The 69,105-nt window shown below is 37.6% G+C and overlaps 2 protein-coding genes across 3 annotated transcripts; one reads left to right on the top strand and one right to left on the bottom strand.

Moving 5' to 3' along the window:
- Positions 1-10,910: 10,910 nt before the first annotated feature.
- sdhc (succinate dehydrogenase complex, subunit C, integral membrane protein) lies at positions 10,911-59,101 on the bottom strand. The gene is made up of 6 exons (XM_039741128.1): positions 59,005-59,101; positions 34,728-34,790; positions 34,221-34,322; positions 34,067-34,128; positions 11,923-12,086; positions 10,911-11,520 (listed from the first exon to the last, which is right to left on the bottom strand). The coding sequence occupies exons 1-6, from the start codon at positions 59,019-59,021 to the stop codon at positions 11,416-11,418; spliced, it is 513 nt and encodes a 170-aa protein (XP_039597062.1). The 5' UTR covers positions 59,022-59,101; the 3' UTR covers positions 10,911-11,415.
- On the top strand, positions 49,817-55,346 carry LOC120518358 (E3 SUMO-protein ligase ZBED1-like). Of its 2 annotated transcripts, XM_039741125.1 has the most exons (3): positions 49,817-49,860; positions 53,896-54,510; positions 54,600-55,346. In XM_039741125.1, the coding sequence occupies exons 2-3, from the start codon at positions 54,010-54,012 to the stop codon at positions 54,990-54,992; spliced, it is 894 nt and encodes a 297-aa protein (XP_039597059.1). In that variant the 5' UTR covers positions 49,817-49,860; positions 53,896-54,009; the 3' UTR covers positions 54,993-55,346. The 2 variants fall into 2 exon arrangements, with proteins under 2 accessions (XP_039597059.1, XP_039597060.1); XM_039741126.1 differs by lacking the exon at positions 49,817-49,860 and having other exon boundaries at positions 52,681-54,510.
- Positions 59,102-69,105: the final 10,004 nt, after the last annotated feature.

The following is a 69,105-nucleotide window of genomic DNA, read 5'->3' as shown; positions in this document are numbered from 1 at the left end:
TTTACTCTGGTGGGTTGGCGCCCTGCCCGGGGTTCGTTTCCTGCCTTGCGCCCTGTGTTGGCTGGGATTGGCTCCAGCAGACCCCTGTGACCTTGTAGTTAGGATATAGTGGGTTGGATAATTGAAGTCTTCTTTTATTGGGAAATTAAAGTGAGGAAAAGGTAAAAATGTATAAGAGCTGAGGAGGAACTGTGTCTGACAAAAGCATTCACACGAATGAGAGGTGAGAGGACCGTGAGAGTTGAAAATGCTCGAGAGGAGGGCGGGACTTGAAAAAATCCCTTGGCAATAGTCTCGTCTCAAGATTTTCTTTTATAATAGAGAGATTATATTATTGACATTATATTAGGCAAATACTCGATTCTTATATTCATGTAATGGTTTTAGGGTCATTAATTGTAACGTGTACAGCGTGAAGTGCATGGCTAATCAACCATAAACAAGTGACCACTCTCCAGTGCCAGAATTAGCAAGCAGAACTACCTTACCTCTAACCTTCTGGGGAATATCCGACGCTTATATTGCCTATACAAGAAATAGATAAAGAAAAGCACCACAAATACATTTGCATGTCAGCATTTAAGTTTGATGATTTGCTTCACTACATCAAACATCGAAGCAGGCACATCGATCCTGTAACTTGAAGTTTTGTTTACCTCTTCTCAAAAGGTCAACTGGACAGATCCTCCTAGATAACAGAAATTCCTAAATTTTAGTTCCTGTTAGACTGATGTCTCCTAAACTGTTTCTTTGAGAGCAGTCAAGAACAAATAAGGATCTGTTTAGTACTGTGCTGCTGTTCTCTTAAGTAACTTACAACTCCAACTCAATAGCCATAAGACTGAGGTTCTCCTTATTGGCTCCAAGAGTGCTTTATCAAAATCTAATCATTTTTGCTTAATATGTTATATGGTCATCTTTTTTCATCTCCGCAGCATTGCATGCCTGCAGTGTACTCCCTCACACTAAATAGCACCGTCATCCTTACTCATGCATTGGTCACTTCCCGCATTGATTATTGTAATTCTGTTCTCTTTGGTCTCCCACATAATCTTCTCTATAAGCTCCAGCTTGTTCAGAATTCAGCTGCCCGTATTATAACTCAGACCTCTTCCGTGCAACACATTGCGCCATCTCTTAAACAGCTTCATTGGCTTCCTGTAAAACTTTGCATTGATTTTAAAATTCTTCTACTTACCTTCAAAGCATTCAATAACCTTGCTCCATTATACCTCTCTGACCTCATACATCTTTCTATTATAAAAGAAAATCTTGAGACGAGACTATTGCCAAGAGATTTTTTCAAGTCCTGCCCTCCTCTCATCCATTTTCAACCATGGCCATGGTCCTCTTACCTCTCATTCATGTAAATGCTTTTGTCAGACACAGTTCCTGTGCTATCAGCTCTTATAAATTTTTATGGTTTCCTTACTTTTAGTTCACAATAAAAGAAGACTTGTTATGTACAAATCTTATTTAAGAATTTCATCCCGAAGGGTTATCAACAGAAGAAATGAAATCCTAGAACCAAAAAACGATAAAGTCAAACGAATTAACGTGAAAATTGTCGATTGGTTACATGACAAATTGGTTAAATGTGTATCAATAAGACTATGCTGAAACAGTTGGTGGTGATTGTGTGGAAGATGAAAACATCAGCTTACAATATCACAAAGAATATCTACAACCGTTAATACTGTCCGGACTTCCACCAGCCAAATTACTGTTGAAAGAAGGATGTATCGTAATGTTATTGCGTAATGTAAGTCTGAGTGATGGGCTATGCAATTGGACAATGCATTAGTTGTATTCAAAATTGGTCATACAATTCTGACATGTAAATTTTTAACAGGTGACAAGAAAGGCAATGTAGTACATCTTCTGCGGATAACATTAGACACCAAAGGAGATCTTGATATGCCATTTGTATTAAAACGTTTACAGTTTCCCGTTAGAATAGCTTTTGCTATGACAATTAACAAATCACAGGGACAAACATTCAAAAAAACTCAGTTTATTTATAAGACAGAAAGAAACGATATTCACTTACCGACAGTTATGTTGTGTTTTCACAATGTAAGTCCAAACAGGGAATCAAAATTCAATGCAATACCGATGAAAAGTTAATTTAAAAAATTGTTTTCACTGAAGTTTTACAGTAAAAGTGTAAATTTAAACAGTATTTGAGTGTTAATTTCAAAGCCAAACAGAACGAAAATATAAAACGCAACAAATACCTCTAATGAAACATAATTTTTTTTCATTTTATTGTTTTACTATTTTTGACTAGGTTAATTAGTCACTGTAATGTAAAATAGTTCTATTATGCATATGTAACAATTCCCGTGAAGATAACAATCTGTTTAAATTGTACATCCGCTTCCCCATATGCAAGCGGCAGGCAGGGATTGGCGAGCAAAGCGAGCAGGGGGCAGAGCCCCTAGTGTTTATATACCTAACTGCACTCTTTGGTCCTCTACTTCTGGTCTTCTCATCACCTTTCCTGCACACGTGATCATCCTGGGCATTTAGTCATAGTGCTCCTTGTCTCTGGAACTCACTACCACAAAATATTCGGGACACAGATTCCCTACGTAGTTTCAGATCTTGTCTTAAGACTTATCTGTTTAAAATATGATTACACTACGTGACCTTAGGCTGTATTCTTATTGCTGTATTTTCAGGTCCATAGATATAGATATATGTGTACATGCATGTTTTTGTTGGTTTTATGATTTTATTATCTGTACAGTATCCTTGGGTGTTTAGAAAGGTGCAGTGAAATAAAATGTATTATTATTAGTATTATTATACAGTCATATGAAGAAGTTTGGGAACCCCTCTTAACTCTTTGGATTTTTGTTTATCATTGGCTGAGCTTTCAAAGTAGCAACTTCCTTTTAATATATGACATGCCTTATGGAAACAGTAGTATTTCAGCAGTGACATTAAGTTTATTGGATTAACGGAAAATATTCAATATGAATCATAACAAAATCAGACAGGTGCATACATTTGGGCACCCCTACAGAGATATTACATCAATACTTAGTTGAGCCTCCTTTTATAAATATAACGGCCTCTAGACACCTCCTATAGCCTTTGAGGAGTGTCTGGATTCTGGATGGATGTATTTGTGACCCCATTCTTCCATACAAAATCTCTCCAGTTCAGTTAAATTTGATGACTGCTGAGCATGGACAGCCTGCTTCAAATTATCCCATTGATTTTCAATGATATACAAGTCAGGGGACTGTGACGGCCATTCCTGAACATTGTACTTCTCCCTTTGCATGAATGCCTTTGTAGATTTCGAACTGTGTTTTGGGTCATAGTCATTGGAATATCCAACCCCTGCGTAACTTCAACTTTGTGACTGATGCTTGAACATTACCCTGAAGAATTTGTTGATATTGAGTTGAACTCATCTGACCCTCGACTATAACAAGGACCCCAGTCTCTGAACTAGCGACACAGCTCCACAGCATGATGGAACCTCCACCAAATTTGACAGTAGGTAGCTGGGGCCTCATGCATAATGGCATGCATAGAATTCACACTTAACATGGCATACGGACAAAAGCAGAAATGTGCTTACGCACAAAAAAAATCCAGGTGCATAAATCTGTGCGTTCACCAACTTTCACGTTCTTCCGTTCCATAAATTCCAGTCAGTGTGAAAAGTAACGCACGTGCACTCGCCTACTGTCCCGCCCGGTCTCCAGAACACTTCAGAGGCCTTGTAGAGTCCATGCCTTGATGGATCAGAGCTGTAGAGGCAGCAGTGTATCAGGCAGGTAGTCAGAGTAGTTTGGCTCATCAGTATAGTTAAGAACAAAATAACACTGTAGCTCACACACTGCAACAAACTCAATGGCCAATTTGTTAGGTTCACTTCTCTGATATGGAGTTTAACCCTTTACTGTCTTCAAAACTACACTCTTCAAGGTTTTGGTCCTAGTGGTGCTGGAAACATTTGTTATGGAGTTTGGATCAAGCTGACTCAACAGTATCACACAGATCCTGCTAATATATCACATTCATGCTGTAATTCTCCTGTTCTATTCCACCCAAAGGTGGTCGAGGGGGCTGTGATCTGAGCTCTGTGAAGGCCAATGGAGTAAATTGGCACCAGCTTCAGATGAAGTGTGCTTTTGCTTTGTGACATGGTGCATTATCCATATGAAAAATTGAAAGTCAGTGAGGCATCTGTTGTATCATGGGGTAGAAGGGTCTTTTCATCAGATTGGCTGGCCCAGCACTGACCCAGCTGTAGAGGGGATGCGGCTAGTTGGCCGAGGTCTCCAGGACTCGGTCTGTGTCTGGCTTGTCTGACTCCTATTCTACAGTCTGGCAGTGGCTCTACAATTAGCTGATGGACAGATGTTGTTGTTTTTCATTTATGTTAATCAGTTTCTACTTTGTTTTTAATGTATTTGGACAAATCTGTGTCCTAGTTCTGTATTTAGCGAGTGGTATAATCTATTCTTGTATTTCACCTTGTAGTTTGTACTGTAGTATTATATTTCTGAAGAGGCAATGACAGATTGTCATCTACCTGAGTGAAGAGGATTACTTGCATTCCGTTTTGTGTATTACATTTATCCCATTTTTTGACACTCATTTCCGGCCTACCTGGAAGGGGGTCTCTCTCTGAATTGCCTTTCCAAGATTTCTTCCATTTTTTTTCCTACTGGGGTATTTTTTTTCCTTTTAGGGGTTTCTCTTGCACAAGCTTGTGATAACAGTTTTTGTAATTACAGTGCAGGGTCAGAGGTACAGGTTTTGTACGTTAAAAGGGAACATAAACCTTTTACAATTTATACATTAAAATGAATATTTTAAAAATCTAACCTTTTTCTTTTTTTTTTTAAGAAATAGACTACATGGTTCACCATAAATGACTGGAGCCCTATCCGGTTTGGGTTGTTACAGGAGGCCTTAAGCTTCCTATAACCCTGAATTTGGAATTAGAAGGTTAGAAGATGGATGAATGTTAAAAGTTTTACTCCCAGTGCTTGAGATAATAAACTATTAATTTGAATTCAGTCAATAATTGTTAATAACATTCAATGGCTGCACTGAAGGAATCAGGATGAAAAATATTCAAATACAGGCTGGAATTACGTCTCAAGGACAGGTGGCACATCTAAGTTCAGAAATAAAGTGTAAGATTATCTGTTCTTTCATTAATTTATATCTGCTAGGTTAGCATGCATAAACAGTGACACAATATGACTGATTGCTACTTACTACTTAGTCTGGAGTCTTACGTCATTAAGTTTGCTATTAAAGAAATTAATAAACTCACTACTGCTAAAATTACGAGGAACTTTGCCCGGTAGATTTGATTTCTTAAAGTCACTTTTAATATTAAGCAATTTGAATTCACAGCAGTCTGAAAAAATGACAAATTGAACAATCTGTGAACAAAACACTGCAGTACTCAAATCAACTTGAGCAAAATGTATGAACCACCTTTTGCACCTTCTGCAGGGTGAAGAATCTCCTTTCCTTTCAACTAGTTAGGTCCATAAAAATTTGGACAGAGACAACTTTTTTCTAATTTTGGTTCTGTACATTACCACAATGAATTTTAAATGAAACAACTCAGATGCAGTCGAAGTGCAGACTTTCAGCTTTAATTCAGTGAGTTGAACAAAACGATTGCATAAAAATGTGAGGGAACTTAAGTATTTTTTAACACAATCCCTTTATTTCAGGGGCTCAAAAGTAATCGGACAAATTAAATAACTGGAAATAAAATGTTCATTTCTAATACTTGGTTGAAAACCCTTTGCTGGCAATGACAGCCTGAAGTCTTGAACTCATGGACATCACCAGATGCTGGGTTTCCTCCTTTTTAATGCTCTGCCAGGCCTTTACTGCAGCAGCTTTTAGTTGCTGATTGTTTGTGGGCCTTTCTGTCTTAAGTTTAGTCTTCAACAAGTGAAATGCATGCTCAATTAGGTTAAGATCAGGTGACTGACTTGGCCATTCAAGAATTTTCAATTTCTTTGCTTTAATAAACTCCTGGGTTGCTTTGGCTGTATGTTTCGGGTCATTGTCCATCTGTATAATGAAACACCGCCCAATCAATTTGACTGCATTTAGCTGGATTTGAGCAGACAGTATGTCTCTGAACACCTCAGAATTCATTCAGGTGCATCTGTCCTGTGTCACATCATCAAATAACACTAGTGTCCCAGTGCCACTGGCAGCCATGCACGCCCAAGCCATCACACTGCCTCCAGCGTGTTTTACAGATGATGTGCTATGCTTTGGATAATGAGCTGTTCCACGCCTTCTCCATACTTTTTTCTTGTTTCTTCATCATTCTGGTAGAGGTTGATCTTGGTTTCTTCTGTCCAAAGAATGTTTTTCCAGAACTGTGCTGGCTTTTTTAGATGTTCTTTAGCAAAGTCCAATCTAGCCTTTCTATTCTTAAGGCTTATGAGTGGCTTGAACCTTGCAGTGCACCCTCTGTATTTACTTTCATGCAGTCTTCTCTTTATGGTAGACTTGGATATCGATACGCCGACCCCCTGGAGAGTGTTGTTCACTTGGATGGCTGTTGTGAAGGGGTTTCTCTTCACCATGGAAATGATTTTGTGATCATCCACCACTGTTGTCTTCCGTGGACGTCCAGGTGTTTTTGCATTGCTGAGTTCACCAGTGCTTGCTTTCTTTCTCAGGATGTACTAAATTGTAAATTTTGCCACTTGTAATATTGTAACAATTTCTCGGATGATTTTTTTCTGTTTTCGCAGCTTAAGGATAGCTTCTTTCACCTGCAGAGAGCTTCTTTGACCGCATGTTGTCTGTTTACAGCAAAATCTTCCACATGCAAGCCCCACACCTCAAATCAACTCCAGGCCTTTTATCTGCTTAATTGATAATGACGGACTTGCCCACACCTGCCCATGAAATAGCCTTTGAGTCAATTGTCCAATTACTTTTGAGCCCCTGAAATAAAGGGATTGTGTTAAAAAATGCTTTAGTTGCCTCACATTTTTATGCAATCGTTTTGTTCACCCCACTGAATTAAAGCTGAAGGTCTGCACTTCAGCTGCATCTGAGTTGTTTCATTTAAAATTCATTGTGTTAATGTACAGGATCAAAATTAGAAAAAAAGTTGTCTCTGTCCAAATATTTATGGACCTAACTGTATTTATTCATGTTAACAGCAGATCTTCTATTGATTAACATCAAAAATAACTCTCAAGTTACCTGCAGACTCAGTTCAATATTGAATTAAGGAGAAACATCTATACTTCATCTGAAGTTTTAACTTGGACACAGGAAATGTTATATATACTGTATAACTAAAAAAATGAAATTGTGTTTTCAAACAAAATCCACAAAAAAACTGCACATAATGAAACATGTACCAGTTCATGTAGTAAGAGATATGTTATCTATCAACAGCCTGTAATAATGGAGAACTGTCAACACATTTGCAGTAAGGCAGTATGGTCAATCATGTTCCAAGCTGCACCTAAACCTAAAACAGCACTGACTGGATTATTTCCTGCAAAAGAATATTTCAGAATATTGTCAGCAGTACACGATAAATAAGAGTGAATTCTTTCAAAACTGCAACTTTAATTTTCGAAGGGCTTAAGAAAGAAAGGGCGCCTTTCAAATCACTGCAGTCTAGACTTAAATCAATTATAATTTTCTCAGTTAAGGTCTGACATTGACCCCTTTGAATGCATCAGGAACAGTACCTTTTGGTTAAGACATATAAATTACAAGTATAGCCTCTGCAAATATGGAATTATAATTTTGTTAATGATTTCCTTGATATTGTGCCTAAAGGTCAGGCAGCTTATTTTTGGTAATCAATAGTAAATTATACAGTGGATTTTTTAAAGTGCGGTCTTATAATATGTAGATTATTATTACAAATAACATACAATTCATGCTGCTTTTAGGAGAAATTTTACATAGTAGTTCAACTTTGCCAGATTACCTACTGTCATTAAAAAACAGGCAAAGGTCACTTCTATTATGGTGAATCCCCATAGCAGAAGTAAAACCCAGTTGCACTCAGGCATTGAGCTGAATTGAAACAAAAAAAAAAAAAAAAGACTTCATATTGCTGGCATATTCCAAAACTGCATAGAATACAAGAAAGCTTTATGTATTCCAACTGCAGTGAATTATAAACCAATCTAATTACAAAAGAAAAAATGAATGCAGCAACTTTCCATCTGAGTTAAAGTAATTCTGACGGGCACATAACTTTTTTTTCCTATAAGAAACAGGAACACAAAAAGTTTATTATTTATTTTTTTCTTTTGCATACTGCATATGCAAACCCTTTCCTGCAACATGATTCATGATTTCGGACATTTCAAGGGTAACACTAGTATGTTTATTAAAACTGCCTTTCATTGATCACTCATTGCTGTTATACTTGCCTGATGCACCAACAATTGTATTTATCCTGAAGCAATGGCAATAAAGATTAGGACAGAGGCAATTGAAACAACCTGTAACAATAAATACAAATTAATAATTAAGAACACAGAGAGGGGCTCCAGTTTGCAGGTCTTGTGGTCTCAAACTAGGTTTTGGACATTACTATACACCTTTTATACTTGGGCAATTTTAATCTGTTTTGCCAGGCTAACACAAATGGCATTTCTTATTGTACCGTGGCACACTGACTACATTAAGAGGTATTCATACAATACTACCTCAGTTATGACAAAGTAGGAATTAAAATAAATGTATCAGAAATATATTGTTAGTACATGTTTAACTTGACAAATGCAAAAGGAGATTAAATTGTAAATTAACTTTTTGCAGTTAATGAACAATGACAGAGAACTAATTAAAAAGCTGTACAGACATTTCTTACACTTCCACATTTTGTCTAGTCCAGTAAATTAGTACTATTAATCTTGATTGCAAATTAATTTTTACATGCTACACAATACTCATTTAAAATACCCATTTTAATAATGCAGATATTTTTCAGTAATTCTTAGCATAAAATCATTTGATAAGGAATTAAGTAAGAACAAAATTGTGATATGTGGTGAGCCAATGTAGTGCAAAATAAATACATACATAAAGCAGGTAACCCAGCAAAATGGCAGGAGACTGTGAAAAGTGAAGTACGATTGCTTAATGAAATATATCATTGAATGAAATATCACCAGCTACTGAGCCTAGAAGAAAATATGTTCAGACATATTAAAGCATTTTAATACAAATTTCCATTGCTGCTGTATTTTATATTAAATTGTATTATATATATTCTAAACAACCAATTTTCCCATGTCAGTTAAGTACTTCAATGCAAAGGTTTGCATTTGTTTTTTGTCCTTCATTCCACTGGTACAGTGCCTGGATCTTTTTGACACTAATATCAAGTAAAACAGATCTCTGTAATGTGGTTTAAAACATTTGCAAATATAAAACACAAAATAACTGATTGCATATGTAATTCCCCCCTTTAATATGACACACCTAAATCCTCACTGGTGCAGTAAATTGGCTTTAGAAGTCTCATTAGTTTAACAGTGATCTCATTTCAGGGGTTCACTATAAATGCACCTTATCTGAAAGGTGAAACTTATGGAGACTCAGTATTGTATCCTAACCTACAAAATAAGGACAAAAGGACATTCCAAGCAACTATGTGAAAAGATGATTGACAAACACAAGCTAGGGGACTGAGGCCAAAAACATCCAAGTCACTGAATATCTCTTTGAGTTCAGTTAAATCCATCAATAACGAATGGAAAGAATATGGAAGTCCACAAACACAAAACAACTGTACAAGAAAATGACTAGAGAGGGAGGTCACCAAGAAACCTGTGATAACTGAAGTATCTACAAGGTACTGTGGCTCAGATAGGGGAGACGGAACATACATCAAATGTTGTGCGAGTGCTTCACCAGTTATAGCTTTATGGGACAATGGCAAAGAGGAAGCCACTGTAAAATGATGCACATGACATCTTGACTAGAGTTTGCCATAAGGCAAATGGAAGAATCTGAGTTTAGCTGGAAGAAAATTTGACTAATAATATCAAAATCAAGCTTTTTGGCCCTCAGACTGAACATCATATTTGAACACTGCACAACAGCAAAATAACTTAATCCCCACCACAAAGCATGGTGCTGGCAACATCATGCTTCACTGCTGCAGCAGGTGCTGGAAGTCTTGAGAGGGTAAAGAGTAAAATGAATACAGCAAAATACAGGGAAACCCTGGGTGAAAACCTTAAGTAGTTTGCAAGAAACCTGCGTCTTGGAGATTTGTTTTCTAGCAAGACAACATTCACAAGCTTAATGTTGAAGCTACACAGGATTTAACATGGTAATGTCTTGGATTGGTGGAGTCAGAGTCCAGATCTTAATCCAACTGATAATTTGTGGCCGAACCTGAAAAAGGCCTTTCACTTACAATCCTCATGCAGCCCAAGTTGCTCTGCAAAGAAGAATGGGGGAAAATTGCAGCATCTAGATGTCCAAAGCTGACAAGAGAGACCTGTGCACAGAGTCAAGGCTGAAATCGCTGCAAAATCAATTACTTAGTGTTTTATATTTGAAATTAATTCAGACCACTTTGCGGAGATTGGTTTTCAGTTTGATATTAAGTAGTCTTTTTTTCATGAACAGTGCCAAAAAAGCTAAATTAAATCCACTGTGATTCAATGTTGCACAACAATAAAATGTGAAAATTTCCAAGAGTGTGAATGATTTTTAAGGTACTGTATAAAATAAATTACTTTTATGTTGCCTTTTCATACTTTAAAAACATGAAACATATCCATTTCTAAATCATTTTTATTAATACAGATTTCTTACAAGTGCTACTACAGATGAAATAACAGCAAAAAAAGAAAGCAAAAAGTTGCTTTGCATTATTTATAAGAAGAAATAAAACAAATCTGTGCAGGAGAGAGATTAAAAAAAAGTTTAGAAGAGAATTAGAATATAGAATTGGAGCAAAATATATGAGCTGCTGCTTTTCAGACACTGCCTTGGTAAATGCTGTTGATGTTTAAACAGCAGAAACTTGAGCACACCCAAATCAGGAATATCTTTAGCCATGGCTATTACTGTCTATTATCATCGTCAACAGATTATCCAACATGTATACTTAATATACTACAGGACTAAGGAGACAACCATATGAAAGAAGAGATTAATTCACTTCTATAACATGCTGTTGTCACATGATGTTTGAACATTGCCTAAACCAACTAAACTAAGCAACAACCTGGTATGCTTTTCACGCACTGCAAACAACAGCAGAAATCCATCAGAATTTACTAATGTGATGATATCCATCTGTCCTCCCCAAGGTGTATTTTTCCATGTATACCAAGAGGGCAAAAAGGCAGCATGTGCTGAATCATATTTGAATGCTCTGTCTCTTCCTGAATCTATCTACAGCACAGCAAGCACTGCTGCTGTCAAAAAGGACATGGCAAGGACAGTGTAGCCAGAACGATAAACATCTGCTATGCCGAATCCTTTCCCTGCATCCCACATCTGTCAAGGGAAAAAAAAGGAAAAGGTAGAGAATAAGAAAACTGACAATATCATACCTCCTCCCCAAAAATGAAATCAGTTTTACCAAAATACATGCTGCACGAGCAAGTTTGCAAAAAGATTAAAGGATGCAGAAAGATTTTTATGTCTAAATTTTTCATGAATACATGTCTTGAGAGAATCAAAATCATTATTTTACATTTTTTTTATTTTGGTTTAAGATAAACCTGCTTTTATAATTAATAATTAGCTTTTAATCAATATCAAGTTATATGTTCAGCTATTTGTAATAATGAAACTGAATGTGCAACCTGAACATGCACCACAAAATACATCGATTCAGAGATCATGCAACATTATTCCGCAAACCACCACAGCTTAAAAGAAAGGTCTAACACTCACCAAATGTCGCACTCCATTATATGAATGATAGGTAAATGGGAAAGCCAGGGTAAACTTTGCAGCGGAGAGAAGAACAGGTCCAAGAGACAAGGATCGAATCAGGTCAAGGTGAGAAGAAAAGTCACCAGGAAGGAACAGTGCAGAAAGGGCAAACAGTGAGATTCCTGAAAGGGTAAACATAACAGTGCAAAATTCAGTCGTGGATGGCGGTCATTCCATTAAATGTACCATTTATACATCTATTTATTAGAAAACTAAAAAATATTGCTTTCAGTGTTTTTTTTATCTTAAAATCAACTTATCATTAATTTCATTAGCAATGTCTTTCATTTTCTTTTGTGGCGCTAAGCTGTTTTTTCTCCTAATGCACAGCAACTGATTTAAAGGGTGAGTCATATAAACAAAATGCCCAATTACAAGTTTATCTCATCTCATACAGGAACAAAAATCAATTCAGCTTATAGACATAGAAGAACACCACTGAATGTTCAGACAAGTACAACACCTTCAGCACAACTCATTTCTTTTCCTGCATTTTTAAGGTATTTGCCACTTATTTGTTTCCTTCCAAATGGTGGCAAAGGTTTACATTTTAAAAGGTTGAATCTATAAACCTGTAACCTTGTACATGCACTTGCCTACTTAACACATTTTGTGCAGTGGGACATGAATACCACTAATATATTACGAAGACCAAATATTACTTCTTCCTCAACTACCTTTATATTTCTTGATTATACGTTTTTATTGAAATGTGTTAATCTGAAACAAAAAATATTAAAATGTCTGTCAGGGAAATTCTTTCCAGCTACAATCCTGGATAAATGTAGTACAGAATACTTTTACTATAGTTATGCATGCACATAGAAGGGGCTCTAACTTGAAAATCCATTTTTAAAAATAAATCACTTAATCAAAATATGTATTCGTTTAGTCAATGCAGTTACAGTTTTTATTTTATTTCTTAGCTGGCAGGTGCATTAGTTTATGAGAGTAGTGGTGTGTGGTATAGCCAAAAATGTATATCATGATATAATTATATACTATTGTGTTTTATTTAATAAGGACCATCTTAACCAACTAAAGAAGTAGTAGGAATAATAATAAAAATAATAATAGTTTTACTTATATAGCACCCTTCCCAAGCTCAAAGCACTTCACAGAATTTCAGAATGAAGAACCGGAAAAAAAGTAGAAAAATACAGGATACAAAATAATATCAACATAAAACACTAAATTAGAAATAAATACAAGAACTACAAAGCTTTGAATTAGAATAACAAGCAATAAAGCACAGTAAAATCTAAAATTACAAATACTACAAAAAAAAAAAAACCCTGAACAAATAACATACTGGACAAATGCCAATCAACCTCAGCACCTGGACAGAGAGGTAAATCGAAAGGAAGGGTCAGAAGATCAGTGTAAATTAAATGCCACCCGAAACAAATTAAACCTTTAATTGTTTTTGAAAAAAATCAGCTGATCTAATTTATATTCAAATGAACCTTTTCTGCAATAACAGCCTTAATTCTTTTGGGGGAAGTACTGTTTGTACCAGTTTTGCACATTATTCAGAAGTGATTCTTCCCCATTCTTCTTGGCAGAATTTACAGAGATCCTGTAGATTGGTGGGATGGTGCCTCTGGACAGCAGTTTTCAAATGGTGCCACAGATTCTCAATAGGGTTAAGATCAGGGCTTTATTTGGTCATTCAAAAACACTCTGACCTTTTCCATTTTTGAGCCACTGCAGTGACATTTTGGCCTTATAATTAAGGTTATTGTCATGTCTAAACATAAATCTTCTCCTGAGCAGCAGGTTCATAGCAGCCTGGAACAAGTTCTCCTGTAATATTGTGCGATATTTATGCCCATCCACTGTCCCTTCAACTCTGACAAGATTCCCCATCCCAGCACATGAAAAGCATCCCCATAGCATGATGCTATCAGCACCATATTTCACCACAGATTCAGTGTTTCTTGGGGCCTGGGCAATGTTAGTTTTACACCACACATACCTCTTTGAAGTCTGGCCCAAACTTCTAATTTGGTCTCATCTGACCATAAAATCTTCTCCCACATCTTAACTCAGTGCTTGTCATACTTTATAACAAATGCCATACATGCTTTTATGTGGACCTTCTTACGTAATGGCTTCTTTCTTGTTACCCTCTCGTAGAGTACTGTTTTATGGAGAGCTCTTGAAATTGTGGACTCGGGCATCTTCACTTACGTTTTAGCCAAAGAGAACCAAGAGTGATGGTTGGATTTTAAGTAGCCTCTCTCACCAGTTGACGTCTCTCTCTGATGTTTAGTTCTGATGGATGGCCTGCTGTAGTAAGAGTCTTGGTGCTGTGATGAACCTTCCACTTTCTGATGTTGGACCCATCAGTGCTTAACAGGAAATTCAAACTCTCCGATAATTTTTGAAGCCATTTCCTGCCTTGTGCATTTCAATGACCTTATTTCTCACATCAGCAGACTTTGATTGTCCAACAAAGGCTATGACACTTACAAAGGGTGCTTTTTATATTTGGAGACATTACAACATTACAACAATCTAGACGAGAACAAACCATTCAGCCCAACAAAGTTCACCAGTGCTATTCACTTAATTCTTCTAAAAAAGATAAAGTCTAGTTTTCAAAGTTCCTAAAGTCCTACTGTCTACCACACTACTTGGTAGCTTATTCCAAGTGTTCATAATTCTCTGTGTAAATATACAAGGAGGATCTAATTAAATGACTGTCACCGTTGCTGCTTCTGTGATTAATTTGTCATTTGTGCAAACCTGGAGCTTCCAAAGCAAAGAGGTTTAATGCAAACATTAACATTTTAGTTTTTCTACATCACTTACTGTAAATATCTACAGAAAATGGTTAATTTTGACTTTGGAAATGTATTGTTATGGTATTAAGAGTTTACATTAAAAACACTGAACGGATAAATATGTGTAGAAATCTTTCATTATGCAGAAAATTATGAAGGCTTTCAAGTGGGTTGAATACTTCTGTACACCACTCTATATGTGCAGTCTAAAACTAATCAAACCACAGAATGTGACAGAGCAGGAGCCTTTGGACTGGCTATATTTAATTTTTTTAATTAGCTATATTTTCAGCCAACATCGCACAGACAAATGTAATCAGTTATCTGGAAGATATAAACTGGTTTTGTATGAGTGAATCTTGGTGCCTGTACAGTATGTGATGTACTGACATCCCAACTAGCATTTGTTCCTACTTTACAGATGATACTGCTGTGATAAGATCTGAGCCATGCAATCTTGAACTGGATTGTGTAAAAAAAAAAAAATGAACAGATGAATATGTTTACAGCAATCTGAAAAATTATTAAGACAAAACCAAGAGATCAGAATACAAGGTAATTTAGAAAAGACAGACATGATCACAAATGGTTGGAGGTAGCCATTTATATAAGATTATTTAAATGTGTGTGTCATTTAAAAGGGCAATAAGTAATCTCTTAGTTAATTTATAAAACAGGAAGCTAAAACCACACTACACAAGACATTGGTAGTGTGCGACAGAACCCAAATTGTAACAATGAACAGGAACTCACTGTTAAAATTACTGTTTTCAATTTTTCTTTTTGTAAAATCTTGATTGCTTTGTATGGATTGTAATAAAATTAATAAAAATAAAAAATAAATAAATAAATAAAAATTACTGTTTTCAACTCTGTAAATGTACCCAGATCCACATTTGCGTGTGCAGACAAAATTAGGTAATTTTTATATCAGCAAGGATGACTGCACTATCTAGACCTCCAAATTTTTTTTTCTGCATAAGACTCCTCATTTGTGAAAATGTATGTGCTCTAAATGCCACAACTAATGCATTAACAAACAAATACCTAGGTGCAAACTGTGTGGCAACCACAAACTCAAAAGCATAGTATGAAATGAATTTGGGAGACCTTAGTCCCTAATAATCATGACACATCTCTGTGCACAGAGGGTATTGAACAGTACAAAAATGAAAAGGAGCTACAAAGCTTATAGGCTTCGGTCAAAAATGAGTAAAGAAAAGAAAATGCAAATCGATAACATTTATAAATATCATGACAACTAGGTTAACTGTTATGCTTAGGGAGTACAAATGACAGCACCGTTATAAGACAAATAACATGCTGAAAAGGAGCTTTTAACAATGTAACATTGTAAGAAGATACTTAAAGAATCCATTGGATAAATCAACTTCTATGCATATAACAAAATAATAATTGCTTAAGTTTTTAACCCAGGGAAGAGTTTAGTATTATGCTAGTACCCCGAGGGTAGACTAAAATCAAATTAAACAATTTTCAAATTATATAGGTTGAATTGCTAAAACAAATGACTAGAATATGAGAAACAAAACATCAGGGCTGGTCAACATTTATCATAAACTGCTCAAATTAGCTACACAGTACATAAAAAAAGAAAAGAAAAACTAGTTTTGTTACTGGATCTGTGAAATTATCAAAAACTAGGAGCTACACAACACAATGACATTATATAAAAAAACACTGTGCCAAACCGAGGTAATTACAGGTTATGAAACAAGATTATTATTTTTTAATTAGGAGATGTCAGAGTCTTTCTCCACTTGGGATTACTGCTTAGTAACACACATAACATTAAAATTTGCTGATGACACAAAAGAAGTTAGAACAACTCAAGAGTCAGCTAAAGCCCTTCAAATATACCTGACAAGAAACCAAACTGAGACCATTAAAAAATGGGGAAAGCATTTACTATAAATAAAGGCAATTGTTTACCTAAAAGAAGGAAAATATAATATAGAATTTACACTTGGGGACTGAATCTATGAAGTATTGCACAGTATACTTGATTTGTTTTTTGTGTTCTTCATTTTTTGGAGTTTGTTTAGAATTGTGCTTTATTTTAACTATAAAGCATTTATAATATCACATAGTCTGTTGGGCACACAAGTGAAGGTGAAATGGAACTAGACTAAGATGCAAACCTCTGACCGTCATAATAAACGTTTCATTACTGCATGTATATGATGGTATTAGACTGCTATCCTACTTGGTTGTTAGGCTGGGTAATTCTGTCAAAAAATACAATGTCAACTGTTAAACAGTACTTGCTACGATATTTTTAAATGTGTTTAAGGTGCAAATCTGATATGCTGCAGTGATAGCATGAGATCCACAGATAAAAGTAGCTGCCTACTAACAATGCTCTTCTTAAGTCAGTCATTTAGATCACTTGAGTAATAATGATGCATTTTATTTATGCAGCACCTTTCCCATACTCAAAGCTCTTCACAGAAATTCAGAAAGAAAAACAGGGCATATACAACATTGGATACAAATAATATCTATATAAATATTAAATAAAGATAAATACAGGATTTGCAAAGCATTGAAATAAAATAAACAATAGTAAACCAGAATAAAATACAAATCTACGAATGCTTCAAGAAAACCTTGAACAGATAACATAATTTTGCATTACAAACACAAATTTTCATGGGCATCTGGATAGAGTGATTAAACTAAAAGAGGGGGTTAAAATGTCAGGGTAAGTTAAATGCCTCTGAGTTTAAGTTGTCTTTTGAGTTGGCCGATCTCATTCATTTGTAAAGGTCATTCCAATGTCTGCTTGCTATAGGGCTAAAGGCTCCATCACCCATAGAGTGGAGGTTAGTTTTGGGCAAAACCAGATAGCCAGAATGAGTGGACCTTAGTGAGGGACAAGAGCATAGTGACAAAGGAGGTTACTGATGTAGTCTGCTGAAAGGCCATTTAAAGCTTTATAGGTTATTATTACAATTTTATACTCAATCCTGTAAGACAGAGGGAGCCAGTGAAGATGGAGAAGGATGGGTGTGATATGCTCACTGTTGCAGGTCTGTGTAAGCACTCTTGCAGTGTATTTATGAAGCAACTGGAGCTGTGATTAAAGATTAGAGGCAGCTGCCAATAGGGAGTTAAGTCGATGCAAGGTGTAATAAAAGCATGGGCAAGTTTCTCAGCATTGGAAAAGGAGCCTATACAGGTAGTCCCCGGGTTACATACGAGATAGGGACTGTAGGTTTGTACTTAAGTTGAATTTGTATGTAAGTCGGAACAGTTACATTATTTTAATAAATGCTATTGCTGACCGATTCTAACCAAGTGCTCTGCCAATGAATGATGGAGTTTCACCTTTCTCTGACCTTTTAATTACTTCAACTTTATTTTCAATGGTGATGGTTTTTCTCTTATTTACTGTATCACCAGCACTTGCATCAGATTTGTGTTTCAAAGACATTCTTGAAGGGTTGAAGACAAAAGGTTAAGATGAATTCTCTGCACAGCACTGTACACACTATCACAGCAGGAAAGTACCCATTAACACATCTGATGTAATGACAAGAGATCACTTACTGCTAAGTGCGTAACAGTACAAGCAGGCTTACTATTGAGAATGACTGGGGGGTTGGGAGGGGGGCTGGGTTTTCCTTCACTCGCCCACCACACAGTCACCTCCACTACAGTATGCTGCCTGCAGTGTCCGCCCACTGAGAACAAACACGGTGCAGCCAAAGGCGGGTAATGAATTGCCCAACCCCAATTCAACAGGCAGCCATCCGAGGCACATGCTACCCCTGCCGCACCAGTTCATCCTCAGTGGCCTCCGTTCAGCCACAACCTGGTCACCGCTTGCAGCATTACTAGCCGTGTGCTGGGCGGGCAGTGAAATGCCCCCCTCCGCTCCATTTAGCCTGTGTCCAATCAGGAGCAGTAGCTGCAGCGGCATAGTGGGTGAGCAGCGAAATCGCCCCTCTCCAGCCACCGCTTGCATCATCCCCTAGCCGAAGATGACGGAGCAGCAGTTACTGAAGCACATGTATTACAGCTGTGGCCTCGTTCGTAAATTGTAGGTCGGATGTCCATGACCTTGGGACTACCTGTATAAATTTATTATTTTATAATAATCAGGACAGAACTGTGGGGGTAGATGTAATTGAACCACTAGGGTCAAGTGACCATAATATAAAACAATTCTCAGTGTTTCAGAACACTGACAGAAGAAGAAGGTCTGATGACATGATCATCAAGAGTGATTGAGAGGTAATATCACTCAGGCAAGCTCTGAGTCTCTTTTAACACTGAAATACAGTTAGGTCCATAAGTATTTGGACAATTTTCATAATTTTGTCTCTTTACACAACTACAATGCATTTGAAATAAAGAAATCATTATATGATTGAAGTCTAGGCTTTTGACTTGAATTCAAGGGGTTTATCAAAAAAATCATATGAAGTGTTTAGGAATGACAGCATAGCCCCCAACCCCATTTCCAGTGGTTCAAAAGTATTTGGACATTTGCCTGACATGCTATTCCACAGCCAGGTTGGATCAGTTCCCTAATTAATTCATTAATTATTAAGCAGGTAGAAGGTCTGCAGTTAAATGTAATTTGCATTTGGAATTTTGCTGTCACTGTGTACACTCAAAATGAGGTACCAAAAGTCATTCATGCAAGTCCATCATTCATTCCAGTCCATCATTAGGCTAAGAAAACAAAACAAACCCTTTAGAGAGATAGCAGAAACACGAGGAGTGGACAAATCAACCATTTTGAACACAATGGAGAACTCAGCCAACACCAGAAGATCTGGAAAACCGCACAAGACAACTGTGCTGGATGAGCACATAATTTTGCCCTTGGTGAAGAAGAACCCCTTCACAACATTTAGCCAAACTAAGAACACTCTCTGGGAGGTAGAGCTATCATTGTCAAAGTCTATAATCAAAAGAAGACTTCATGAAAGTAAAGCCAGAGGGTTTACCACAAGGTGCAAACCACTAGTAAACCTCAAGTATAGGAAGGACAGATTAGACTTTGCCAGAAGTGTGAAACATGGTGAAGGCAATTTTATGGCATGATTATACATGGCTGCGAATGGAAGTCAGTCACTTGTGTTTATTGATGATATGACTGCTGGCAAAAGTAGCAAGGTGAATTCTTCAGTGTACAGGGCTATACTGTCTGCTCAGATTCAGCCAAATGTTGCTATACTGATAAGCACAATGCTTCACAGTACTGTTGCACAATGAGCCAAAACATACTATGAAAGCAAACCAACTGCCTTTCAACGCAAAGTGGTGAAAGATTTTTCAAAAGCCAATCAACTGACCTCAACCCAATTCAGCATGCATTTCACTTATTGGAAAGTCCAACGAGCAAGCAGCACCTGAAGACAGCTGCAGTAAAGGCCTGGCAAAGTATCACTAGGGAGGAAACATAGCACTTGGAGATAGATAGTAATGCATCATGCTTGACAGTATCGAATGCTTCAATAAGATCTAACAATTAATATACTGATTTGCTCATAGTCTGCTGCTATAAGTAAATCATTAGTAGTTACTTGAATCAGAGCAGTTTCACATCTGTGCTGAGCTTAGGCTCAAAAACCAGAATGAAAGGGTTCAATCAGCTTATTACAAGCTACATAAGTGTTGAATTGGGAGGCCACAACATACTCAAGAACTTTAGTCAGAAAAGGTAAGTGACACATGGGCTGAAAATTATTGAGCTTCAAGACCAGTCATTTTTAATTTTGGAGTTACAGAAGCGATTTTAAAGTAGCTGGCACAAAGCCGGAATCAAGCAATATATTTATTATTGTTGTAACAGTCAAGATTATGGTATACAGGCCAACTTTGGGAATTGTGGTGGAGATGGGGTCCAGTAGGCATCATCTTACAGACTAGTGAACAATAAAAGTAGATGAAACTGGTGAAAATTTGGAAAAGAAGCTGGATGGAGAGGGAAGACAAGGAAAATATAAAAGTATGATGGATTTGTATTAGTAATTTTTTCATTTTTTTAATCTTATAATGTAAAAACTAAAGACATTTTTCATATTCTTCAATGGAAGAGGTAACTGGGCCAGATACAGGCCGAATTTTTTAAACAGAGAGAAAACCCCTCAGGTGATCATAGCCATTATCCATTATTATGCCAAAATGTGTATTCTTGGCTGCATTTACAGTGATCCCTTGCTATATCGCGTTTCGACTTTCGCGGCTTCACTCCATCGCGGATTTTATATGTAAGCATATCTAAATATATATCATGGATTTTTCGCTGGTTCGCGGATTTCTGCGGACAATGGGTCTTTTAATTTATGGTACATGCTTCCTCCGTTGGTTTGCCCAGTTGATTTCATACAAGGGACGTTATTGGCGGATGGCTGAGAAGCTACCCAATCAGAGCACGTATTATGTATTAAATAAAACTTCAATGATATACGATATGCTTCCCGCGTGGTGCTTCGCATACTTAAAAGCTCTAACAGCACCTATTGATTTTTGATTGTTTGCTTTTCTCTCTCTCTCTCTTTCTATGACATTCTCTGCTCCTGATGGAGGGGGTGTGAGCAGAGAACTGCCCTAGTGTGCACTCCTCTGAAAAATGCTGCAAGACTACCTTCACATTGCTCCCTTCCTTGCGGCTGCTTTATCGCGGTGCTTCGCATACTTAAAAGTCCGAACAGCACGTATTGATTTTTGATTGTTTGCTTTTCGCTCTCTGTCTCTCTCTGACATTTTCTGCTCCTGACATGCACTCCTTTGAAGAGGAAGATATGTTTGCATTCTTTTAATTACGAGACGGAACTGTCATCTCTGTCTTGTCATGGAGCACAGTTTAAACTTTTGAAACAGAGACAAATGTTTATTTGCAGTGTTTTAAAGTCCCTGTCCCTACAACCTCCTGTGTTTCTGTGCAAATCTGTTACCCATGTGTGGCAATATAAAAATAACAATATAAAAGTAAGGTTTTTACTTCTCGGATTTTCACCTTTCGCGGGGGGTTCTGGAACACAACCCCCGCGATTGAGGAGGGGTCACTGTATTGCATCTTTGTAAGTTCTTTTATGGTCAGGCACAGTAAGCTGCTTTCATAGATCGTAATGTTAAATTATACCATGGAGCTGAATGTTTAAAAGATATCTCCTTGTGTTTTAAAGGAGTATTTTATCTAATGTTGAATGGAGGACTGAGTTATAGTGATCGACTATTTAATGTGGATGGAATAGGGACCAAATCCACCATGAGACCACCAGAGTGGGTAGGAAAATCAACATATTGCACCAAGTCAAAACATTCCAGTGGGGACACGAAGGATCATCAATGTGGATATTAAAGTCACCTACAAGATAACAGTCTGAGAAAGAGAAATGAGTTAGTATTTCAGACAGATAAGAAAAGAAAAGACGCATTGTGTTTTGGAGGATGATAGATGAAATTAGGACCAGTGTAAGGATGAAAGCATAACAACTGTGTTTTAATGACTGCATTGGCTTTAAGCTGAAATAGTCCTTAAAGACAATTACAGTAACTTATATTAGAGCATAGTAAAAAGTCATGTAATAAGAAATATATAAAGATATATGGAAATCATGCATTTGTAACATAAATGTCCTACACGGTATGTGCATATTAAACATTAATGTGGCCTAATAGCACATAACACATACACTGCTGCAAAAAAACTATTTACCCCACTTCCAGATATTCTCTATTTGAGTATATGTCTTACAATCAATTGTTTCAAAACTTTAGACAAAATATAAGAACAAGGGAACCAGAGTAAACACAGAAGACCATTTCTAAATTGCTACTGAATATGTTTAAGTAACGAAGTTACCCAACATCTGTACTACCCTATCCATGTGAAAAGGTAATTGTAAACTTGGTTAATCACTCAAATAGCTGACCAAAGTGAACTGATAATTAAAATCAGCTAAATAAGCACAGCTAGACCTAACTGTAGCCAGCCCTGTTGAAACTAAACCTCACCATATATTGATCCTCGCTATAAAAATTAAGTGGTCAACACAAGGTTTCCAGAATAATCAAATCAAATTCCAGAAGAAATAATGAAAAAAGTTGTTTAAATTTACCAATAATGAAAGTGTTATGAGGCCAGTTCTAGGACTCTGGGACCACACCACAGTGAGAGCAATTAGCACCAAATGGAGAAAAGTTGGAACAGTGGTGAGTCTTCCCAGGAAAGCCAGACCTGTAAAAAATACTCCAAGGACACAGCAACAACTTGTTCGAAATGTCAAAGAGGATCCCAGAAAAACTTCCAAAGAACTGCAAGCCTCTCTAGAACCAGCTATGGTCAGTGTTCATGACAAAACGGTCAGAAAGAGATGGAGTAAAGATAGGATAGTAGCAAAACGGAAGCCTCCCCTATCCAACAGTAACATCAATGTTCATATCCTGCAGCTAGTCTTTGGTTAATGGCTTTGCAGTCCACCTAATACACTGTTATTAGAGACCTACAGAAACAAAGGGCTTTTCACACCTTTACACAGTACCTTCTGCACCAAGCTTGCTTAAAACCTAGCTGGGGAATGGGGGTGCGCTCACTGCATTGTTTAACACCAGAATTACCAAAGCCTATGCAAAATCTTGTAAATCCGTCCCACCTCTCAGTCAGCATCTTTTGTCTGTAAATGTGCCGATCAAGGCAAGCAGCCTACTATTCCATCCCCCCACTGCCGCAGAATGGGCACAAAGTTCTCCCAGATCCAGCCTTGATTATCTAAGAGTCAGGTACCTAGAGATGTATAGGGAAATAATAGGTCATTATTTGGAACACATGCATTTCATGTGTGTTCCGTTTCTACAACAATCTATGTAAACACGTCATTAAAGCAGAAACTTTCATATTTTAGTATTAAATGACAAAATGTAGGATATAGCGGGTTGGATAATGTATGGATGGATAACAAAATGTAGACATAAACTGTATAATGTGTGAAGCCTGAAGTCCAAAGTTAAAATAAACACTTTCACAAAAGGTTCAAGGATGATACAATAGCTTCTGTGGCACAGCGGTAAGAACTGCTGACTTGTAATCAAGAGTCCCCCGGTTTGATCCCGATTCCCTTGTATATTTGCCGTTTTGAGTAGTGAGCTGCTCTTACTGTTAATATTATACAATATAAACATACATTTGATTTGCATCTGTAACAGTCGGTGTAAATTTGTAGTACTTGTAAAAGTTAGCTTTTTTCCCCCCACTTTTATTCTCTCAGTCACGAACACGATACATACTACCCCAACCCCCAAAGGAACTGACACTTAGTTTTTATTTGTAACTGGGAATAACTATAGATGTGAGTGGTGTTTTGAGACAATGGAACTGGAAATTCTCTGATCTGGATGGACAAAAGCTGACACACAAACGCTGGTGAATCTGCCTTCTTCCTATCTCACTGTCACTTGAATTTTTTTATTCAGTTTTATTGAGTGTTCCTACTCTTGCTGAATTAGTATGCACCTTATGGTCCACAATGTCAAAGCCACACTTGCAAAAAAGAGAGACAGAGGTATAGAGATATAGAGCAGAGTTGAACTCAGATGACAATAAGGGTTCTACATCGGAAAAAGAATGTACGTCGCACATTTGCCGTCGCTGTACTTTGTATATAAAAGCCAGATCGAATGTTATTTACTCCGATTTATTCACTTACTTCCTACACCTTCCAGTGTTTGATCGACACGGGTATGTTAAAAAAAACACGTGTAATGCCATGAAAAGTGCATGCTGACACTTCATTTCACAAGCAATGGCACGAGAATGCAGTCAGACTTGTTTTTTGGACACATGCACCATCCAGATCTAAACACTAGCATGGCGAGTCGCTCGCGTACTGAAAAGTCTATAGCTGCAGGTGGAAGCTGCCGCTGCTGTACTTTGTATATAAAAGCCAGAACGAATGTTATTTACCTCGATTTATTTACTTATCTTGCTACAGCGTAAAGTCATAAGTAGACTGTAGAGCTACCTGTGTACATATACAAAGTACAGCGATGGCAAAAGTGTGACGTGCATTCTTTCTCTGATTTAGAACCCTCATCAGCATCTGAGTTCACCTCTGTTATAGTGCATCTTTATGTGAAAATAGAAGTGTCAAATTTATATTTTTATTGTAAAATAGTAAGAATAACAGCAGCTCGTTTCTCAAACCTGAGCTATCTGGGGTCGAACTTGGGACCTTTTGATTACCAGTCAGAAGTTCTTACCATTGCGCCACCAAAGTGGTCATATTAAAAACATGTCAAAGTCGCACCCTATCGCGGGTTCTGCAATTATATTCATAAATAAAAGTGTACTTGTTTTGTTATACTTGTACCTTTTGTGAAATTGTTTATTTGATATTTCGACTTCAGGCTTCATACATTATACGCATCAGGTCTACATTTTGCCAATTATTACTAAAACATGAAAAACGTTTCTGTTTTAACAATGTGTTTACATAGATTGTTGTAGACATGGAACACACATGAAATGCATGCGATATTTGAAGGCACAGAGCATTGTGGCACTTTCTTTTATCACCTTTTTGACAAAATAGATTTCTACGTTAAATTACAGTTGATATTTGCTTAGCCCAAGCGTACAGTAGGTACACTACTGAAATTCTTTAGCTAACCTGTTATGTTTGTGGTGATGTAAAAGAGAAAAGGCACCTTCTTTCATATTTATGGTTTTACATATTACCAGTAAGGATGGTCATATAATCCTTATTTGAAAAATTGGCAAACAGCACATTTATTTTGTTGTTGTTTATTTTCTCTAAATGTTTACAGTTAAATAGTACAGTCCTGTGCTACAGAAATGCGGCTGTGCCAAGTTTACTGGTACTCAAACTGAGCTGTGCTACATTCACATGCAGTTTAACACAGGAGTCTCTTCTAACATGACCAAATGTTAATGAGCGTCCGTTAAACATCTGTATGCTGTGTTGTAGATATTGGATTATACAAACGTTGCCATTAATTCAAAGTGCTACAAACACCAGCACTGTCCAATGTCTCGTGTTTTATGTACTAAAACAGAATTGAAAATAAGGGCATAGACTCTGAATGAATGCCCTGCAGCTATTAACACTTCACATAGCACTGGCTCTATCAGGTAGCATGGTGGCTGTTACCACAACAGAATGTAAAAAAAGAAATAAACGGCAGAGATTCATATATTATATATCACTACAAAATATTAAAAAAAAAGAAATACGTTAATGCTTCGAATAGCACCTGCTTTGTCAGGCAGCACACAATTGGCTGTCAGGAAAAGGACAAGCACAAGTGCATTGGAAGTTTGGCCAATTGGTAAATAAGTAGACATAGGCCATGATTTTCTGTTGTGTAATTTGACATGGCGCAGGAATCCGCAAATCTAACATAACCCACAATAAAATGTTACACTGACTAAAGCACACACTGCTGCATGCCCCATGTGAGTTTACCTTATAGCACTGAAGTCCATCTTGTGGACAGAAAGAAAATTTAAGGTGCCCTTGTGGCACCCTGGAAGAGACTAACTCATAGCACAAGTTTTCATGTTGCCTCATCTGTATATATTACAGTTGTGGTCAACATTACTAAGAATAATATAAAAACTGAAAAGTCACCATGACTCAATTTTTGACATCCTTTTGAAAAATTTAGATTAGTTTGATTAGCAGAAATAGATTATCATTGCAGTAAAACTAGGCTCACCTGTGACAAATTGCAAATACTAACATGGCATAAATTATTTAATGATCAACAAATGAATGAAGCATTTAATGCTTAAAAAAAGGTCACTTTCATTCACTGCTCCTTTCTGACAATGCCAAAAGAACAATCTAAGAACAATGGACAATCTATTACAATGAACAGAAAATTATCAGAGGATACAAGGCCATATCCAGAGATCTTGGCACTGTGGTTTCTACAGTCTGCAATGTTACTAAGAAGGTAGCTACTCATGAAACTGTCAAGAACGTACCAGAACATAGTGGAAAGAGGAAAATTAATAAAAGAAGTAGGGCTTTGATTGGGTGGAGTGCCTTTAATACAGTCATCTATGAAAAAACTACATGCAAGTTAAAAGTTCTGAATACTTTTTTAGGTTGCATAACTTTGGACATCTTAAAATATTCTGATGTTGAAAAGGTTTGTATATTTACAATTATTTCTTGAGAAAATGGAAAGAATACATCTATTGTACATACTGGGACCAATTTCCTACTGTAAAGAATAGCATCAGAATCAAGGACACTAAATAACACAGACATGAACTAAAGACTACATATGGTGTATTTTTTTTAGCATTAACTGCCATCACCTAAAAATAAACCTGTGGCATTCTTGTTATTGTTCCAGACTATTAAATGTACTGTAGTTTTGCTAGGACCTATTTTTCTCCTGTATTATTCACAAAAATATAGCTAAAATGTACACATTTCATAAGAATTAGACTTTGAATAAAGGATACTATTTACAACTCAAACCAAGAAGTAAACTGTTGAGCCTGGTTACCTTGAAATGTAGCTGTCCATTTCAAACAGGCAAGGGAATGATGGAATTACAAGGCTAGGAAGAAGTGATGAAGTGAGTAGAGCATTTCCTGCTGGAATCGAATCTTTGTGCATTAAACAATGTAAAAAATGCAAAGACATACATATTAGAATGTTTACTGTTTTTAAGTTGTGAATGTGCCTTTGCAATTCAAAAATATTCTTAGAAAATGAAATAGTTAAAAACAGAGCACTAAGCTTTGTTTTAGCCTATGAAATATATTTTCTATTGAACAAAACGTGTTTGTAATGCAGACATTTTGGACAGTTGGAGAACCTTAACCCCCTAAAATGTAGACTGCCATTTGAAAATGCTACTGACACAGGATACTGGCAGCTGGTAGTCCTGGGATGAATAAGCTGCAAATTTACCAAGCTATACTTGGGAAGTAAGACTTAAGACTAAATGGAAGAATAAAAATAACGATGGGAATAAACATGTTCACTGATTTAGATGGAATGGAAAATGTGAGTAGTTATCCTTAAAGATCTGAGATTAAATTATGCAGTTAATTTCTTAGTAGTCAATAAACACATTTATAAAAACAATAGCTTCTGGATTTTCCAATCTTTACTATATGTCAGAAAACAAATATGACTTAGAACTTTGCCTAGCCTACAATGGGCATGCATGCATCAGGTAGAAAAACCTTGAAGGGACTATGCAGTGAAAATATTCAGTGCCTTGTGAAAATCAGATTCCCTTGCGTTTTATGCACTTTCAAGGCTATCAGCATGCAAAAGACACTGATACTGTGGTCACAGCATATAGAAAAAGGCAGAAATTACTAAAGGAGCAGCACAGAATTGCCCTGTGTTAAGTCAATACACTGAATGCAGTTGAAAGTAACAGTATGTTCATTTGTGACAGGACTGACCTTAAGCTGTACACAGCAATCTGAAAACATACTGCACAACATTTACAAAACAATCTCAATAGAGAGCATGAATAAATGCGTACATACCCGCTTGTGTCTATATCTTTGCCTTACTGCACTGTGCTTTCATGTCTCTCTTTGTCCTTTAATATTGTAAACTCAGCTGCCCTCTACACCCACCCATTCACTTACTTAAGTGCCTTATCATTAATTTTTCTGCAGAAAGAGCTCCTCCTTACTGAACAGGTTATATTTAAGTAATAAAGATTGATAAGAGGCTGAACTGATTAAATTTAATTAATAAAGATTGAGGCAGTCAACCAAGTTATTTACAATCTTATTTTCATTGGGCTTCAAATTTTTCACCAGAACAGTAATGCTGCCAGCCACAGGATTTATCACAAGACTGGGGCGGCTGGTAAATTATTTGCCTTTTGCACAGGTATGCAGCACCCACACTGAACAAAACACAATTTAGATGCATACAGGCAAGTAGCTAGGCAAGCGCCATGGAAAGTAACACGACTTTGTTTGCTATTTTGGAATATTTTTTCATTCAGCCAAGGGTGACCAATCATGGAATGAGGTTTTGTAATAAGCAGAATCCAATTGGGGATGGCCAAAAGTAAGCATGAACCAGTCGGAGCATAATTAGGTATCATTTTCGCCCATCCACATTAAAACACATATGCTTCATATACGAAAGTATTCAGCTCTGGAAACAATTTTTAAGTCTTCATATTCTGGGGCTGAAAATCCTAGGCTAGTGGATGAAAGGCAAAAAACAAAGACAAACCTCTGCATTTCTAAATGAAAATGTAGCAGTGTGGATGGGGCTTTAGATTAAATAGGCTGAAACCTATTAATCGACAAGGCCAGATAACCTTTATACTCGTGTGACTAAAAAGGTTAGTAAGTGCAACATAAATCCTTCACATATACGTACTTTAGAAGTCACTGCAACACTGGAGAACTCCTAAAGACTGGAAAATAGCAAATATTATTCCATTATATAAAAATGGTGATAGGGCAGATCTATGTAACGATAGGCCAGCAAGCTTAACATGCATCACAGGTTAATTAATGGAAGTAAATATTTAAGAAAAGATTAGCAGCACATGGCAAGAACAGGAGTTTTACTGAACAGTCAACATAGGTTCAGAGAGGGAAGGTTGTGTTTTACTAATATGCTGGAGTTTTATGGGGAATAAAACAAAAGGGTGATCAGAGTAGTGCACATGAAAATATTTATATTGGTTTTCAGAAAGTGTTTTATTTTGTCACTAATAAAAGGTTGTGCATCAAACAAAAACTTGGACTTAAGGTGCAAAATTGGTTAAATCAAATGAAGTGGAGGGTGGTGGTACAAGGAACCTTATCAGAATTGGGTAATGTCAAAAGCGTGGTGTCCATTAAAGGTCAGTGCTAGGTCTGCTACATTTTTTAATAAAACATAAATGATCTGGACAAGATCATTAAGTTTGCAGGATGATACCAAACTAGGCAGACTAACGGATACAGTCACATGAAAATGTTTGGGAACCCCTCTCAACCTGCATAATGATTTACTCTGCTTTCAAAAAAACAAGATAACAGTGGTATGTCTTTCATTTCCTAGGAACATCTGAGTACTGGGGTGTTTTCTGAACAAAGATTTTTAGTGAAGCAGTAATTAGTTGCATGAAATGAAATTAAATGTGAAAAACTAGCTGTGCAAAAATTTGGGCCCCTTTATAATTTTGCTGATTTGAATGCATGTAACTGCTCAATACTGATTACTTGCAACACCAAATTGGTTGGATTAACTCGTTAAGCCTTGAACTTCATAGACAGGATTGTGTAAAATTAAGAGAAAAGGTAATTAAGGTGGTCAATTGCAAGTTGTGCTTCCCTTGGGACTCTACTCTGAAGAGTGACAGCTTGGGATCCTCAAAGCAACTTTCAAAAGATTTGAAAACAAAGATTGTTCAGTATCATGGTTTAGGTGAAGGCTACAAAAAGCTATCTCAGAGATTTAAACTGTCAGATTCAACTGTAAGGAATATAATTAGGAAATGGAAGGCCACAGGCACAGTTGCTGTTGAACCCAGCAGGTCTGGCAGGCCAAGAAAAATACAGAAGCGGCATATGTGCAGGATTGTGAGAATGGTTACAGACAACCCACAGATCACCTCCAAAGACCTGCAAGAACATCTTGCTGCAGATGGTGTTTCTGTACATCGTTCTACAATTCAGCGCAATTTGCACAAATAACATCTGTATGACAGGGCGATAACAAAAAAGCCCTTTCTGCACTCATGCCACAAACACAGTCATTTGTTGTATGCAAATGCTCATTTAGACAAGCTAGATTCATTTTGGAACAAACTGCTTTGGACTGATGACACAAAAATTGAGTTATTTGGTCAAAACAAAATGCACTGTGCATGGCGGAAGAAGAACACCGCATTCCAAGAAAAACACCTGCTACCTACTGTCAAATTTGGTGGAGGTTCCATCATGTTGTGGGGCTGTGTGGCTAGTTTAGGGACTGGGGACTTTGTTAAAGTTGAGGGTCAGATGAATTCAACCTAATATCAACAAATTCTTCAGGATAATGTTCAAGCATTAGTAACAAAGTTAAAGTTAGACAGGGGTTGGATATTCCAACAAGACAATGACCCAAAACACAGTTCAAAATCTACAAAGGCATTCATGCAGAGGGAGAAGTACAATGTTCTGGAATGGCCGTCACAGTCCCCTGACTTGAATATCATCGAAAATCTATGGGATCATTTGAAGCAGGCTGTCCACGCTTGGCAGTCATCAAATTTAACTGAACTGGAGAGATTTTGTATGGAAGAATGGTCAAAAATACCTCCATCCAGAATCCAGACACTCATCAAAGGCTATAAGAGGCATCTAGAAGCTGTTATACTTGCAAAAGCAGGCTCAACTAAGTATTGATGGAATATCTCTGCTGGGTTGCCCAAATTTATGAACCTGTCTAATTTTGTTATGATGCATATTGCATATTTTCTGTTAATCCAATAAACTTAATGTCACTACTGAAATACTACTGTTTCCATAAGGCATGTCATATATTAAAAGGAAGTTGCTACTTTGAAAGCTCAGCCAATGATAAACAAAAATCCAAAGAATTAAGAGGGGTTCTCAAACTTTTTCATATGACTGTAACCTAGAATCCTTAATCATTACACACGGGGACTATAACAGCATACAAGCAAGGGAAAATTTGTGGCAGATGAAATGTAATTTAAGTAAATGTAATGTTTTTAACATAGGATGTAAAATATTACATTTAAATAGTCAATGGGAGGTCTGAAACTTGAGGCAGTGTACTGAAGCCAATAAGAAGACTTACAAAATGTTAGGTTATATATCACAATGTGTACACCACAAGTCAAAGGAAACTATGATTAAGCTTTATAACGTACAAGTGAGCCTGCACCTGGAGTAATACATGCAGTTTTTGGCTCCAGGCTACAAAAAAAAAAAATGATATAGCAGCCCTAGGAAAGCTGATTCTGGGACCTAGAAGTGTGATTTATAAGAAAATAAATTAAAGGAGCTGAACATTTTCAGTTTAAGTAAATGGAGATTAAGAGGTGATATGGCCAAAGTCTTTAAAATTACAAATCAATACAGTGGGTCTAGACTGTTACTTCAAAATGATTTCAACAAGAACACATGGACAAAGTTGGCAATTTAAGGGTAAATTTCACATAAACAGAAGACCACAGAATAAATTTCCAAATAGTATGTTAGACAGCAGGACTTTAGGGACCTTCAAAGCTCGACTGGATGTTATTTTGGACAAATTAGATGGATGGGATTGGCAAGGTTTATTAGGCTGAATGGTATGTACTCATCAATATTTTTTAAGTTATTAGGAATGATGCAGCCCCGACAGTTTAAACAAGTGAATATGGAGAGTGTTTATATGTAATAATAATAATAATAATAATAAAAATCCCTTATAAGAAAATACCAGATCAGTCTAAACATTTCTGGAAAAAGGCTGCCATGTGTTCTAATCTATTAAACTCTTTGATCTTTAGATATGAAAGTCAAACATTGTACATTTATTTTACATCTGGTAATATAGCATTCTGTGCTGGTAGGCCATTTTATTCTAATAACTAACAAAAAATAATTCGGGTAGACATTTATATCAGAATTGTCTGAGGCGAAGGTGCACGGAGGTTCATATAAAATACTGTTGAGGTCAATTTTTTCATTTACACAAATTGTTAAAATGTTTAAAACTTAATTTTTTTAAGTTAAACAAATAGTACAAATCAATCTACTAACAGCAGTAGCCTACATAATATGAAGTATAAATGGTGCAATTTTTTTAAAAATTTAACAAGCAATCCCAATTTATATCTACACCAACCAAAACTTTAGTGCAAATAATAGTCCATAAACAATATATAACAAATAAATAAAGACAGGGCATTGCTAGAAAATGACCAGAGAAGGGCATCTAACCAGATTTCCAGACTGCAGCAAATGACCTATGAGGAAAGACTGACAGAGTTTAAACTTTTTAAGTTTAAGCAAATAGAGATTAAGAGGTGACACAAGTGAAGTTTTTAACATGATGACACAAATTAGTACAGTGGATTGAGACCATTACTTTAACATAAGTTAAACAAGAACACAGTTTACAGTTGTAAACTTAAGGGTGAATTTTGCACAAATAATAGAATTTGTTTTCTTGACAGAGAACTACAGGCACATGGAATAGAACTATCAAACAGTGTGGTGGACAGAAGGACTCTAGAAACATTCAAAATTCAACTTGAGGCTGTTTTGGAGGAATTAGGTGGATAGGATTGGCAGGTTTTGTTGGACTGTATGATCAGCTTTTGTAAAATGTTTTTCAAATGTTTTAAACTTAAAGCTAAACATTACACAATCATGTGTAACTATTTTACCTTGATGAATTACAATATGAAATGAACATTTACTTCTTGCTGGAAAAAAATGTTTTACAGCTTTTTTGCCATTGATATATTGCAAGTACAAATAATTAAATTTAATTGTATTCATTCAGACAGTAATAATTCAATATTATGGAACAATTTAAACAAATACTACAAGAAAATTATGATGTGATAAAAAATGAGCCAATCCTTATAGAAGTATAATATGTACACTTAATTGCGGGTAGACTTTTTTTATATATAAACTAGGGGGGTAAGCCCCCCTGGCGTCCAACCCCCAGTTGTGGCCAGAATATATGTAAAATCTGTAAATGTACAAAAGAAAAATGATTATTTATTAGAGTCAAAATCACGAAATTCTATATACATATGTAAAAGAAAAATTAATTATTTATTTAATGGAATAAAAATCATGAAATGAAAATAAAATATTAACTCTCTTACCAATTGGAGAATTCCCATTAAGCTGAGGTCCACTATGCTCGATGAGCATTTATAATAGACAAATAAACAACCCATTCGTTTTAACTGACATTTTTTATAAACCACGACTTTCTTGATATTTTAGTTTATAATTTAAAAACGGAATAAGAATCTGAAAATCTAACACCACATTAACGTTTGATAAATTCTGAAAAGAATGATACCAAACATATATATGTAGGTTTTAAAATAAGCCTGATATAAACCGTTGCACTTTTTTATATTATATATACTGTATGTATGTATATGTATATATGTATGTGTGTGTGTGTGTGTGTATATAGTACACACAGTATATATAGATAGTAGATTGTACCTGTCCATCATCCAAACTGTATAAAGAAATCCATGAATAAATCTCAGTGATTAATAAATATCAGTAAGCAATTAAAACTGTACTTTAACAAACTGTTGAACATTCTTCTTTTAAAAAAATGTACCTGAACTCAAGGCAATGCCTGTCCCACGGTGAGAAATCGACATCAGCATAGGAACTGACCACCTAATTAAAAATGAAACAAAGACTGTCTGAACCATTCTTTGTGCACAATACTACCCAATGCCCTCATAACAGCCTTTCAATATTGCACATACCCATAAATGGTAATATGGGGAGATAGTGGCCGCTTCAGTTGAGTGTTCTTGTCCCAAAACTTCTGCATCTCATCTTTGGCACTTGTTCCCATTGGTACTGCACTATAAGAAACCATGTAAAATGATCACCGCTGTCATATACTGAAATTTAGCAGTGAGTTAAGAACAGAGAGCAGACATGTTAAATTAGTGTATTCTCTGAAATTTAGATTCATCCATTACTTACAATTTAGTCCCTTTTTATAGAATAGATGTACACTTTTGCAAATAGGTGAAAAACAAAAAATAATACAATAAAAAAATAACAGCAATGCAAAGTGCATTATGAATATACAAACTATGTTAAATGTAATACTATATTTTGATAGTCATTAACGCATTATACAGCTTGAACAGATCTACCTGCTATTTCAGAAAAACAATGCTGCAGCTGTAAATCATAGCTAACATTAACTGGAAGAAGCCTCAACGGAAAACACAATTATGGTTTGAGATATCAGTACTTACTGTCTATAAAGTATACAAGTTGGATGATGAGCTGAAACAATATGTCTGCCACGAGCCAGTGACCTGCAAATGACAGAAAAAACAAATCTTGAGCATGTTTTTTTTAATTCCACTAAAAGAACTAAGCTCTAACAGTTCGACTGCTTACACTGCTTAAAAGCATCAGACCTCAGAGAGATGCATTTTTGTGTATACCTGCTAAATTAGCAATTCAGTCTGCTTGCCTTTTTCCAGATAAAAATGAGTTACTGTACTTGACAACCAACAGCTGTGCCTGGTGATCCCAAAAATGCTTACATCAGCAGGTGATATTTTCTCTGCTGCAGTAAAGCTTTATGAGTCAAAAAAATGCAGATTGTATCTTTATACAGGGCCATCACAATTTAATATTCAGATTTATTAATGAGGAGGAGGCTCTCCTTCTCTTCATATGCTCTAATACAGTATAAGGCAAAAACCTGGAATTTTAATGGCAAAGCAACAGAAAACCTTTTGCATGCCATACGGAAAAGAGTGGATAAACATTACATTAATCCACCCTCTTATGCATCTCTGGAAATTACAAGCCTTCAATCAAAGCTACAAAGTACTGAAATGGAATTAACACCATATTTAAAGTGTGTGATGAGTAATGTGCTAAATTCCTGTCTGGTTCAGTCTTTCTTCATTTCACATGTAATATAGTAAAATTAAATATTATGAAACAATTTTGTTCACTACCAAAAAAAAACTATTTCTATTCACAAATGAAGAACATTTAACTGTGAAAGGATGTGAACTGATTTCAGAAAGATGAATACATAAAACACTCTTAACACACTTCAAGGTAATATGACACAGCTTATCTTGCCAGCAACAGGCATTAGTCCATTTCAGGATTTATTCATATACAAAGGTCCAATTTAGAAAAGGAAAACAACCTAACTAATGTACAACAGTATCAGATTACCTGGAGAAAAACCCATTCAGTCTGGGTATACTTCATATGTGCAGCAACTAGGTGCAGGATTTATACGGAGAACAATGTACCCATGATACAGCAATGCTACACACTGCTCCATTATGTTAGACTACCGTGTAGGCCTATGATTGAAAACGGTGAGCTGGTTCACTGTGTTGGCATGCCCCTTACTCAAGTGGGGAAAAAAAAAAAATTGGATGATAAAACTTTAGGAATGTATCGTAACACTCAGCATTGGTTAAATGTAATCAAGCAGTAGCAATTTGAATGTTCATTTAAAAATGAATGGGGTAAAGAATTTGTGTGTAAAATACTTTAAATAACCCATAAGCATCATGAAAGCTACCTGGATTGACCAATCAAGGTCACCAAAGTTGTGCCTATTTTCTACATACTTTCCAAAACTCAATAAAATTTAATAACATTCTTCTAAGAGATAATTGAAAAGTTTCTGCCATTTCTTACAATTGCAGCATTTTTTATACTGCTAACCCATTAGTGAACCTAGGTAAGAATAAAAAGGAGTAACAATGAAGGTGGATATTATTTCAAAGTCAAACGTGACAAGTGATAAAAAAGAGACAAAAATAGACATGAATCTTTGAATTCAAATTAATTTGAATGATTTTTTTTCAAAAAATAATAAAACTGAATAAAAAAATCATTTAAATTCAGTTTTATTCAAGAATCCAAGAATAAAGCTGAATTAAAAAATTTGTTCAGAAGACATGTTGATGTAAATGTCCATGTGCAAGGACAAGAAGAAATGATTGAGCTGCGTTTGTATGTCTGGTTTTATCCCTTCATCACCAACATTTACAAGTACCATAAATTTACACAGGATGTTACAGACTTGGGTCAAATGTACATTTTCATTATAATAATAAAAAAGCTTGATTACTACTCAAAGCACTCAATGCAGGGACAATGCGAGATTCTGACCTATTATCTCGAGGTTCCCAAGTGGTAGCCTTTCCACTGACCCATCTGCAAAGATCTAAGACAGAACAGCATTATCACTGTAACAACTGGTTCAAAAGGAAACATGCAAACACACATATGCAAATGTTTTTTACTTTGTACCAACTGTTAGCTGGGCTTCAGCAAAATGTCAATTGAGCAATTTCTTTTTCTTCAGTTTTATTCTTGAATAAAAGCCTACTTGTTTTGTTACACCTTTTGTGAAAGTGTTTATTGGATATTTGAGCTTCAGTATTCACACATCCTACGCTTCACGTTAATATGTGGTTATTACTTTAACATATGAAAACATTTTCTGTTTTAGCTGTTTGTTCAGCACTTCTTGCCTCGCATTTCCTCTGTCATTCTAGATTTACAAGAATCGTTGTAGACACAGTGTAGATGGGAGGAATAATGGCGTAGGGATTATTCTGAAGGAACAGAATGTCAAAAGTGTTTTGGAAGTGAAAAGAGTGTCAGACAGAGTAATGATTATGAAGCTGGAAATTGAAGGTGTGATGGTGAATGTTGTTAGTGCAAATGTCCCGCAAGTTGGGTGTGCAATGGATGAAAAAGAACATTTCTGGAGTGAGTTGGATGAAGTTATAGACAGTGTACCCAAGGGACAGAAAGTGGTGATTGGAGCGGATTTCAATGGACATGTTGGTGAACGGAACAGAAGAGACAAGGAGGTGATGGGTAGGTATGGTGTCAAGGAGAGGAATGAAGAAGGTCGGCTGTTAGTGGGTTTTGCAAAAAGGATGGGCTTGGCTGTGTTGAATACGTATTTTAAGAAGAGGTAGGAACATAGGGTGACATACAAGAGTGGAGGAGGATGCACACAGGTAGATTATATCCCTATGCAGAATAGTCAATCTGAAGGAGATCAAAGACTGCAAAGTGGTAGCAAGGGAAAGTGTAGTTAGACAGCATAGGATGGTGGTTGGTAAGGATAATGCTGGAGATCAAGAAGAGAAATAGAGTGAGGGCAGATCCAAGGATCAAATGGTGGAAGTTGAAAAAGGAAGACTGCAAGGTAGAGTTTAGGGAGGAGGTAAGGCAGGCATTGGATGGCTAAAGAAATGGCGTATGAAGAGTTATATGAGAGGTTGGACACTAATGGAAGGAGAAAAGGACCTGTACCAATTGGCTAGACAGAGGGACTGAGCTGGGAAAGATGTACAGCAGGTTAGGGTCATAAAGGATAAAGATGGAAACACACTCACAAGCAAGGAGGGTGTGTTGAGAAGTTGGAAAGAGTACTTCGAGAGGCTGATGGATGAAGAGAATGAGAAAAAGAGAGAGAGAGAGAAAGTTGGATGATGTGGAGATAGTGAATCAGAAAGTGCAATGGATTAGCAAGGAGGAAGTAAGGACAGCTATGAAGAGGATGAAGAATGGAAAGGCCATTGGTCCAGATGACATACCTGTGAAAGCATGGAGGTGATTAGGAGAGATGGCAGTGTAGTTTTTGACCAGATTGTTTAATAGAATCTTGGAAAGTGAGAGGTTGCCTGAGGAGTGGAGAAGAAGTGTACTGGTGCCGATATTTATTTAAAATTGTTGAGCCACAGCATGAAGTTATAGGAAAGAGTAGTGGAAGCTATGTTAAGAAGGGAAGTGATAATTAGTGAGCAGCAGTATGGTTTCATGCCAAGAAAGAGCACAACAGATGCAATATTTGCTCTGAGGGTGTTGATGGAGAAGAATAGAGAAGGCCAGAATTAGTTGCATTGTGCCTTTGTGGACCAGGGGAAGCATATGACAGGATGCCTTGAAAGGAGTTGTGGTATTGTATGAGAAAGCTACTCAAAGCTTCATGATGCTCCAACAATGATGGACGGATTAAAAGGAAGAAGTCTACGTGACCATCATCATCATCAAGCCCTTCCGTGAGAACCCTAAATCCAAAGAGGACTGTTTCATTTATGTTAGGTAGAATGCCCAGAGGGGACTGGGCGGTATCATGGTCTGGAATCCCTACAGATTTTATTTTTTCTCCAGCCGTCTGGAGTTTTTTTGTTTTTTCTGTCCCCCCTGGCCATTGAACCTTACTCTTATTCGATGTTAATGTTGATTTATTTTTTATAATTATGTCTTTCATTTTTCTATTCTTTAATATGTAAAGCACTTTGAGCTACTGTTTGTATGAAAATGTGCTATATAAATAAATGTTGTTGTTGTTGTTGTTGAGTGGCAGAGAAGTATGTAAGAGTTGTACAGGATATGTACGAGGGAATTGTGACAGTGGTGAGGTCTGCGGTAGGAGTGACGGATGCATTCAACCTGGAGGTGGGATTACATCAAGAATTGGCTCCGAGCCCTTTGTTATTTGCAAAGGTGATGGACATGTTGACAGATGAGATTAGAGAGAAACCCTTGGACTATGATGTTTGCAGATGACATTGTGCTCCTTAGCGAGAGAGGGGAGAAGATTCAGAAGACCCTGGAGATGTGGAGATATGCTCTAGAGAGGAGAGGAATGAAGGTCAGTAGGTACAAGACAGAATATATGTGTGTGAATGAGAGGGAGATCAGTAGAATGGTGAGGATGCAAGGAGTAGAGTTGGCGAAGGTGGATGAGTTTAAATATTTGGGATCAACAGTACACAGCAACAGGAATTGTGGAAGAGAGGTGAAAAAAAGAGTGCAGGCAGAGTGGAATGGGTGGAGAAGAGTGTCAGGAGTAATTTGTGACAGATGGATATTAGCAAGAGTGAAAGGGAAGATCTACAGAATGGTAGTGAGACCAGCTTTGTTATATAGGTTGGAGACAGTGGCACTGACCAGAAAACAGGAGACAGAGAGGGAGGTGGCAGAGTTAAAGATGCTAAGATTTGTATTGGGTGTGACAAGGATGGGCAGGATTAGAAATGAGTACATTAGAAGGTTGGCTCAGAGTGAACGGTTGGGAGACAAAGTCAGAGAGGCGAGATTGCGTTGGTTTGGACAGAGCGATGCTGGGTATATTGGGAAAAGGATGTTAAAGATAGAGCTGCGAGGCAAGAGGAAACGAGGAAGGCCTAAGAGAAGGTTTATGGATGGGGTGAGAGAGAACATGCAGGTGATGGGTGTGACAGAGAAAGATGTAGAGGACAGGAAGATATGGAACAAGATGATCTGCTGTGGCAACCCCTAACAGAAGCAGCCAAAAGAAAATGTATTTCAAATCACTATATTTCATTACTTACATAATTTTTTACAAATGCATCACCAGATAAACACTTCCACACAGATTTCAGATGCGAGGATTACAACAGGGTGATGCCTTCATCTGGGTGAATGATTGGTGGTGGGTGTAGCAGGTTGCATTCTGCTAATCCACACATTTGCAAAACAAAAGAGGGCTATTATCGCAGTGATAAGGAGCTATGAGCTTCTTGGCGTATGTCAGAGACAACGAAAAAAAATTGTTAACTTCAAGAATTTTACTGTTAACATGGTACTTTAGTTATGATAGTTTGAAAAACTCTAGTAAGTCAAGCACACATTCACTTTATACTTTAATCCCAAAATACACCATGAGATTAAAGTGGACATTTCGAGATTAAATTTGAAATTTCAATTTTAATCTCGACATAGACCATTTTTTTTTTCAGACAGTGGGGTGCGGCTCACATTTTCATGTTGACTTTGATATGTAACCACTTCTTTCAAATTTCGGGCACTGCGTGACTTTCTGAACTTGAACTTTTGAGTGCCTCCGCCATGCTGTACCGCTCCTTCAATTTCCTTTTTTTTTTATACCACTGCTTAAGCCACCAAATAGTAAGTTTTTCCTTGCCTTCATTTCACTGAGCAGAACCTCCAGTTTGCATTTGCTAAAATTATTTTTTTACATATGCTTTTGCAGCCTTATAACAAAACACTAAATGGAATGGGTTATTTATACTGGTTTGTATATATAAATAGGCATAATTCTGGGAGGTGTTAGGATGGGGCTATAGGTGCCTGCATGTGCATTAAAATTCACATTAATTGGGATTTACAGGGTGAGCCAAAAGGAAGTAACATATTTCAAACATTTATTCTACACAAATGCTAAAAAATAAAATAAATTTCATTACAACACAAGAAAAGTTATACAAAATAATTTTTTTTACTGCGTTTTAAAAATTATGTCTTCAAAGTGGCGCCATCATTAGTAATACACTCTAAGACAATTTCTGAACGCTTGCATGACTCATTCCTCCATTTCAAGGGGAATAGCGGCAATTTTGTGGCAAATAGCATCCTTGATGGCTTCATGGTTTTGAGGTCGGTGTGTGTATACCTTCGACTTGAGACAGACCCACAAGAAGAAATCTCATGGAGTGAGATCAGGCGAACATGAAGGCCACCTGACATTGCTGCAGAGGGAGATTAGCTCCTGCAAAAGCTGCATGAATCTTTGCAATGTATGAGTTGTTGCCCCATCCAACGAGGCATCCACCACATCAATTTCTTCCAGTTGGGGCCGCAAAAAGTTGTCTAGCATTTAAACATTCTGAAGTAAAGGTGACCGTTGCTACCCTATCCTCAAAAAAGTAAGGGCCTGAAATGCCAAATTCTGCAACAGTGCACCAAACTGTAACACACTCTATGTGCAGGGGTCTCTAATGAAGTTCACAAGAGTTGGTTTCAGCCCAATAGCAAAACTTTTGCTTAATTGCGCAATCATTCAAATGGACATGTGCCTTGGTGCTGCACATGGCGATGGCATCATGATGAACGGTTTGCAGAATATTTGCGCACAACTCTCTACGGCTCTCCCAGTGAGTTCCTGCACTACCATCATTTTGATTGCATGGAAATTAAGGTCCTCATGCAAAATCTTCCTTAAAAGAGATGTGCTGGAAATGCCTACGGCAGAAGCATGTTTGCGTGCTGAACGTCTACGAGACTGCAAAATTGATGCCTTTACAGCCTGGAGATTTTCTGTTCAAAGTTGTACCTGTCTGTCTAAATTTAGCCACCCACTGAAGAATTATTTTCCAATTTGGGATGTCAGCATTACAAAGAATGCTAAAGTGTGTTTAGAAGGTGCGCTTTGTAGTGATGATGGATTCATTGTTTTTGAAGAATGCTCCGACAGCAAAAGCACGGTGCACACCAGACCAAGGCATGTTTCCGATTAAAAACTGCAAGGGACCGCCTATCAATGGACCCCCACCCGAACCCACTCGGCTGCCTCTACCTTGCGCGATGACCTTGAGAAATGTGGTACTTCATTTTGACTCAATGTATAAAGAGAAAGTGTACAGAATTTTGCTTATGCATAATTGTACGCATCTGAATTTTTTCTTGTGTATACGCACATTTCTAGTTTTGTCCGTATGTCATGTTTTAGTATGAATTCTATGCCAAGTAATTATACATTAGGCCCCCTGGTCTTTTGTTATATTTGAGCCTCTACAATTTCTAAATTACAAACCACTTCCTTAGTAGTCCCTGCTACTGCTGGAAGTTTATCCACTTTCTCACATGTGAAAACTTCAGAAAAAAGCAAGTTTAGAGCATTCACACCTATCATCGTTTTTTTTTTTTTACATACAAAATGTATTAGAAGGCATTGTGCATATGTATTATGTATATGTTATTATACATCAAAATTATGGAAAAGAACATTCACCAGTGTAATGCAACCTATTATGTTCTTTACTACCTTCAGAAAAGAAAAGAAATATTTGAGTAAAGGAAGGGCAAAAGGATAACAGAAAAGCAAAGAAAATACAACAGTTCGCTCTGAAGCACTAGTTCAGCACTTTAATGGAAAAATAAAAACAAAAAAATAATAGTGAACTTAAAAAGGTGCGAAATATGGTGAAAACAAAATAGTAAGAAGGCTATATTTGAGTTTTTCAAAATACAGGGTACATAAAATACCCTGAATTTTAGCCAATTCCTCCATACAGAACAGCTTTAACTCTGGGATGTTGGTGGGTTTCCTCACATTAACTGCTCGCTTCAGGTCCTTCCACAACATTTCGATTGGATTAACGTCAGGACTTTGACTTGGCCATTCCAAAACATTAACTTTACTCTTCTTTAACCATTCTTTGGTAGAACAACTTATGTGCTTAGGTTCGTTGTCTTGCTGCATGACCCTCCTTCTCTTGAGATTCAGTTCATGGACAGATGACCTGACATTTTCCTTTAAAATTCTCTGATATAATTCAGAATGCATTGTTCCATCAATGAAGGAAAGCCATCCTGGCCCAGATGCAGCAAAACAGGCCCAAACCATGATACTACCACCACCATGTTTCACAGATGGGATAAGGTTCTTATGCTGGAATGCAGCATTTTCCTTTCTCCAAACAGAACGCTTTTCATTTAAACCAAAAAAAAAGTTCTATTTTGGTCTTATCCGTCCACAAAACATTCTTCCAGTAGCCTCCTGGTTTGTCCACATGATCTTTAGCAAACTGCAGATGAGCAGCAATATTTATTTTGGAGAGTAGAGGCTTTCTCCTTGCAACCCTGCCATGCACACCACTGTTGTTCAGTGTTCTCCTGATGGTGGACTCATGAACATGAACATTAGCCAATGTGAGAGAGGCCTTCAGTTGCTTAGAAGTTACCCTGGGGTCCTTTGTGACCTTGCCAATTATTACATGCCTTGCTCTTGGAGTGATCTTTGTTGGTCGATCACTCCTGGGGAGGGTAACAATGGTCTTGAATTTCTTCCATTTGTACACAATCTGTCTGACTGTGGATTGGTGGAGTCCAAACTCTTTAGATATGGTTTTGTAACCTTTTCCAGCCTGATGAGCATCAACAACTCTTTTTCTGAGGTCCTCAGAAATCTCCTTTGTTTGTGCCATGATACACTTCCACAAACGTGTTGTGAAGAGCAGACTTTGATAGATCACTGCTCTTTAAATAACACAGGGTGCCCACTCACACCTGATTGTCATCCCTTTTAATTGAAAACACCTGACTCAAATTTTACCTTCAAACTAACTGCTAATCATAGAGGTTCACATATATTTGCCACTCACAAATATGTAATATTCGATCATTTTCCTCAATAAATAAATGACCAAGTATAATATTTTTGTCTCATTTGTTTAACTGGTTTCTCGTTACCTACTTTTAGGACTTGAGTGAAAATCTAATGATGTTTTAGGTCATATTTATGCAGAAATGTAGAAAATTCTAAAGGTTCACAAACTTTCAAGCACAACTGTATATCACACACAATCACACATACGCATGTTTGGGACAAAGATACATTTTTGCTTGATTAAACCCCCTATTCCACAGTTTTAAATTACAAAGCAATCAATTCACATGTGATCAAAGTGCACATTGCTGACTTTAAGAACATTTGCTAACATTTTGGTCACCTCATTTCAGGGCACCATAACGTTTGGGACAATTGGAATCAAAGGTATCTGTGATTAGCACAGGACATAGCAATGGCAGATATATTAAAGTAGTCATATTTAGTACTTTGTTGTTCATTCCTTGCATGCGAGGACTGCTTCATTTATGTGATTCATACACACTAAGCCTCTAATGCTGCCATCTAACGGCTCTGCTTGTTTCGGGGCTTGTCCTCTTAAATTTTAACTTCAGCAAATAGAAGGCATGCTCAGCTGCATTTACTGTAAATCGGGGGACTAGCTTGGCTATTCAAGAAATTTCAATTTTTTTAGCTTTGAAAATACCTGTGTTGCTTTAGCAGCATGTTTGACATCATCATCTTGTTGTATCTTGTAATCATGTCTGAATAGTTTGACTTGTAATTTCAAACTGTGGAGAACAGGAGTACATAAATGAAAAAAAAAATTGTCTTTGTCAGCAGTGACACACTTCCTGCATTTGATTTGACAGTGTGCAGTGTTGGCCGCTGTTGCCTTTCTTTGCGGCATTGTATTGTTTGCTACGTTCTTTTGTGATTTAAGTGTGTAGAGTCAGCAGATGGTGCTGGTCTTCCACCAGTCATTGTTCAGCGATGCCTGTGCACTGTATTTCAAAGGGAGCATTTGTGCATGTGGCCATCAGTAGATACACAAACTCAGGTCATACTAAGGGGTGCCAAAACCTTGGTGGTGAGCGGAAGGAGATGTCTTAGTTAAGGTTTAGAAATGTCTGACTCCCGCAGGCAAGGTAGAAGATCAGCCTTCCTGTGTAACACAAGTCACCATCTGAACCTGTCAGAGCATTTTTTATCCCATCCGGTATGTGGCATGAAAGCATGTTGGAGCAGGTGGTGAATACACTCCCTCACAAAAGCAAGAACTCTTGGTTGGTCTGCCAAGACTAAGGTAAGAGTCTTCTGGTGGTGAAATTGTTTTCATATCAGACTCACAGTGTGACTGCTTGGCCATATCTGACATGGAAGTGATGTAACACTGTGACCTTGCCTGCCAGTACTGTGTAGGGGGATGCATGTCATGTTGAGGCCTTAAATTTTGGCTACTCTAGCCAACACACAGACTTCATGAGTTGCGCTTGTGTCAGACAAGCTGTGTGATTGGTCATCCACACTTGTCTTGTCAGTTATGTATGAAGTACTTGACAGGGGTGTGTGGCCATGCATATCCTCTAAGGTCAGGTGGGATCCACTCGCTCGTGAGAGGGACCCGAAGCACAATTTTATTCCCACCACTCCCCAATCATCAGATTCACCGGTCGCATTGAATGTATCAAGGCATAAAAGTCAATTGAAACCAAGATTAAACTTTAGCTTGACTAAAAACATAGATGTCCCACAGAATTTTGATAAATGTGATTTTTGGAACTACCACCATTCACTCAAAGAATGTGGCACATGTTAATAGCAGGCAGTGCTTTATATGTCAAAATCATGCAGTCTTCTATGATCCTGTAGTCTGCGTTGCTCAAAGCATATTCAATGAAGTCAAGGTATTTAGATGTTGATGTAATCTGGATTCACTTTATCAGATAATTTAATTCAATCATTTCTTCTTACTAACAAACCAAGGCTTTAAATTACCTGGATCATGATTACAATCATGCAAATGTGTGTGCATTTTTATATTAAATACAACAGCATTGTACAAACAATAAGCACTGTGAGAGAGGGAAAGAACATGTTACTGTTAAGCGGCACCCTACTCTAGTTGCCCAGTCCAGGCAAAAAAACATATAAAAAAAGATACCAAATAACTTAAAAATAGGGCAACTCCAGTAAAAGTTACCACATTCATTTAATTCTAATTATGTGTCTTGTGGCCAATGTAGTGTTGGTTACGCCAGGCAAATATAGTACAATAATTTATTTTTTTTAAAAATTAATTTCACAGACAGCATATTAAGAAAATATAATGCCTAAGTGTGTAAAATATAGAGTGATGTGTTTCCCTATATGTTCAATTCTAGATACTGAATACAAGGCAGTGAACGATATGCAATTGTATAAAAAACACCCCCTTGAAGGTGTTTACAATTGCATGACTAGGAAACTAAATGAACACATTAATCAATCAGTTATCAATAGTGCTTTTAACAACAAGCAACATAACTCAATGATCTGGAAAGCAATCAATATTAAATTCATTAAAATGACACAGTTAAAAGAACATGAAAAAAACAGTACAATATAAACAGTCAAAATATATGATAAACTGTGCAAAAATCTTGGCACTCAGTCAAAATAAAAAACAAAGAACAAAGGTTATGGCATTGTAAAGAGAAAAATGAGGTTTCTTACATGCGGAGTAGACCTTTGGACTACCCAGCCTGCTACACTGGAAACTTTCTCAGTGCTGGCAATGAAGTAAAGAAATTTGTTGCTAGCAAAGATGCACTGGGGCAGCACAAATGCAAATTATTACACCCTTATTGGTAGACAGTTAATCAGCTCACCCTGTTGAGTTTTTTTTTTGGTGGAATGGCAAAATTTGAACAATGACTCACAGAACTCTTGTCCTTGACAAAAATCTAATCAAGCAGAAGTGACTAAAATGTTAATTTCAAAAATTCAAAAATAAGCAGGTGTATGAAGGACAAAACACTAAGCAACCCAGAGACGTTGCCATCATGTTTCCAAAGCTCTGAAAATCAATTTAACTGGACCATGTTCCATTGAGCAATGACTTGAGTAGTTTCTGCTCTTAGTTTCAGTTAGTGTTTGGTACAACTGACATGGGGGGTTGGTGACACATTGGCCCTGTTAGTAACCTTAGGTAAGAATAACAAAAAGAAGTAACACTGAAAATGGATAATACTTCAAAGCCAAACATAACTTTGGCAGGATTAAGTATTTTGGATTTAAAAAACAAATATAAGGGTCTATTTGTTGGTGTTGCTTAAAAAGGTAGTCATTAAAATTGTCAGGTATCAGCAATTTACAGATATTGAAAGCACAATCACAAAGATGCTTTGGTTTTGGCTTCACCATCCACATTCACGCACAATAGACTTAAATGTCATATTGTACTTTTGCCATGATTAATTTTTGTAGGTTGTTACAACTTCCAGCCATCCATCCATTATCCAACCCGCTATATCCTAACTACAAGGTCACGGGGGTCTGCTGGAGCCAATCCCTGTCTGTAGTGAAATGTTGGTTTAAACAAAAACAAAGTATTTGTTAAAATGAAAAAGGATCTTATACTTCTGCACATACCGTACCATAGGCTACTATGAATAGTAAAGTATTTCCACCATTTAAATGTAGTACTAGGGTGTTGTACTGTGGTAGCCATTATGAATGTAATGAAAAGTCAAGGAAAATGACACCTTTTATTGGCTAACTAAAAAGATTACAATATGCAAGCTTTCGAGGCAACTTACCTGAAGAAGGGGCCCGAGTTGCCTTGAAAGCTTGCATATTGTAATCTTTTTTGTTATCCGATAAAAGGTGTAATTTTGCTTGACTTTTCACACACTACATTTTCACTTTAAATGGAAATTTGTGGTTTAAGGGGACAATCAATTGTTTTTAAATAAAAACACAACTGAACTATTTGTTTACATTTTAAAGTTTGACTGCAACAGAACCTTACATCCAAATCCCCCTAAACCAACAACCCAACTCCACCCCATACTCCAAAGAATAGCAGTCTACCCTTGGTTAACGTTTTGGTAGCTAACTGAATAAGATATATGGCCTAGCATTACACCCCTATATTGAAAAACCTTACAAATGTATGAACATTGTACAACATTGAGAGGAAATACTTGGCAGGCCAAATCTACAGCACTGCCATCAAAAGTTGTCCAAATGACTTTCAAATCTGTTCTCTAATTCTATTAACAGGTAAATAAATAAGCACTTCCACTACCAGACAGAAAAAATTACAAGTAAAATTCAGTACAGAGATTATTTTAAAACATCATGCGATTTGCTAGAACTCCGTGGCTAATAGAGGATAGGACCCAACACGAGAACTGCCCCTTGATCAATCAGATTTACAAGGCCAAAGAATATTAATTTACTCTTGGAGAAGGAGTGGTAAAATGGTTTAACTGACTTGATAGGCAATGCTTTCTACAATGAACTTTTCCCAAGTCAAACTAAACTCAAAACATTAGTGTTAAGATATGAAGGCATATTGCTACTGTAACATAGCTGGTGAAATTGTACACTGTTTTCGCGGAACACAACAAGCCATACTTGTGTCTAGTTAATTATAAAGTCCCTCAGATAGGGTCCCCTAGGTTTGTTCTCTGTTATATCACAGAGTACAATACAAAATGCATGATGTTCGATACACATACTCGGAAATCAGAGGTTTAGCACAAAACATGGTAAACCAGATATTTCTGACATAACCATCTAAATCTATAGGTGTAACACTTTGACAGAAAATATCCCAGCAGCATTAGATGCAAAACATGGAACCAAACCCTGGGTGGGACACAGACCCAGTGCACAACTCTCACTCTTACACTCTTACTCAGAGTAGGCAAATTTAAAACCACCATCTAACCTAATATACATGATTTTGGGATACAAAAGGGAACTGGAGTATCCAGAGATATCCAACAAGAAAATATACAGATGGAACTGCAGGACTTTCTTTTTTTTTCTAAATATTTAATGGAGGCCTTGGTATTATAGTTGCCACACAGCACTTCAATTTCACCTGCAAAACACAAAGTAATGGCAGGCTGACTATGGACATTTGACTTCATATTTCATATACAGTGCAATTCATGATGCTACAGACAAAGAAACATTTTCCTTGCTTTATCCCTCTGCTCCATGATTTAAAATTAAAAAAAAAAATCAAACAATTCAGATGTGATTAAAGTGTATATTGCAGACTAACAGAATTTGCATACATTTCAGTCACACCATGTAGGAATTAAAACACTTTTTATAGTTGGTCCTCCATTTCAGAGAATCATGTTTGGGACTTGGCAATATTAAAGTAGTCTCTCTCTCTCATTCCTCCTAGGGCACAAAGCAGAAGCAGACAATGGCCGACAGTGGGGTAAATCGCATTGCAGTCATAGTAGAAGAACTCCAGGCACTCGACGAACAGATTCAGAAACTCCTGTCCCGAAGGAGATACCTTAGAGATCTGAAGGCCTGGCTACTGGATAAACCGTCCTCACCATCTGTAATCGCTGTAACATCAACCCCGCGTTGTGCCGACCTCACCTCCGCATCTCGTAGGAGCGACACCGCTGATGACTTTGGTGGATTTCAGCTATGCAGGCGGGGGTTCAAGTCCAGAGCACCTCCATCAGCACAGGCGAGCATCCTAACTCAGAACCGGTTCGACCCTCTCCGCGTCCCCAGTTCGCCTTCAGTCCCTGGTGATGTAATAGTGGTAGGTGATTCTATTGTTAGAAACCTTAACATCGCATGCCCTAATGGAAAATTGTTTGTTTCTTGTTTTCCCAATGCTCGTGTCCGAGATGTGATGAGACGTGTGCTGGCAATCCACGAAAAGCACAAAAACAGGGCAGTGGGAGCGGTTGTTTTGCATGCCGGCGTAAACGATATAAGGCACTGACAAACAGAAATCCTCAAGGCTGACTTCGCAGCTTTGATTAAAGACACGAAGGAGAGGACCCCATCAGCAAAGATCTTCATTTCGGGTCCAATACCTCTCGTCAAACGATCCAACGAGTACTACAGTTGTCTGCTAGGATTGAACACCTGGCTACAGGGTTTCTGCAAGAAGGAAGACATCGGTTTCATCAACAATTGGAATCTTTTTAGAAAGGCCGCGTTTCTTCAAGCGAGATGGCCTGCATCCAAACAGTTTCGGCGCCCGGGTCCTCTCCGAAAACATATCTAAGGTAATTCGTTTATCTTGACTTATCTATCTCTGCTCTTAACCCCTTCCGAAATGATACTGTTGTGCTAGGACATAAGTGTTTAATAGAATCTTCCATTAAAGTGCATAACATTAATACTGTAATAAGCAATCTCAATGCACGTAGAAAATCTAGGCAATACGGCATAAACTCCAATAATCTAATTAAAATTACTATTTTAGAGGAACAATGTATTAAAACTATAAAAACAGATCACAGATTAAACAAAAAATACACACAGAGCGGTGCTAATAAAAATAATTTAGTTCCTATTCCAAATATCAATAACGCATATAGTATTCATCATAAATATGGCACTATTAAATGTTAGAGCTTTAACTAACAAAACGTTTTTTATCAACGATCTTATTAGTGATAAAAATATAGATTTTATTGCACTAAGTGAAACGTGGCTCAACTCAGACGGCGCGGCTGTTTTAATCGAATCTGCGCCTCCGGATTACAGTTTTACTCGTGCAGACCGTCAGGGAAAAAAGGGGGGGCGGCTTGGCAAACATTTACTCGAGCCGGTTAAAATGTAAAGATGTCAGTTTTGGTAAGTTCAAGTCCTTTGAGTATCTTGCCGTTGTTATCCATGGAGATTCTCAAGTTCTAGTATTATCCGTGTATACTCCTGGGCTCTTTTGATTTGAAGCAGCTCGTTAATCAGCCTACACATAAAGCAGGTCATACGTTAGACTTAGTGATTACTAAAGGACTTAAAGCAGATCATTGATATTGGTGTATCAGACCATTTTCTTCTACTTTTTAATATAGAAATAATGATAAAAAACACCCATGAGAAGCATATTGTTAAAAAACGCTTCTTTGACTCAGCAGCAGCTTTAAAACTTACATTTTAAGCAATCAGTCCGTTTATAGCGCCAACTATAATAGCGAGGATAATGTAAATAGTAAGGTGGAAAGATTTAATACTAAAGTGAGAGCTGCACCTGAAAAGACAGTTAAAAAATCTTCTAGCATTGTTATACCATGGAAGACCCAAAGAGTGTCGGATTTAAGGAGAACATGTCGTAGAGCTGAGCGTAAATGGAGGAAGACTAAACTAAGTATCCACTATGAAATATTAAAAGTTAAAATAACAGAATACAATAACAATGTCTGTCTTGAGAGGCGCTGCTATTTCTCTAAGATTATAAATAATGCTAGTAATCCCAGAGTCTTATTCTCTACGATTGATCGTCTGCTAAACCCAGGTAACTCAAAAGAATGCCTCCTAAGTACTTCCAGTAAAACCTGTGAGGCTATTGCTGTATTTTTCAACCAAAAAATTAATGATATTAGAAATAACATAGTATATCTCCCCAACACTAAGAATCCTCCTAAACCCCAGCATTCTGTTATAAACAAATTAAACTCTTTCACTAGGATAGATTTGCCTGATTTACAAAAAATAATATCTCAATTAAAACCCTCCACCTGCGTCCTTGACCCAATACCAACAAATTATTTCAAAGAAGTATCAGGCGTGCTAATTGATAATGTTCTTGACATAGTAAATTCGTCATTAGATACGGGGGTCTTCCTAGACGGTCTTAAAACTGCTGTAGTTAAACCCCTACTTAAGAAACATAATCTTGACCCCTCGGCTCTTGAAAATTTTAGACCCATCTCTAACCTGCCTTTCTTAAGTAAAATTCTGGAGAAGGCAGTCATTATGCAGTTAAATGACCACCTAAATAAACATGCTATTCTTGATAAATTTCAGTCGGGTTTTAGAACAAATCACAGCCCAGAAACTGCACTCGTTAAAGTAGTAAATGATTTGCTGGTGAATGCAGATAGAGGCCATTTATCTGTTCTCATCCCCTTAGATCTGAATGCTGCATTTGACACCATTGATTAGGGCTGCACGATTAATCTTTTTTTTGTCATGATAACGATATTTATGACCCACGATCAGTTAATAAATATCGTCGCGATTTTACAGTATAAAGACCAAACTGTTTTTTATGGGCGGAGTTTACGGATTGGACTGCGTCACTATGACATTACTGCGTCTAGATTGCAAGCACTTTCTGAAGCAGTAGAAGTCAATAGCAGCAATAACAGTCAGTCAGAATAAACATATGATGGCGGAGCAGCGTGAGGAAGGTGCAGAAGTGCGATCGTTAGTTCCTAAAAAGGGGTCATACTCAGTTGTCTGGAACTATTTTGGTTTCTAGGAATGTGATGTTGATCAGGTACGAGTCTTGTGCAAACCTTGCTCCTGTTCCGTCCAAACGTCCCAAGGTAACACAACAAACCTCATCAATCACCTTAAAAGCCACCACAAAGTACACTATCAAGAATTTCAACGACTGAAGGCACAAACAGCAACAACAAAAAATTACCAGCCATCCACAACAGACAACAATATCAGGGACATTGTTCAACGCAATACCATATCTGCCTAGCTCGCAAAGACACCGGGAAATGACAGAGGCGATCACGTACCATATAGCCAAGGATATGTGTCCAATAACCACCGTGAGCAGTGAGGGGTTTAAAAAAATGATCGCAACACTTGATAAAAGATATAGCATTCCCTCACGTAACCATTTTTCCAATGTTGCGCTGCCCTCGCTGTATGCGAAATGCCGAAAAGAAATAGAAAGAGAAATTCTCAGGCTCAGCCTTGAATATTTTGCTGCCACGACCGACTTATGGTCAAGCAGAACTGCGGAACCGTATTTGAGCTTGACAGTTCATTTTATTGACAGCGAGTTTGAGATGAAAAGCAAGCTTTTGCAAACTTCGTTTTTCCCACAAGACCATACAGCGGAGTTTATTGCAGTGGGCCTCAAAGAAGCGATGTCCGCTTGGGGCTTGGTGGAAGAAAGACTTGTGTGCATCACAACAGACAATGCAGCTAATATAATTAGGGCAGCATCTATGAATAACTGGCCGAGGCTACACAATTTGACAATTTAAAAATATTAGTTGTTGTTGTTTTAGTGATATTATAATCAGGGGTGCACATAACTGGTAATGCATGCGTGGCAAAAATGATGAACGTGTAACGTCATTTTGTTACTACAGCACTTTCGCATACAAAACAGAAGAGCTCTTGACTGTGAACGTTTTTTGACAGCGTGCGATTAAAATTTCACCTTCACTATTTGTTTTATGTCCTTTCGGTTTAGGTACTGCGTTTATGTTCGAAAAGTGTTTATTTCTCCGACTCAGGACCCTATTCTGCACCGGCGGAAAGCACCATACAAAGTGGTTTCGTTTTGAAATAAAATAATTTTGCATGTTTTCCGCTTGTGGCAGTGGTAATTTTTAAAATGAGGCGCTGCTGTGCACATTTTCGGCTACTTTAAGACGGGCAAATGACAGTGCGCTCTTCACCAACAGTCTTTAGTCAGTGACGTTATTTATTAAACGATATTTAACAGGCACACGCTCATGTGATATTAGATACGTACTCAAATAGCATTTTATTTTATTTGGGTTATATCACAAAAGAACAACTGATTTTTTCATACCATTTTTAATGAAATGCAATACATTTGTTTAATGCATATTACGCTCAAGACGCAACCTTGTGTTCCGTCAAGTTGCACAATGACAATTAAAAAACCACAGAACCTTAAGGGAGCGATCTGCACTTATTAAGATCTCGCTGCGGAGTGCGTACCAAACACCAGCTCCTGCTACTCACCTGAGGAACACACTCAAAAAGTTATGTGCACCCCCGATTATAATGACACATGATAATGACAATGAGTCATATGTCTACAGTATAATAATCATCATTTTTATTCTGCTAATCTATCAAATTAGATACATTTAAAAGTTTAGTCAAATACTATTATGTTAACGTTTGTGAACCCAGATGAGTTTAGAATAAGTGAGTGTTTATTATTTATTAATAAATGTTTGATAATTGTCTTATGTGTATATAATTAGTGAAATAAAAAACTTTTTTTTTATTTCTGATCAAAATTGCATAAACAAGAGTCTTCCTGTGTCTTACTGTTTTTTTTTTCTGATCATGTTTATTTCCTGAAGAGAATGCCATGAAGGATCCAAGAATTGACCGGGCTGTGGGGCTCTGTAAAAAGTTGGTGAGCTCCTTCTCTTACAGCTGGAAGCGTAAGAGAGTTTTTAGCTGCACAAAAGGAGATGAAACTCCCAGAGCACTCACTGAAAACAGAGTGTCCAACAAGGTGGGGATCACGTCAGGCCATGATAGAGAGAATCATCGAGCAGCAAAAGGCCATTGCACATGTCCTGTCCTCTGACAAGAAGTCTCGTCATCTTATCCCAACATGGCAGGACATGGATGTACTAGAGGCAATCAACAAATCCTTGCACCCTCTAGTTAATTTTAAAGATGCACTGTCTGATGAGAAGTACGTCAGCGTGTCATTTGTTAAGCCAGTTCTTCATTTTTTCAACGCATCATTCTTGAAAATTAAGGATGATGATACTGACCTGTCAAAAGCAATCAAGTCTAAAATTTTGGAATACCTAAACGAAAAATACAGTGACCCAGACATCCAAGCTCTATTGGACATGGCATCTACGGTGGATCCACGATTTAAGATGAGATACACAGCTGAGGACAACAAAACAACAATTCAATCCAGACTCAAAGTTGAGATGCAGACTTTGGCAATGATGGTAATAAAAATGAGCTGCACTGAGATCTATATTAGTGTTTTGAGTCTCAATTAGTTAAATTTGTTCTAAATGCCTTTTTCTGTGTTTAGGTGCCACCCCAAGAAACAGCACAAAAGACCAGTGAGGAGGATGCTGAAGCTGGATGTGCCCCAAAGAAAAAGATGACTTTAGGAAGCTACTTTAAAACTGCTGAACAAGCCTTGCCACCTAACAACCAGAAATCCAGTGTAGCCTGTGAGCTGGAATCTTTATTGCAGTCAAGCTACCTGGATAGTGAGGGGGACCCATTAAAATGGTGGAAAGAACATGAAAAGAGCTACCCAAGGCTTTCAAAAGTGGCAAAAAAATACTTGTGCATACCAGCCACAAGCTCCCCTTCAGAGAGAGCTTTTAGTTCCGGTGGAAATTTAGTTACTTGCTTGCGGTCTTCCCTAAAGCCCGATCAAGTTGACAGGCTTGTGTTCTTAGCCAAAAATCTGTAACATGTTGTAAAAATGTTTTATTCTTATTTGATTTTATTACAAGTTGATGTAAAAGAGGCAGTTTAATTTTATTTATTTACCACAGCTAAAAAACTCTCCATTCTAAACATGTTCAGGTTTGTTTATTTTTCTTTATTTGTGGCTGTAAAGTGCAATAAGAATACACAAGTGAATAAAAGTTCATTACCAAAGGAATAATCATCATTATTAATCGTGATAAAAATTTTGAGCAAAATAATCGTGATAATCATTTTTTCTGTTATCGTGCCGCCCTACCATTGATCAGAATATTCTTAGAAATCGCCTTAGTCAATGGGTGGGCCTCTCTGGTAGTGTTTTAAATTGGTTTGAATCCTACCTGACAGGGAGAAAATTCTTTGTTAGTCGTGGTAATTACAACTCAAAGACATATGATATTCAATATGGTGTTCCACAAGGCTCTATCCTGGGTTCGCTGTTATTCTCAATCTATATGCTTCCGTTAGGTCAGATTATCTCAGGGAATGACGCTGATGACACACAATGTGCACTTTAACACACATTGTGGAGAGCACTGTAGGCGTGTTGTGACTTAGTGTGTTCCCCATGCTCATCCTTTACACTGTACTTACAAATGTTAAGTATGTTTCATTTTGCACCGTGCCCTGTAAAGAACTTTTGAAAATAACGTCTTCTTTTTGGCCGTTCTCACCATTATACCGGAAGGAACTGACCTCTCCTTTTGGCGGTTTCATTCCATATTTCCGTTAACAAAGGATTTATTTCACAGCAGAGACCCACAAGGGCCGACCCCGGTCCCCCTTCCTTTTTCCACACTGCTGCTGTCCACGCACCTACCACGTGGTTGACTCCTTGCCTATATACTGTACATTAACGACATCCCGTGCTCATTGTGCCTCCTCACTTTCCTCAGCTGTTCATCGTGCTCAGTGCTCTCTTCTTCTTTACTCCATCGCTTCAATCCTGTTACTGTTCACCTTGCTTCACGTCTTCCTGCTGGTGACTCCTAGCTTTTTGTTTAATCCACCACTTCAAGGCTGACATTGCTGGGTTTCCTTACTTCCTCACGCCCCCCTCCTCGTGATTGTTGCCTTTTCTTTTACTCCAACACTTCAAGGCAGGTTGGTCATTTTACAGCCCGAGGGCAGAACTGCAAACGTTGTTTACAAAGAGATCCTTACATCCTAAAAATGCACATTTCTCATACACAACATTTACAGTCATAAATTAAACTCTTTACAATCATCAAATTCATTGTCAATACTAAAATAAGCCTACGACAATTACATTGACAAGCATGTTACGTTATTTTTAAAATGTTTCTTTTTCTTAACTTCTTTAACACACTACTTCTCCGCAGCAAAGCGCGGGTATTTTGCTAGTCCAATATAAAAAAGAATGCATAAACTAACTACAGTGGAACCTCGGTTCATGAACGTCTCGGAACACATACAAATCGGTTTACGACCAAAAAGTTTGCCAAACTTTTGGCGTTCACGACCACAGACTCTGGTATACGAACAAGCCAGTTTCCCTTTCGGTTTGTGCGCGCCAATGATTTCTGCATGTGTTCAGTCTCTCCCTGTGCATTCCCTGTGCAGCGAGAGAGAGAGAGAGCGCGACACACACACACAGGCGCGAGAGATAAGGCAGAGAAGGCAGTTAAAGAATGAACTGGGCTTGTTTTTGTTTTCACTTCTGTTTACAGCAATCAGTTCGTAGCATGCATCGTTGCAATGTTACTTTTCTTGGTTGTTTATTAAATTACAGATTTTTCAAATGTTCATTTTTTTCCCTGTGCTTAAAACTCATTAAAAAAAAGTGTTTTCAGCGAGCGGTTCGTATCGCTATAGCGCGAACTCTTGCAGTGTTAGTTTTCTCAGTGTTATTCAATGTTTTTACATTTAGTTTACTATTACGCTGTGCATTCTATGGTATAGTTAACTATATTTGTGCTTAAAAACTTATAAAATATATATTTACATACAGTTCGTATGGTCTGGAATGGATTCATTGTATTTACATACAATCCTATGGGGGAAATTACTTCGGTTCATAACCAAATCGGTTTACGACCAGTGTTTTGGAACGAATTATGGTCGTGAACCGAGGTTCCACTGTACATACAAATCACAATCATCATTAACATACAAACTAGATGAATGCGGTAATGACAAATGATGCGCCTATCAAGAAGCCAAAACACAAAGTAGTACTCAACTGTGCTCTTTAAAAAAGGACTGACTGGCAAAAGCGGAATACATTTTTTATTTGCTTTACAACTTGGTACGAGTTTAGAGCACCTGCTATTTCACGGTCTGCATTTTTTTTTTTTTTTTTACTATTCCTGATGCACTTCACCTTGACTGCGCTTTTACTACTAAAATATTAAAACAATCTCTTTGGGCCGTCTTTTGACTTGTCTGCTATATTCTTCTCTGTCTTTTAGCCTCCTTAATATCTTTCTTAATGAATGCTCTCATGTTCTCATACTCCTTACAATTCTCATACACCTTTTTTTTTTTTTTTTAAACTTTGCAGGTTCTTTATCAACTCTTTAATAACCTACTGCAGAGTTCTTACAAATTTCATGCTAAGTTTTTAGAAGTTTCTTACTAATCCCAAATTTAAGTATGTACCTGTCCTGCATTAAGTGTAAAACATTTTAAAATCTATTCCACTGCTACTTAAAAGCTTATCCCAGTCTATCCTTGTTAGACTTTGCCGCATCCATTTAAAATATGCTTTACCAAATTTGGCCACTTTAGTCTTAACAGCCACACTCTTTCAAAACAGTGAGAACTGTATTATGGCCACTTGACCCTAGTGGTTCAATCACGTCTACATCCTCAATTCTATCCTGATTATTACAAAATACTAAAATCACACCGAGTTCCCCCCAGCATTGGTGTTTTAATATACTGTTCTAAAAAACAGTCAATGGTTACTTCTAAAAACTCTTGGGCTCCTCTATTTGCAAGGTTATCCCTGTTAACATTCAGATAGTTATCAAGTCCCCCATGACTATAATACCGCCCTGTAAACTTACCTTCTGAAAATTACGAAAAAGATGTGCATTGAAATGACTGTCTGCATTGGGCAGTCTAAAAGTCTACAACTCACTCCTAAAATAAGGCCCGTCTCTCTTCATGTTTTCCAGATGAAGCCACACGTCCTCACAAAGATGGGCTTCATCTCCAAACTGAAGAGGCCTTGCACTTAAATTCTGTTTGACATAAAAAGCAACCCCACCTCCTTTTCTGTTCTGTCTATCCATTCAAAAAAAACGTATTATACTCAAACCCATCTTTGTTACTTTGCCAGGTTTCTGATATTAATATCACAATTATGCTTCATTACATACAGCACCAACTCACTCCTTTTATTTTTTAATACTTCTGGCATTAAGGCAACCCACTGTTACTTTGTTACTCATTTTACTTTTGCATTTAAACGATGGGTTTGGATTTACATTATTATGCATTTTTATTTTTACACTACTGTTTGTTCCTTCGTAAACAGTCTTAAACCTGACCTGTCCTAAACTCCCTTGTAACCCAACACTCTAGTTTAAATAAGCATGACTTTAAAACCATAACTATCTCTGTCTTGCTCACCTAAAATGAATAACGAAACAATACAGCTTAATTTAAGTCCGTGCTTTATCCCCGACCAACTGACACATCAAATACACACGTGAATTTACAACAAACACTTAAAAAAGGGTTACTTGATCAAAAAATTGATAACCACTGCATTCCTCGCAATCTTCCTGATCAAAAATAAACAACAAAAACTCAGCCTGAAAAATAAATTCAAAAAGACACAAAACAACATAAGCAATACAAACAAGGTAACACGTAATAAGAATGTTTTACTTTTCGGCTATGGAATTATTTTATTACACTGCGAATACGTTATTTAACAAATGCCAACCAAAACACACATTAATCAGTATGTATTTCTGAAAAAACTATCATATTCCTCGCCATCACTTTCGTCAATAACTGACCTCAACAATAACGCCATGTTGTCCTGTCCTGTCCCTTCGGCTTCCCACTTCCGCGTCCGCCCCTTCACATCACGTGACACACTGGACGCAAACGTTGGATTTAAAGTCAAATTCATTTTATAGTTAACAATTAGGTTACTTAATTAGCAGAAAAATTGGAGCGATACATACGTTATTAAACATTATTGAATCATAACTGTAAATGTTTACATTTTGATGTTTGACGCGAGTCTTTTCTCTCGCCATAATAAGTAAGGGCGTGAAGCTAACAGTAAACTACTGGCAAGCTTCACTCGGCCTTTCTCATTTGTGGCGTCTTAGCGCAGCGCTGTGGGGGCGGAGCCTAGCTTGGCAGAAGCGTGTACTGTACTGAACAAGACAGGGAATCTACCAGACACCGAGCCATTATAAAGTCAAAAAGTAAAGTTAAATTTAGGAATGTGTCAGGAACCATACACAGACACACACACACAGAACGTGCGGACTCTATTAGGGTGCTGAATCCTTGAGGAAATTGCGCTAGCGACTGTTGTGTATGGCGTTATTTCAGTGCCACTATTCTGAGCGCACGTAAAAAAATATTGCAAGTGCAAGTGTTGCATTTTGAGGAGAAATTTATTTTGAGCGTTTTACGGCTTCAAAATTGTTTCTAACACAAAAGTATGAGTGAGGTCGCAGTTTAGGAGTAAAGGTAATTGATTTGCCTGTGTAAGGCCCCATGTTGCAGTGGTTATTTAAAGTTACTTTTCAGCATCCTCACATTACAAAAATGTTTAATCGGTACTGAGGAGACTGGCCAGGGCCGGATTAAGACCCTTAGATGCCCTAAGCAGTAAGTAATTTTGGTGCCCCCTTACACTAATCATTCAAAATATTAAAACAATAACAAACTAGAGAATACAATTTTATTTTATTATCGAAAATTAGAAATTAAACAAAACATACTTATAGTAAGAAGGAAAATAATATTTATTTTTGTATGCTTCATTTTATTTTTATCTTAATAATTTTCTCCTACTTTTTTTCCTTGCAAACTCTTTGATTAGATATTCTGTGAAAATTTTGTTAATAAATCTTTATTAGTAAAAAAAGTTACAATTTTATCCAATAGAAATCAGCTGTATGATTTTCACTTTCACATAATGTAAATGAATTTAAAAATATCCAAGAATAGTATTAAATAGATTTACCAGAATATTTTTTCCTGAAACTGGGACGCTTTTTCATTTTTGCTTAAAACGGAAAATAATGCTTTCTACGCACTAGAAATTTATTTTAAGTTAAGTAACAGATAATTCACTAAACACAACAATTACGTGATAATTTTTAATCAACTATTAACTATTATTTAAAAATATAAAAACATATTGTTTTGAATCGAATTATTTTCACAATATTTTGACATAACATGGTGTTTAAGGGAATCATCATGAAACGGGAATTCCCCATCGTAGATGGCACCAGTATGCAGAACGCACTGTGTAAGGCGGCATCTACGAACAGTGATGGCATAGGGAGGTACAGGGAGGCATTATTCATTTTTCATTAAATTTTGAAAATGGCTATAAATGTAATTAATAATGTATGTGATAAATTTGGCCATGAAAAAGTTTTGTGGTACCCCCTTTACCCTTGATGCCCTAAGCATGTGCTTACTTTGCTTATATGATTAATCCAGCACTGAGACTGGCTAGTGCATGATTACAGATTCTGTAAGAGTTACACTGAACAGTGAAAAGACTACTTGTTTGTTTGGTTGGTTGGTGTTGCTGAAAAGCAGTAAAGAAATTATCAGTAAACCTTCAACAAATTAAACACAAGACTAATTCAGTAATAAAGTTTGCCACAGTATGTTGATGAGATTTAAATAACATTCAGTACTGATAGTTGTTGATCTTGAAAACTCTACCGTCTACACTAACATCAACCGAGTATTTGAGTCAAACCAGGACATTGGATCTGTGATGCATCATCATGCTTCTAACCATAAAAATAAACTGGGGTGTGTTTCCTGATAAAGATCAACATTAGTGAAAAAAATGGAATAATACAGCACAAGGCATAGGTAAAGGACAAATGGGATTTGTGAGTGTTTTCCAAAGACTTTCATTATTTGACATTTAACAAAGAAATTAAAAGTTCTTTATTGGGCTCCTCCCCAGCGTCCATATAAGAATAGTAGATTGTTGACAACAGGAATATCATTTCCATGGTTCAGTTGTCAAATTTAGTATATACAGTATATCTAGCTGTTTTACCAGCTTTTAAGACAATGGGCTACAGTTATAGTGCCTTTAATTAATTGGGCGTATCAGAAGAACTATCTAACTACCAGACAGCTGGGAAACTACAGCAGATGTAGTAAGGGTGACAGCAAGAAGGGTGCTTGATGTGACATCTGGAAAGAGGAAGGAGGAAATGGAAACCTGGTGGTGGAATGAGTAAACACAGGAGAGTATACAGAGGAAGAGGATGGCAAAGAAGAAGTGGGATAGTCAGAGTGATGCAGAAAGTAGATAAGAGTACAATGAGATAAGGCGCAAGGTGAAGAGAGAGGTGGCGAAGTCTAAAGCAAAGGTGTATGATGAGTTGTATGAGAGGTTGGACACTAAGGAGGGAGAAAAGGACCTGTACCGATTGGCTAGACAGAGGGACCGAACTGGGAAAGATGTGCAGCAGGTTAGGGTGAAAAACGATAAAGAGGGAAACATACTCACAAGTGAGGAGAGTGTGTTGAGCAGATGGAAAGAGTACTTTGAGAGGCTGATAAATGAAGAGAACGAGAGACAGAAGAGGTTGGATGATGTGGAGATAGTGGATCAGGAAGTGCAATGGATTAGCAAGGAGGAAGTATGGACAGCTATGAAGAGGATGAAAAATGGAAAGGCCGTTGGTCCAGATAACATACCTATGGAAGCATGGAGGCGTCTTTTTTTTTTAACCAGATTGTTTAATGGAATCTTGGAAAGTGAAAGGATGCCTGAGGAGTGGAGAAGAAGTGTACTGATGTTGATATTTAAGAATAAGAGGGATGTGCAGGACTGAAGTAACTACAGGGGGATAAAATTGATGAGCCACAGCATGACGTTATGGGAAAGAGTAGTGGAAGCAAGGTTAAGAAGTGAGGTGATGATTAGTGAGCAGCAGTATGGTTTCATGCCAAGAAAGAGCACCACAGATGCAATGTTTGCTCTGAGGATGTTGATGGAGAAGTTTAGAGAAGGCCAGAAGAAGTTGCATTGCGTCTTTGTGGACCTGGAGAAAGCATATGACAGGGTGCCTCGAGAGGAGCTGTGGTATTGTATGAGGAAGTCGGGAGTGGCAGAGAAGTATGTAAGAGTTGTACAGGATATGTACGAGGGAAGTGTGACCGTGGTGAGGTCTGCTGTAGGAGTGACGGGTGCATTCAAGTTGGAGGTGGGATTACATCAGGGATCTGCTCTGAGCCCTTTCTTATTTGCAATGGTGATGGACAGGTTGACAGACGAGATTAGACAGGAGTCTCCGTGGACTATGATGTTTGCTGATGACATTGTGATCTGTAGCGATAGTAGGGAGCAGGTTGAGGAGACCCTGGAGAGGTGGAGATATGCTCTGGAGAGGAGAGCAATGAAGGTCAGTAGGAACAAGACAGAATACATGTGTGTAAATGAGAGGAAGGTCAGTGGAATGATGTGGATGCAGGGAATAGAGTTGGCGAAGGTGGATGAGTTTAAATACTTGGGATCAACAGTACAGATTAATGGGATTTGTGGAAGAGAGGTGAAAAGAGAGTGCAGGCAGGGTGAAATGGATGGAGAAGAGTTTCAGGAGTAACTTGTGACAGACTGGTATCAGCAAGAGTGAAAGGGAAAGTCTACAGGATGGTAGTGAGACCAGCTATGTTATATGGACTGGAGACGGTGGCACTGACCAGAAAGCAGGAGGCAGAGCTGGAGGTGGCAGGGTTAAAGATGCTAAGATTTGCTTTGGGCGTGACGAAGATGAACAGGATTAGAAATGAATACATTAGAGGGTCAGCTCAAGTTGGATGGTTGGGAGACAAACTCAGAGAGGCGAGATTGCATTGGTTTGGACATGTGCAGAGGAGAGATGCTGGGTATATTGGGAGAAGGATGCTAAGGATAGAGCTGCCAGGGAAGAGGAAAAGAGGAAGGCCTAAGAGAAGGTTTATGGATGTGGTGAGAGAGGACATGTAGGTGATGGGTGTAACAGAACAAGATGCTGAGGACAGAAAGATATAAAAGAAGATGATCCGCTGTGGGGACCCCTAATGCGAGCAGCCGAAAGAAGAAGAAGAAGAAGAAGAAGAAGAAGAAGAACTGTGTAACTAAATACTTTACTATTTAAAATCTTTGTATCTTTTTAACAGGGGCTAACATTATTAGTTCACTTGGTGAGGAGTGCTGTGAAAGAACAAAGTAGTCTCTATTATTGCATTGTATTTATGAGGTGGCAATAATAGATTAGCCAGCTACTTTGTGCAGAGGATTACAGAGGATTGTGTAACAGGGCCTGTTAAAGCCAATTGTGGCATTCCTTATGTGATTTTGTGGTATACAAGAAATAAATTGTTGCTGTTGTTGTTGCTTACTGTTCAGCATGCTACATGCAAATTGCCCATTAGTGAAACATTTCTGCTGTAAATCAGTTTATGCTTTCACTAGTGACTTGAATTTTGTTAGACCATTAGAACAATCTAGACATGAACAGGCTATTCAGCCCAACAAAGGTTGCCTGTCCTATCCACTTATTTTTTCCAAAAAAACAACAAGTTGAGTTTTGAAAGTCCTTAAAGTCTTATTGTCTACCACACTACTTGGTAGCTTATTCCAAGTGTCTGTTGTTCTTTGTGTAAAGTGTAAAGAAAAACTTCCTAATGTTTGTATAAAATGTACCCTTAACAAGTTTCCAACTGTTGATGGTCATTGCAAAACAGAATGTTACAGGAAATTATTTTATTTTAAACTAGAACAGGTAGAGGGCAGCACGGCGGTGCAGTGGGACACTCACAGTAAGGAGACCTGGGTTCACTTCCCGGGTCATCCCTGCGTGGAGTTTGCATGTTATCTCCGTGTCTGTGTGGGTTTCCTCCGGGTGCTCCGATTTCCTCCCACAGTCCAAAGACATGCAGGTTAGGTACATTGGCGATCCTAAATTGTCCCTAGTATGCTCTTGGTGTGTGTGTGTGTGTGTGTGTGTGTGTGTGTGTGTGTGTGTGTGTGTACTGTATGTGTATGCCCTGCAGTGCGCTGGCACCCTGCCTGGGGTTTGTTCCTGCCTTGTGCCTTGTGCTGACTGGGATTGGCTCCAGCAGACCCCCGTGAACTTGTGTTAGGATATAGCGGGTTGGACAATGACTGACTGACTAACTAGAACAGGTAAACAGTAGAAACACCTTTGTGGTGTTGGTGTGAAATGAATTTCAGCAGAACTCCAAAGGATATCACCAATAATGTTATTCAGTAATGTTACAAAGGTGATTTAATCTATATTCATTGATTTAAACCGCATTCATTCAAAGCTAAATACTGCTAAAATCCTGACTCACTATTAGAATCAAAGGCTAAAATTAGTTCTGCCTCAGTATACAGAAGATTTGAATAAAACAAAGACAAAAATTGCTAATTACTTTTACACATTCAAAAGCACAGTCCTGTTCTCTTCTTACCACATTCTGATGAGCAACATTTCCATCAGAGGAGAGAGAGAGGAGAGGTTGGGGGCATGCGCTGATTGCAGGACTGGATGCAGATTAATGTCATATCCAGGACGGAGCAATTGCGGATTGAGGGCTTTGCTTAGGGGGCTCAACAGAATAGAGTCACCTCTAGCGTTTATGGGATTTGAACCAGCAACTTTACATCAGCTATAGAAAAAATTGCACTTTATTCTGGTGCATCGTGGCTTGGCTACATCGCTTAATCTGTGGTGTGCGTTTTTTTTTTTCTGTCTTTTTTTAATTTCCTCTTTATTTAACTTCAAAAAGGGCTTAATGCTGATTGTTGATTGGTATTGTGAACTTAATCAGGATGTGCGGGTGAAAAACATTGTTGGCTTTTTCAAAAACACAAGGCTATGCACTGACAAAGAAGTAGTTTAATCACTTTAGCTGAGATTTTTTTCTCACAAAATGTAGACACAGTAAAATGAAGTGCATCATGCTGCCAATGTCTGGTAGCCCAAATTTTACTTTAGGGATTATATCAAACATAATATTTCAATAAGATATGATAAGCAGATCCTTTTAAATGTTGATATGTTTTGCCATTAACTATTACAATAGTGAAACTTACCAAAAACAGGTTGGCTAATTTTCTTTTGTCTACAATGTCACCAAATTTTAATCAAATCGATCAAAGTATTTTTGAGATTTTGGGGTATTTAGTTTTTCTATTGGGGAAGGGTACCAGTAAATATTGGTATATCAAAATAACCTTTCTTTGTGGATATCTACTGCCCTAGATCTACCATCCTGCCACATTTCAGCTTTTTAGCTAAATGGGAAGTAATATTTTTGTTGATGAGTGAGTGTTTAAGTTAGTCAGTCATCTTTGCATTACTTACATGGATCAGTCTCAACATTGAAGTGAATAACATTGATTATCTCATTACAATGACACCTGTTCAGGGGTGGGATATATTAGACAACAGGTGAACAGTCAGGTTTTGAAGGTGTTGTATTATAAGCAGGAAAAATGGGCATGTATAAGGACTTGAGCGACTTTGACAAGGGCCAAATTGTGATGGTCAAATACCCAGATCAGACCATCTTCAAAATGGCACGTCTTGTGGGTTGGTCCTGGTATGCAGTGGTTAGTACCTACCAAAAGTGGTCTAAAGAAGGACAACTGGTAAACCGCCGACAGGGTCAAGGGCACCCAAGGTTCAAGAATGCACATGGGAGGCAAAGGCTAGCCAATCTTGTCTGATCCCACAAAAGAGCTACTGTAACACAAATTGCTGAAAAATGTGGCCATTAGATAAAGATGTCAGAACACCCAATGCATTGCAGCTTGCTGTGTAGCCATAGACTGGTCAGACTGCTGATCCTTGCCCACCACCAAAGCGCCTTCAAAGGGGGCATGAGCATCAGAACTGGACCATGGATTGCTGGAAGAAGGTGGCCTGGTATGATGAATCATGTTTTCTTTTAGATCATGCAGATGGCTGGGTGTATGTGTGTTGTTTACCTGTGGAAGAGATGGCAGCAGGATGCACTTTTGGAAGAAGGCATGTTGGCGGGGGCAGTGTGACACTCTGGGAAATGTTCTCCTGGAAAGTCTTGGGTCTTGGCATTCATGTGGATGTTAATTTAACGCATACCACCTACCTAACAATTGTTCTAGACCACGGTAACCATGGTATTCACTGATGGCAGTGACCTATTTCACCAGGATAATCCTCCCTGCTATACTGAAAAAATGCTATGGAGTTCATAATGTTGTCTTGACCTCAAAATTTCCCACATCTAAATCCCATCAGGCACCTGTGGAATGTACTGGAAAAACAAGTCCAATCAATGGAGGCCCCACCTCGCAACTTTACAAGCCTTAAAGGATGTACTGCTAATGTCTTGGTGCTAAATACTACAGGATACTTTCAGAGGTCTTGGAGCATCCATAGGAAGAAACTAACAACTCACAAAAGAGATATTTAAACAATTTATAGAAGCAATGGCAAAATATTAAGAAGTTTTGTTTCCCAAGGCTCATGGAAGCCCTTGAGGACTTGTGCAGGAACCGAGATTGTATTTTCCACATGCCCTGCACACACTCTACAATAGTGCATGTGCTCTGGTGTGCAGTGTTCTAACTCTCCTCAGCCATGATTTGGATATTCAATACTGGAGTTAGCAGGTATTGATCACTCCCAGCAACAAGACACCAGCAAATGTGCCATCCCTTTCCATCTGATGCACTCTAGATTTTGACCAGATATAAGCATTTTGTGTACACCAAGGCTGCTTGGCCACTATGTCTGTAAAAAGTCCCTGATGGTCAGTTGCTTTTCACATGGGCATTTAGCACAGAGAGCCCTTTTCAACAGATATGGATGAGATTAAAAAAGCTGGGAGTATTAACAGAGATGACCATTCTACCCACTCCTCCTCATTCTATCAGCTATGCAACTGGCACCCAGCTTTACTTACCTATAGCACTCAATGACTCTGATGCTCTGGAATCTTTGATCCAATGTCTTCCCCGTATACCTGAATGGATAAGTAGTAATGTTCCCAAGCTAAATAAGGAAAAAACAGAAATCTTGGTGGTTGACAAAAATGAAAATAGTGGTGGTATTAGAAATTAGCTTATAATGTATGTGTTATCATGGACTCTAACCTAAACTTTAAATCACACATTAACCTACCTGGACTGCATTTTTTCACCTATGGAACACTGCAAGTATTAGACCACTTATAATAATGTATGATGAGAAATTAATTCATGCTTTTGCTTTTAGCCAACTAGATTATTGTAATGCACTCCTAACAGGACAAACTAAGAAAGACATCAATCGTTCACAATTAATTCAGAGTGCAGCAGCAAGAATTTTAACCAGAAAAGAAAATCTGTCCACATCCCACCAGTTTTGGCATCTAATGTGTCCTTTAGAATTGATTTTAAAATGCTACTAATGATATATAAAACCTGAAATAACCTTGCTCCTTGCTATATTTTGGAGTGCACACATCTATCTCAATATTCTCATTTCTACCACATCTAACTTCTTCTCCTGCTGTGCTCCCTTTACTGCCCATGCCTCAGGTCTATATATCAAATTTTTCAATTCCACCCAGGGGGGTAAACGTTAATATTATACAAAATTATTGTCTGTCTGTTATACTTTCATTGTTATCAATCTTTAATTTAATATTGTTTTTATCAGTATGCTGCTGCTGAAGTATGTAAATTTCCCCTTGGGATTAATAAAGTATCTATCTATCTATCTATCTATCTATCTATCTATCTATCTATCTATCTATCTATCTATCTATCTATCTATCTTTACCTTTAACCTTTGCCTTAATTATTCAATCACACAATACTCCTGATACCTTCTTCCAATTGTTCCATCCACACTACACTCTGTTTGTTCTCACTACATCTAATTTTCCATTTTAGGCTACCACTGATCCTAGATATTTAAATCGATTCACTCTTTTCAATACTTATCCTTGCAGGATAATATCTGAATACTAAACATCATTAAATCTCATATATCCTGTCATCTTCCTATTTATCTTCAGTCCTCTGTCTTCCAAAGCCCTTCTCAATTCTTCCACCTTTCTCTCCACTTGCTCTTTTCTGGTGCTACACAACACAGTTTCATTAGTACAAGGCATGCACCAAGGGGAATTGTCTTTTATCCCATGATTGAACCCATCCATAACCAGATCAAAGAAGTGAGGACTTAAGATCCCCAGTACAGGCCAACTATAACTGGGATTACGTCTGTTACCCCAATACTATACAATATATTGTAGCGGACGGCTGGGGATCCTGCCCAGGTGGGACACCTGGAAGGGCCGGGAGAGGGACAATACCTTCCCTGGGCCACGAGAGGGCAGCCACCCTTATCTGCATGGGGGCCACAGGGTCAAAGCTTAGAAGCTCATCCCTGCTGGGGCCTGTGGCCACTGCCAGGGGGCACCCGGAGGATCATGGAGCCCTGGAATGCAACACTTCAGCCACAACTGGTAGTTTTGCCGGATTCCAGGCACACCCGGAGTGCTTCAGGGTGCTCATGTGGCACTTCTGCCACACCAGGAAGTGCCAACAGAAGATCATCTGGAAGTACCTGGAGCACAATATAAAAGAGAACTATAAAAGAGGCAGATGGGAGGCAGAGGACGGAGCATGCGACAGGAGGAGTGGAGGTGGCAGAAGAAAAGGAAAAGAGATAGAAGAGAAGAAATTGAGAATATTGGTGGCGATCTGTGCACTGTGTACATTGTGTGCAGAACTGTAAAAATAAAACGTGTATTTCTGGACATTTGGCATCCATGTCTGTCTGTGTTTGGGGTTCAAGTTCCACAATATATATATTATCACACACATGCGATTAGGAGGAAGCTGAGTGGACCAAAGGGAGGTAATT

Source organism: Polypterus senegalus, chromosome 18 (assembly GCF_016835505.1).
Source record: "Polypterus senegalus isolate Bchr_013 chromosome 18, ASM1683550v1, whole genome shotgun sequence".
Taxonomy (NCBI): domain Eukaryota; kingdom Metazoa; phylum Chordata; class Cladistia; order Polypteriformes; family Polypteridae; genus Polypterus; species Polypterus senegalus.
This window is presented reverse-complemented; position numbering and strand designations above follow the sequence as displayed.

What these genes read in the sequence shown, in the direction of transcription:
- sdhc (XM_039741128.1), bottom strand. An exon ending in ACTTGTATACTTTATAGACA is followed by an intron (nt 34,323 to 34,727) that starts GTAAGTACTGAT and finishes GGTTTCTTATAG; the next exon opens with TGCAGTACCAATGGGAACAA. An exon ending in ATAATGGAGTGCGACATTTG is followed by an intron (nt 11,521 to 11,922) that starts GTGAGTGTTAGA and finishes TTCCCTTGACAG; the next exon opens with ATGTGGGATGCAGGGAAAGG.
- LOC120518358 (XM_039741125.1), top strand. Translation starts at nt 54,010, where the DNA reads ATGAAACTCCCAGAGCACTCACTGAAAACAGAGTGTCCAACAAGGTGG. An exon ending in TGCAGACTTTGGCAATGATG is followed by an intron (nt 54,511 to 54,599) that starts GTAATAAAAATG and finishes TTCTGTGTTTAG; the next exon opens with GTGCCACCCCAAGAAACAGC.